Here is a 72089-nt window from a genome sequence, read left to right as displayed (position 1 = left end):
TCAGCTGTATGTAGCGAAAGCACTAGACTAAAATCCCGTGTGTCCTCAAGAACGTTTGGTCATTATAAGTAAACAAACCGGCTTGTCCTTTGTGCTAAAAAGGATTGGGCCACTCGCTGCAATTATTTCTCTCGCATTTTACTTACTTGTACTTTATTCATCTGTTACATCAAAACCCCCTGAATACTTGTCTGTGAGCATTTACAGTGAATCCTTTATCGAAACTGCTTGTCAACACCTTCTGCTCCTCGTTGGGATCGACATTCTTACTTATCGAAGATACTACGATACACCCCCTATACTTGTGGGTCATCAATTTGCTATGATGATGATAAAGATTTGCTATCCAAAATTGCCTATGAATCAAATTGTTCCCACGTGCTTGGCTAAAATGTCGAAGAAAAAGAGAAACATGAGCAAGATTGATGATCTGGTGACTCTGTGGCCGAAGATATGATGGATGAACTTCTTCGGATGGATGCTGAGTTCTTCGTGAAGGGTAGCTAGGTATCCATTGAGGGTTTTTCCCTTTTTCTTGATGTAGTTTCACCATTGATACGTCTTTGTAAACATGATCTATATTGTAAAGCTGTCAACTCTGTAAGTATGTATTGTTTCTATTTTTGATCGTCTAGCCCCCGAGCCTTTGGCTGGAGCTTGTACTATTTTGTTATCCCGAAGATTTTTCTTTTATTGCGAGAAGGTATATATATTTTGCTATCAATGGGCATGAGCCCCCGAGTGTCTTGGTGGTGACGTTCTATATTTTTGTTGCGAGGTTTTCAGACCAAGGCAATAATATTTTGACGAGTACGCTATATTTACAGTTGTTAGCTTCCGATGTTCTATTTGGCGAGGTATTCTTGTACCAAGGCGAAATATTTCGGTAAGTCCAGTTTATCTATATTGTATATATTTTGTAACTTGGAGGCATTGAGCCCCCGAGCGTGTCGAAGAATAAGAAGTATATCTCCACTATCTTTATTATATTGCAGCACCGCGAGCCCGCCTCATTAAAAACCTTTCTCGGCCCCACTCGGTGCCCCGAAAAAGGAAAAGAGTGCGTCTGAAAACTCGCGGGCGTTTCAGTACATTGTATTTTTACAAGGAGGACTATATTTTGACACTAAGCGTAAAACGCCTTAGGCTGTGCCACGTTCCGGGGTTTTTCTCGGTAAACCCTGTATTGTTGTATTTTTTCCTGTACGCTCCTCCTTCGATTACTTCCGTAATGACGTAAGGGCCAAGCCATGGTGACTCGAGTTTTTCAAAGACGCTCTTGATTGAGTCGCAAAACTAGGTCTCCTACTTGAAAGGATCTTGGTCGCAAACGTCAACTGTGGTAGTTTTTCAGGTCCTGCTGATATTTAGTTACCCTTGACAATACTTCGTCTCGAGCTTCGTCGAGTGCGTCGACGTCGTCTTCCAAAGCTTTCCTGGAAACTTCCTCGTTGTACTCTGTGACTCTGGGGGATTCGTGCTCTATTTCTATCGGCAGTACTGCCTCTGCTCCGTGGACTAGGAAGAACGGGGTCTCCTGTGTTGCTGTATTTGGTGTTGTTCGGATGCTCCATAACACACTTGGTAACTCTTCTGGCCAGGTATGTCGAGCTTTTTCCAGTGGTCCTAACAAGCGTTTCTTGATGCCATTGCAGATGATGCCATTGGCTTTCTCGACTTGACCATTGGTTTGAGGATGTGCAACTGACGCGAAGTGCAATTTGATGCCTACCTCTGCACAGTACGCCTTGAACTCCTTTGACGTAAAGTTGCTGCCATTGTCTGTGATGATGCTGTGAGGTACTCCAAATCGAAAAACGATGCCCTTCACGAACTTTATTGCTGATGCTGCATCTGGTGAATTTATCGGCTTTGCTTCTATCCACTTGGTGAATTTGTCAACAGCAACCAACATGTACTCGTATCCTCCTGGCGAAGCTTTGTGTAATTTTCCCACCATATCAAGACCCCATTGAGCAAAAGGCCAAGATAAGGGTATTGGCATTAATTCTGCTGCCGGAGAGTGAGGTTTTGCGGCAAATCTCTGACATGCGTTACAAGTTCGCACTATCTCCTTCGCGTCCTCAATTGCTGTCAACCAGTAGAATCCTGCTCGAAAGACTTTGGCTGCAATAGCTCGACTGCTCGCGTGGTGGCCACATACTCCTTCGTGTACGTCCTTCAGAATTATCCTTCCTTCTTCGAGTGTGACGCACCTTTGTAACACACCCGAGATACTGCGTTTGTACAACTCCCCTTTGACCACCGTGAAAGCTTTGGATCGCCTAATAACTCGCCTTGCTTCAACTGGATCATTGGGTATTGTCTTTCTTAGGATGTATGATATGTACGCTTGCATCCAAGGGATTTGTACCATCAGTACTACTAGATCCTGTTCCTCGTCTTTTTCTTCCAATGCTTCTTTCACAGCCCCCGAGGGTTTCTCGCTCTTCTCTTTCTTTGTTAATTTCTTCGGCTTCATGGACCTCTCTGTTATTTCTTCCCAGAACACACCTGGGGGAATTGCGAGGCACTGCGACCCGATGTTTGCAAGAACATCGGCTTCATCATTGCTTAGCCTACTGATATGGTTTACTTCGCATCCGTCAAATAGCTTCTCCAGCTCATTATACATCTCTTTGTACGCCACCATGCTATCATTGACCGCATCACATTGGTTCATGACTTGCTGAGCTACCAATTGTGAGTCGCCAAATATTTTTAGTCTAGTTGCGCCACAGGCTTTCGCCATCTTCATCCCATGTATAAGGGCTTCATATTCTGCCTCATTATTAGATGCGTTTGGGAACGTCATCCGCAGGACGTATTTCAATTTGTCGCCTTCAGGTGATATGAGTATTACCCCTGCTCCAGCTCCTTCTAACCTTTTGGACCCGTCGAAGTTCATAGTCCAGGTTCTCGATAAATCCGGAGGTCCAGTGTTTTGCAACTCCATCCACTCTGCGATGAAGTCTGGTAGAATTTGTGACTTTATTGCCTTTCTTTTTTCATACGTGATGTCCCGAGGAGAAAGTTCTATTCCCCAAAGGGAGACACGGCCTGTAGCTTCTGGATTATTGAATATGTTGGATAAAGGCGCCTCATTGACCACTATTATCGGATGCGCCGAAAAATAGTGGCGCAATTTTCTTGCGGTTGTGAATACTCCATATGCTAGCTTTTGGTACTGCGGGTACCTCTGTTTTGAAGGTGATAATACTTTGCTGATGAAATATACTGGCCTCTGCACTCCATGGAGTTTTCCTTCTTCTTCTCTTTCGACAACTAGTGCCGTGCTGACCACCTGAGGTGTAGCCGCAATATATAACAGGAGCGGTTCTTTCTCTTTTGGCGCCACTAGAATTGGTGGTGTCGAAATTTTCCGTTTGAGATCCTCGAAGGCCCTATCTGCCTCTTCGTTCCACTGGAACTTCTCTCCTTGTTTGATTAGGGCGTAGAATGGTAGCGCCTTTTCTCCCAGCCTGGCGATGAATCTGCTTAAAGCTGCGACTCGCCCAGTTAACTGCTGTATTTCCTTCAACTTTGTTGGCTTCCTCATTGTTACGATAGCTTGGATTTTTTCGGGATTTGCTTCAATCCCTCTTGCTGAAACTAGGAACCCGAGAAGTTCTCCTGCAGGGACGCCGAAAGAACATTTCGTCGGATTCAACTTGAGACAAAATTTGTCGAGGTTGTCGAAAGTTTCCTTCAAGTCCTCGATTAATGTTGCCCCCTTTTTCGATGTGATGACGACGTCGTCGATGTACACTTGTACATTTTTCCCAATCTGTGTTGCTAGGCACTTCTGCATCATCCGTTGATATGTTGCTCCCGCGTTTTTCAACCCGAAGGGCATTGTTTTGTAACAAAATACGCCATACGGTGTGATGAACGCTGTTTTGGCTTCGTCGTCTTCTTTTAATCTGATCTGATTGTAACCAGAATATGCGTCCAAGAAGGAAAGACGTTCACATCCTGCCGTGGAGTCGATAATCTGATCGATCCTTGGGAGGGGAAAGTGATCCTTTGGACAATGTTTATTGAGGCACGTAAAGTCGACACACATGCGAAGGACTTTCGTGTTTTTCTTCGGCACCATCACTGGGTTAGCTACCCAAGTGGCCTCGGTAGATATCTCTTTGATGAAACCAGCTTCTCTAAGTCGATCAATTTCTGACAGCATGGCTTTGCGGTTTGGTTCCGAAAAACGCCGCAAAGGTTGCTTGATTGGTCTCGCAATAGGATCCAAGTTTAGGTGGTGCTCGGCAAGTTCCCTGGGTACTCCTGGCATGTCAGCTGGACACCATGCGAAGATTTTCCAGTGCTCACGGAGGAACTCAACGAGCGCGCTTTCCTATGTGAGGTCCATGTTTGTTGCGATGGACGTCATTTTCTTCGGATCTGTCGGGTGAATCTGCACTTCCTTAGAATCTTTTGCTGTATTGAAAGTTGATTCCTTGTTGGGCCTCCCTACGTCTGGCAGCACATCATAATCAGTCATGAGCCTTGACGCTGCGTACTCTGCCTGCATCCCGAAAGTTTCTGATAGTCGATGAAAATCTTTGTCGCATTTATCGGCTAGCGCGAAGCTTCCTTTGACTGTGATTGGTCCCTTAGGTCCAGGTAACCTCCAAAGCAAGTACGTGTAATGTGGTACCGCCATAAACCTGGCATATGCTGGTCGCCCCAACAAAGCGTGATACTGCGACGGGAAATCCACAACTTCGAATTCCAACCTTTCTATCCTGTAGTTTTCTCGGGTCCCAAACTGAACGTCGAGATTGATCCTCCCCAGTGGGTAACTTGGCTTCTCTGGTGTGATGCCGTGGAAACGTGTGTCGGTTGGTTTCAAATTTGCGAGGGAAATATTCATCTTCCTTAGCGTATCTGCGTACATAAGGTTTAAACTGCTGCCGCCATCTATGAATACCTGAGATACATCGAATCCCGCAATTACTGCTGGTAAGATCAGTGCTGACTGCCCTGGTCGAGGAACTTGCTGTGGATGATCTGCTATTGTGAAGCCAATATCTTGCCCTGGCCAGTTAAGGTACTCGACTGTTGGTGGTGGCATCTTCTCTGCCATAAACACCTGTCGCGAGATTACTTTCTGAGCTCTATTGGATGGCCTTCCTTTCTGAATCATCAAGACCGCTCCGTTAGAGTTAGGATCGACATAGGGTGGTGGAGCAGGTGCTGCCGCTATTCTGAGCTGATGTCGATTTTCATCTCAGAATCGCGGGAGGAGGTGGCAAGTGAATCTCACTCCTAGGTCCTTGAGGATTTCTGTGCGCTGCCTGAGCATTTGCATGTCCTGCCCATCTTAACATTGCCTGGAAATTTCGGCAATCTTTTTGCAAGTGTCCCGACTGTCTTTTTCCATTGCTATCGAGAAAGAAATGCATCTGACACGGCCCGTTCATCATCTCTTCGGGAGACACAAAAGGTCTCTGGAACCTTGACCCGCTATTTTGCCTGTTATCTCTATTGTCGCCTTGCTGTGCATTACTTCTCTGGTAGTCATCTCTACTGTTTCCTCCATTGTTTCCTCGAAAGCCAGCCGATATTTGGCCAGGTGCATCGTAACTTGAAAATTGACGGGGGAATCGACGTCTATTTTGAAAATTTCGACTGCGATCTTCCTCTGGGGACCTATGTCATTTGTTATGTACCGCATCTTCGCCATCTGCCCATCTGTTTGCTATCTCCATTAAAGCTGATACTGTTCTTGGGTTTGTCCTCCCCAAGTCCTCCACGAAATCTCCTCGTCGAACTCCTGCAACAAATGCATCTATCGCTCTTTCGTCAGATATATTTTCTGCCGAGTTTTTGATGATGTTCCACCTTTGGATGTACTTCCTCATTGATTCATCATGCTTTTGTCGACATGACCTCAACTCCTCTAGTGTCGCAGGTTTCTTGCAGGTTGACCGGAAATTCTTGATAAATACGTCATCGAAACTTTCCCAGCTGTCGATTGAACCTGGGGGAAGCTTTTTTATCCATGATCTGGCGGCTCCGCTCAGATGTATCTGGATGCTTTGCATGGCTGTCGCTCTGGTCCCGCCTATCAATTTTACTGTCTCGAGGTAATCCACAAGCCAATCCTCGGGGTCTTGCAGGCCATCGAATTTCTTGAAACTATCGGGTAGCTTGAATCCTGATGGAACTCAAGTTTTTCGGACCCGTCGTGTGAAACATGGAAGTCCACACATGTCCTCTTCAGCAAGTTCTGGTGAATGCCGACGTTCCCTTCTTTCTTGTCGTGCTCTATCAACTCTGGCCTGAGTTGTTGTGTCCCTGGCTCCACTTGCTCTTGGTGGATCTTGCACTGCTGCGGTAGGTCTCGGACTATTTTGCCTTGCAGTTCCTTCGGGAGGTGTGGCTGTGAACGCTGCTCCCATGGCTCCACATCCTGCCATGGCCATGTTGTACAACGCTTCTCTTGGATCTCCGGGAGGTGGCCTGGACGCTAAGATGAAAGCTTGTGTCGCCATGTACCCTGCTTCCGGTGTTTTTGGGATAATATTCCCCCTCGTGTCGATTGACATAAAGGACATGTCGAGGTTTTGGATTAGAGTCTCTCTTTCAGCTTCTGGTATATTTTGCAGCCGAGATCTTGCTCTCCTCCGAGCTTCTCTGTGACTATCTCCCGAAGTTTCTGAGTGTCGACTTAATTTCGCTCGTCGCCTGCTTGATGCGGAAGCTGCCTCCCTTCTTCTGTTCAAAGCAGCTGTCTGTTTTTCCAACTCTCTTCCAGCTCGGGCGAGTCTATATTGATAAGCTTGCAGTTCTTCGACTGTAGCAGTTGTTTCCATTGGTTCGGAACCATCCAAAGCTTTCGCAGCTCTATCCCAGGCTGCTTGTGGAAGTTGAACTCTGACACGTGGTGTAGGCCCGACATATTTAGTGCCCAAACCTCTCCTTAGATCTGAGGGATCGACATAGGGGTTTCCCAAATCGTCGAAAGCCTCTGATGTTTCCTCTTGATCGTGACTTGCTTCTCCAATGGCATAAACTTGGTGATATTTTGGAATTTTCACTTTGCTTGGTTTGGTGACACCATCATAGAGATTGGTGAAGACCTTTCCAATAGAGATGGATTTGTCGATGAAGTCGAAGCTGTCGGTGTCGCTCAAATCATCGCTTATATAGGAGTCCGCCGATGACTCGAAGGACATGTCGCTGAAGATTTTGGCGAGTTTTTCACTTGCCCTGCTGCCGATGAAGCGTGGCGACGAAATCTCCTTGTCGTTTGACTCGATGGATGATACTGAGTTTGAGAAATCAGTACCAACCGCCAATAATCCCGACGAGATCGGAACTTCGAGACGATACGCTCGTTCTTTCTCGACGCGGAAGTGGAACTTTCCAAACGTCATCTCCATGGGCTCCTCCAAATACGCATATGCATCCAAACGGGAGGGCGGGTGAGGAATAAAATCAACGAGACCAGTTTCGATCTGTTTACCCCTCTCCATGATGTTGCTTGCTACTGATGAAGTCGATGATCTTGAACGTGCCATCGAGATCAGCTCCTTGTCGCCTCTAGATCCCACAGACGGCGCCAATTGACAAGGTATTAACTTGTCAATGCCTACGGATTGTAGACTAGGGTTTAGTTGGATGTAGAGGGCAAGTAGATCTCGAAGGTTTCAGCCGAAAAGTACTCGACGAATATGAAAACTAGGGTTTGAGAAACAATGATTCGATGCCTTCTGTGTCCCTCGACTCCCCCTTATATAGGAGGCGGAGCTGAGGGATTCGTATTGTACAAGTTACAGAGTCCGGGAAGGTTTCTAACTCTTCCCGCAAGATTACAAATAATGCTTCCTATTACAACTCTAGCTTTCCTTAACAATATCTTGGGCTTCCGAGTCTTCTTATTCTTCGGGTAATGGGCCTTCAGCAAACCCCGGGTACTATCATCGGCAGGCCCATTGGGGATGCCTATGTCAACGGGTGCTTCTATTCTTGTAGACAGTGTTGGGCCTCCAAGAGCAGAGGTTTGTAGAACAGCAGCAAGTTTCCCTTAAGTGGATCACCCAAGGTTTATCGAACTCAGGGAGGAAGAGGTCAAAGATATCCCTCTCAAGCAACCCTGCAACCACAAAGAAGAAGTCTCTTGTGTCCCCAACAAACCTAATACAGTTGTCAGATGTGTAGGTGCACTAGTTCGGCGAAGAAATAGTGAAATACAAGTAGTATGAATGAATATGAGCAGTAGTAACGGCGCCAGAAAAGTGCTTGCTGGCGTGCAGTTGATGGTAGTAATATTGCAGGAAGTAAAGATGCAGTAAAACAGTAAACAAGCGATGATTGCAGTATTTGGAAACAAGGCCTAGGGATCATACTTTCACTAGTGGACACTCTCAACATTGATCACATAAATAAATAAGTTCTCTTCCTTTGTGCTACATATACTCTTGTTTGATAATGAACACCATTCGTTGTGTAGGGCTACAAGAGCACCTCAATGCCGGAGTTAACAAGCTCCACAACATTCGATATTCATGTTTAAGTAACCTTAGAGCATAATAGATCTTTGCAAATTAAACCGAGTACTAACATAGCATGCACACTGTCACCATCACACTATGAAGGGGGAATAAATCACATCAATACTATCATAGTAATAATAAACTCCATAACCTACAAGAGATTATGATCATAACCTACGCCAAGTACTACACGATGCACACACTGTCACCATTACACCGTGAAGGAGGAATAGACTACTTTAATAACATCACAAGAGTAGCACATAGACTAATAGTGATACAAAGCTCATCATATGAATCTCAATCGTGCAAAGCAATTCATGAGATCATTGTATTGGGGTACAGAGAGAGAGATTAACCACATAGCTACCGGTACAGCCCTTAGCCTCGATGGAGAACTACTCCCTCCTCATGGGAGACAGCAGCGTTGATGAAGATGGCGGTGGTGTTGATGGAGAAGCCTTCCGGGGGCACTTCCCCGTCCCGGCGGTGTGCCGGAACAGAGACTCCTGTCCCCCAGATCTTGGCTTCGCGATGGCGGCAGCTCTGGAAGGTTTCTCGTACCGTGGCTTTTCCGTATCGAGGTTTTAGGTCGAGGAGGCTTAAATAGGCGAAGAGGCGGAGTCGGAAGGCTGACGGGGCCACCACACAATAGGGCGGCACGGCCAGGGCCTGGGCCGCGCCGGCCTAGCGTGTGGCCCCCCCAGGGCTCCCCTCTGGCGGCTCTCGGGTGTTCTAGAAGCTTCGTGGAAAAATAGGATGCTGGGCATTGATTTCGTCCGATTCCGAGAATATTTCCTTACTAGGATTTCTGAAACCAAAAACAGCAGAAAACAGGAACTGGCACTTCGGCATCTTGTCAATAGGTTAGTTCCGGAAAATGCATAATAATGACATAAAGTGTGTACAAAACATGTAGGTATTGTCATAAAACTAGCATGGAACATAAGAAATTATAGATACGTTTGAGACGTATCAGGTATTGGCACATTTTCTTTCGCCATACAGCCCCAAGTTCGTAGGTAAGAGAGTTTGAACCTTTTCCTTTCCCATTCCTCAAACGGGGTAATGGTTTTGTTCTTTTTGGGGACACGGTTTAGGACATGACATGCAGTCAATATCGCCTCCCCCACCATGCCTTGGATAGACCCGATGTATCTAACATGGTGTTAACCAAATCAGTTAGAGTACGGTTCTTTCTTTCAGCCACCCCATTTGACTGAGGTGAGTAGGGAGGCGTCCTGTCATGGATAATACCATGTTCCGCACAAAAAGAATCAAACTCGTTGGAAAAATACTCTCTACCACGATCAGACCTTAACCGCTTGATCTTTCGATCAAGTTGGTTTTCTGCTTCAGCTTTAAAGATTTTGAAGTAATTAAGAGCTTCATCTTTAGATTTCAGGAGGTACACATAACAATATCGAGTGGAGTCATCAATTAAAGTCATGAAGTATCTTTTACCTCCTTTTGTCAATTCACCATTCATTTCACAAAGATCCGAATGTATAAGCTCCAGCGGTGCCAAGTCTCTTGCCTCCGCAGTCTTGTGAGACTTACGTGGTTGCTAGCTTGCACGCATACTTGGCACTTGGATTTCTTGACAATAGCAAATTTTGGAATTATATTCATATTCGCTAGCTGCGTCATGCACCCAAAATTAATATGACAAAGTCGTGAATGCCAAATATCGGACTCACTATCATTGCAAACATGATTAGTAATTTGAGTACATAAGTCTGACAGAGATAAGCGGAACAAGCCTCCGCACACATAACCTTTTCCAACAAATTGTCCACAGTTGGAAATTACAACTTTATTGGACTCAAAAACCAACTTAAAACCATCTCGACATAAAAGCGATCCGCTAACGAGATTCTTATTAATGGAGGGAACGTGCTGCACATTCTTCAGCTGGATGGTCTTTCCCGAAGTAAACTTCAGATCCACCGTACCAACACCACGAACAGAAGCACGTGAGCCATTTCCCATCAGCACGGAGCAAGTCCTTGCGACCCAACGTCCTTCATCTCAGTATCAACACCAATAACAACATTTGCGGACTTGCCGCTGTTCCCACGCCGATCATGGCGTTCTGGGCAATCAGGAGCCCAATGTCCAGGAGTGCCACAAACATGCCAGTTCCCTTTCTTCTTATAAGGAGTCTTCCTCTAGAAGTTGGTTGAGTTAGAGGCTTTGTTCTTCTCGTCAAACTTGCCTTTTCCATTATTCTTATTCTTAGACTTGTGAGATTGGAAGTTTTTCTTCTGTACCACATTGGCACTAGAACCTCCCTCAAAGCTACGAGCGCGTGTGTCCTTTGCTCTCGCCTTCTCTTCCACATGAAGCGAGCCAATGAGATCCGAAACGGAAAACTCTTGTCTCTTATGTTTCAGAGAAGTAGCAAAGTTCCTCCACGAAGGAAGAAGCTTGGCAATAATGCCACCGGCCACAAATTTGTCCGGTAAGGTACACTTAAACTGCTCGAGTTCTTTGGCAAGTGACTGAATCTCATGAGCCTACTCAACCACGGAGCGCTCATCAGTCATCCTGTAGTCATAGTATTGCTCCATGACATACAATTCAGTGCCAGCGTCCGAGACCCCAAATTTGGCCTCGAGCGCATCCCACACATCTTTACCATGGTCGAAAGCCATGTACGGGTCAACAATGTTGTCCCCAAGAATGCTGAACAAGGCCGCCTTAAACATGGCGTCGACCTTCTCAAACTTTTCCTGCTCCTCTGCAGAAAGAGGCCCCTCAGGTCTAGCATCTGTGGCGCTAAAACAGCCTAGGTTTGTAAACCATAGGACTGCCTTTGTGCGCCACCTCTTGTAATGCATACCATCAAAGAGGGGAGGTCGAGTAGCGGCAGCAACGCTGCTTGAATTGATTTGCCTAAAATCAGGTTTTTGGATTGTTGAATATATAAGCAAATATCCATATGAAATAATCCGTACAAGTAATTGATAAATCATGACTATGAAAATAGCAAATAAACTAATCGTGTAGACTAGTAAGATAGATGAACATATCACGTCTAAACAAGATAAACCGACCGCATCTACCACAGAAACTAGAAGAAGGAACTCTAACAGAAACTGAAAGAGAAACGACAAGATCACATACTTCGCAGCGGCGTCGTTGTCGCCCATGTTGAGGTTGTCGAAGAAGTCGCTGAGGTCCGGGAAGAAGTTGTCGGTGTGGAGGAACTCATCGTCCGATGACGACATCGTGATGCCAGTAGTCGCACCGGAGCGCTCCCCAAAAACCTGATTTCCCCTCACCCGTACAGGTTCACGAGAGGCAGGGTTCCGGAGGCCTACTGTCCCGGCAGTCAGTGCACGCCGACGGACGGGATGAGGAAGACGAAGGCGGCGGCGCAATGAACTGGAAACAGGTAGTCGGATATGCGTCTGGTACAGACTAGGGTTGACGTCCGCGCTTATATAGTGTGGTTCGGGAAGGTCGTGGGACGCAGCCCATGTCCGAGTCGGCACAGCCACGATCCAGAAAAACCGGAAGGCAAAACGGCTGAGTAACGCGTCCGTTAATGACTCGAGATTGATTACACAATTAATTTCCCAAACAGCAAAAAGATAAGCTCGGCTCGGCGAGATTCCCGCAACCCGCGGCGTGGCGCGGCGTATCGTGACGAGGCGTGGCATGGCGAGGCGGGCGGCGGAGGAGGAGGAGTGCGCGAGGGCTCTCTCTCTTCTCACTCACTTACTAGGACTAGAACAGCCCACCTTATATACCACTCCAACTCTCTCCCAACTAGCAATGTGGGACTAAACTTTAGACCCTACTAGTGCTGCCACTGATTATTGGAATGGGCCATGTGAGTTTTATAATTTGGTAATGGGCCATGGGCCAAAGGCCAAATGCCCAAAATTCCAGCAATCCCCCACAAACTCTCATTGGCACATCTCATCAATAAGTTTCCAGAACATTGTTTTATATACCGGTATGTCGTGGAGACTGTTAAGTTGAACTTCCACTTAAAGCTTCATATTACACTATGCCTTGAACTACAAGATTTCTGCGCACTAGCTTCATACAAAGCCTAGACCGATACTAGGCTACCACGAGACTTTCTCGCGGTTTGGAGCTTATACGTCATACTCCAGGGCCTTTCATGAGTTTACTAGAGAGCACCCAACTCTCATAGATTGCGACGTTTAACAATCAGACTCATATAGGTGTGTTCTTCAAAAGATGTTCTGCAGGACAACATCTCTGCTAAAATAAGCCACTTAGAACACATTAAGATAATTATCAACCTGCCATGCAGATTAGGAGAGTATTGCATCTTACGGAGTGGTAAAATTGCTATAGGGATATATACTCTCCTCTCAGCTGACCAACAGCTTGTCTCCCAGCTCTAATTCACGGGATCTCCGATCACATAGAGTGGGTTACCACCGTAGGCAGCTCATAGTGTGGGTCTCATACCCATCTCCCTCGATGCATTTTCTATCACATTTCGTGATAGTCCCTTTGTGAAGGGGTCTGCCAGGTTTCTAGACGTATGGATATAATCCAACGCTATAACTCCGGAGTTTCTCAATTTCCTGACAGTTTTCAGTCTCCTCTTCACATGCCTTGATGACTTCATATTATCCTTAGAACTGTTTACTTTGACGATCACAGTTTGATTATCACAGTTCATAGGAATAGCGGGTATTGGTTTCTCAACCACAGGTAAGTCCATCAAAAGCTCACTAAGCCACTCTGCTTCAACAGTGGCTGTGTCTAATGCTGTGAGTTCTGCTTCCATAGTTGATCTCGTAATGATGGTCTGCTTGCAAGACTTCCAGGAAACAGCGCCACCTCCAAGTGTAAACAAATAACCACTTGTGGCCTTAGTCTCATCAGCATCAGATATCCAATTTGCATCACTATAACCCTCAAGTACCCTTGGATACCCAGTATAGTGAATGCCATAACTCACAGTGCCTTTCAAATAGCGCAAAACTCTCTCAAGAGCATGCCAATGAACATCTCCAGGTCTAGACACAAAACGGCTGAGTTTACTTACAGCAAAGGAGATGTCAGGCCTAGTGGCGCTGGCTAAATACATAAGCGAGCCAATGATCTGCGAATATCGCAATTGATCTCTAGCAATTCTTTTATTCTTTCGAATTATCACACTAGGATCATAAGGCGTTGGAGAAGATTTGCAGTCGCTATACCCGAAGCGACTCAGGATCGTTTCCACATAGTGGGACTGAAGCAATGTAATCCCACCATCGTCATCCTTCAGCAGCTTGATGTTTAAGATCACATCAGCTACTCCCAAGTCCTTCATCTCAAAACAACGAGATAGGAACTCCTTGACCTCCTTAATCACAGCAAGGCTGGTCCCGAATATCAATATGTCATCGACATAGAGACAAAGAATAACTCCCTCGCCCCCACCATGGCGATAGTATACACACTTGTCAGCTTCGTTTACAACAAAGCCTTCAGCGGTTAAAGTTCTTTCAATCTTCTCATGCCACTGCTTAGGTGCTTGCTTAAGCCCATACAAAGACTTCAGTAATTTACACACCTTTCCTTCTTGACCATCTACTACAAATCCATCAGGCTGCTCCATATAAATTTCCTCTTCAAGCTCTCCATTTAGGAAAGCAGTCTTAACATCCATTTGATGAACAAGAAGACCATGTGAGGCAGCCAAGGAAAGTAGTACTCGAATAGTGGTCAGTCGAGCTACAGGTGAGTATGTATCAAAGAAGTCTTCGCCTTCTTTCTGAGTATAACCCTTGGCCACAAGTCGTGCCTTGTACTTTTCAATAGTACCATCGGGCCTAAGCTTTTTCTTGAACACCCACTTGCATCCTACAGGTTTGCACCCATAAGGACGATCAGTAACCTCCCAAGTTCCATTAGCTAAGATGGAATCCATCTCGCTACAGACAGCTTCCTTCCAGTAGTCAGCATCCTGAGACGCATAGGCTTCTGAAATAGAAGTGGGAGTATCATCCACGAGGTACACAATAAAATCATGTCCAAAAGACTTTGCAGTCCTCTGTCTCTTGCTCCTTCTGGGAGCTTCATTGTCATCCTCCACAGGATTATTAAAGTGTTCTATAGCCATGGTAGGTTCAGGAAATAATTCCTGAGTACATGAACTGGATATCTCCTGAATTGATGAGCTAGACGTTTCTTTCATAGGAAAGATGTCCTCAAAGAAAGTCGCATCATTCGACTCCATAATTGTACCAACATGCATGTCGGATACCTCGGATTTTACTATCAAAAATCAGTAGCCAATGCTATGAAATGCATATCCCAGAAGAACACAATCCACGGTTTTTGGTCCAAGCTTGCGCTTCTTGGGTATTGGCACATTTTCTTTCGCCATACAGCCCCAAGTTCGTAGGTAAGAGAGTTTCAACCTTTTCCTTTCCCATTCCTCAAACGGGGTAATGGTTTTGTTCTTTGTGGGGACACAGTTTAGGACATAACATGCAATCAATATCGCCTCCCCCCACCATGCCTTGGATAGACCCGATGTATCTAACATGGCGTTAACCAAATCATTTAGAGTACGGTTCTTTCTTTCAGCCACCCCATTTGACTGAGGTGAGTAGGGAGGCGTCCTCTCATGGATAATACCATGTTTCGCATAAAAAGAATCAAACTCGTTGGAAAAATACTCTCCACCATGATCAGACCTTAACCGCTTGACCTTTCGATCAAGTTGGTTTTCTGCTTCAGCTTTAAAGATTTTGAAGTAATTAAGAGCTTCATCTTTAAATTTCAGGAGGTACAGATAACAATATCGAGTGGAGTCATCAATTAAAGTCATGAAGTATCTTTTACCTCCTTTTGTCAATTCACCATTCATTTCACAAAGATCCGAATGTATAAGCTCCAGCGGTGCCAAGTCTCTTGCCTCCGCAGTCTTGTGAGACTTACGTGGTTGCTTAGCTTGCACGCATACTTGGCACTTGGATTTCTTGACAATAGCAAATTTCAGAATTATATTCATATTCGCTAGCCGCGTCATGCACCCAAAATTAATATGACAAAGTTGTGAATGCTAAATATCGGACTCACTATCATTGCAAACATGATTAGTAATTTGAGTACATGAGTCTGACAGAGATAAGCGGAACAAGCCTCCGCACACATAACCTTTTCCAACAAATTGTCCACACTTGGAAATTACAACTTTATTGGACTCAAAAACCAACTTAAAACCATCTCGACATAAAAGCGATCCGCTAACGAGATTCTTATTAATGGAGGGAACGTGCTGCACATTCTTCAGCTGGATGGTCTTTCCCGAAGTAAACTTCAGATCCACCGTACCAAAACCACGAACAGAAGCACGTGAGCCGTTTCCCATCAGCACAGAGCAAGTCCTTGCGACCCAACGTCCTTCATCTCAGTATCAACACCAATAACAACATTTGCGGACTTGCCGCTGTTCCCACGCCGATCATGGCGTTCTGGGCAATCAGGAGCCCAATGTCCAGGAGCGCCACAAACATGCCAGTTCCCTTTCTTCTTATAAGGAGTCTTCCTCTTGAAGTTGGTTGAGTTAGAGGCTTTGTTCTTCTCGTCAAACTTGCCTTTTCCATTATTCTTATTCTTAGACTTGTGAGATTGGAAGTTTTTCTTCTGTACCACATTAGCACTAGAACCTCCCTCAAAGCTACGAGCGCGTGTGTCCTTTGCTCTCGCCTTCTCTTCCACATGAAGCGAGCCAATGAGATCCGAAACGGAAAACTCTTGTCTCTTATGTTTCAGAGAAGTAGCAAAGTTCCTCCACGAAGGAAGAAGCTTGGCAATAATGCCACCGGCCACAAATTTGTCCGGTAAGGTACACTTAAACTGCTCGAGTTCTTTGGCAAGTGACTGAATCTCATGAGCCTGCTCAACCACGGAGCGCTCATCAGTCATCCTATAGTCATAGTATTGCTCCATGACATACAATTCAGTGCCAGCGTCCGAGACCCCAAATTTGGCCTCGAGCGCATCCCACGCATCTTTACCATGGTCGAAAGCCATGTACGGGTCAACAATGTTGTCCCCAAGAATGCTGAACAAGGCCGCCTTAAACATGGCGTCGACCTTCTCAAACTTTTCCTGCTCCTCTGCAGAAAGAGGCCCCTCAGGTCTAGCATCTGTGGCGCTAAAACAGCCTAGGTTTGTAAACCATAGGACTGCCTTTGTGCGCCACCTCTTGTAATGCATACCATCAAAGAGGGGAGGTCGAGTAGCGGCAGCAACGCTGCTTGAATTGATTTGCCTAAAATCAGGTTTTTGGATTGTTGAATATATAAGCAAATATCCATATGAAATAATCCGTACAAGTAATTGATAAATCATGACTATGAAAATAACAAATAAACTAATCGTGTAGACTAGTAAGATAGATGAACAGATCACGTCTAAACAAGATAAACCGATCGCATCTACCACAGAAACTAGAAGAAGGAACTCTAACAGAAACTGACAGAGAAACGACAAGATCACATACTTCGCAGCAGCGTCGTTGTCGCCCATGTTGAGGTTGTCGAAGAAGTCGCTGAGGTCCGGGAAGAAGTTGTCGGTGTGGAGGAACTCGTCGTCCGATGACGACGTCGTGATGCCAGTAGTCGCGCCGGAGCGCTCCCCAAAAACCTGATTGCCCCTCACCCGTACAGGTTCACGAGAGGCAGGGTTCCGGAGGCCTACTGTCCCGGCAGTCAGTGCACGCCGACGGACGGGATGAGGAAGACGAAGGCGGCGGCGCAATGAACTAGAAACAGGTAGTCGGATATGCATCTGGTACAGACTAGGGTTGTCGTCCGCGCTTATATAGTGCGGTTCGGGAAGGTCGTGGGACGCAGCCCACGTCCGAGTCGGCACAGCCACGATCCAGAAAAATCGGAAGGCAAAACGGCTGAGTAACGCGTCCGTTAATGACTCGAGATTGATTACACAATTAATTTCCCAAACAGCAAAAAGATAAGCTCGGCTCGGCGAGATTCCCGCAACCCGCGGCGCGGCGGGCGGCGGAGGAGGAGGAGTGCGCGAGGGCTATCTGCCCACCTTATATACCACTCCAACTCTCTCCCAACTAGCAATGTGGGACTAAACTTTAGCCCCTACTAGTGCTGCCACTGATTATTGGAATGGGCCATGTGAGTTTTAGAATTTGGTAATGGGCCATGGGCCAAAGGCCAAATGCCCAAAATTCCAGCATACACTTCCTATAACGAGAAGGATAATAAGCTTACTTCTCTGGTATTAGTCAATGTCACTGATTTTTTGCAGGCCAGTTATAACGAGGAGGATAATAAGCTTGTTTCTTTTGCTGGTCATCACTAAGATTACATCGGATGAGTACTGAAGTTCTATTGCTTTTAATTTAGTTATACTGAACACATCAACCGTTTTTCTGGTGGGCCTTGGTATTTTAGGTTCCCTCCAATTAACCTGAATATTTTAGAGGATAAGCACTTGTGAAGAATTCTGAAGTTATATGTTTTGGTCTCCGATACTTCGGCATACTTGTAAATTAAGCTTTTTGGATCTTGAGTTGAATATCCATGAGCAGTTAAACGAGCAACAAAGATGCAGATTTTATTTTTGCATTCAAAGATAAATTTTCAGGTGATAATATTCTAATTATTATTGTCACGTAATATGTTGATTTCTGATCTATAAACACCTTCTTTTGGTTCATCGACATGCGCATCATTTGTTATGCAAATCCTATCCTTTGTTATGCAAATCCTAGGAAGAACAATCTGCAAGAGCAGGGTTGAAAGAACGTGCTATCTATTATATATTAAAAGTAAAATAAGAGGAACCAGGTGAAAGAGAAATTACTAGAAAATCCCACGTTAATCAGAAAATACCGGCCGTCGATTTGGTGGACCTTTAAAATTTAGGAATATGTGTACGTTCGATATGCGTAACATATATAACATGGTGGGCCTGAGACTATTTAGCGTGTCATGTAAACAAGCTGATACGTTCAAGAAAATAGGAAATCCACGGGTCAAACAGAATAGCTAAATGTAGTAGGTCTCTCAACCACTCTTGCCGTGAAAGCTTTCCTTAAACCCAGAATTGAAATCTTCATCAGATATGTGTTGTCTTATGTAGATGTATCTTTGAACGGATCCGCGCAAAAGGAAATCTCGAGAAGAAAGCCATCTCTAATCAATCATGAGAAGACAACCCTACCGTCGCGGCCGGCCGGCCGCCACCATGTCGCCGACTCGCCGTACAGTTGCAGCGGCAACGTCCTAGCTGTCCTGTCCTTCCTCATCTCTGCTATACATGCGCCAGTAAAAATCATGAAAAGAAAGCCTACCGTCGCCGCCGGACGACACCATGTCATTGTACAACGACTGCCGCGGCAACGATCCAGTTCTGTCCTTATCGTCGCCGTCGGCCACCACTGTGTCGTTGTACAACTGCTGCGGCGACGTCCCAGCCCCGTTCTTCTTCAGTTCTTGCTATATGCCGTGACGGACACAACGGAAAGGAAGACGCCAAGCTGCAAAGCTGGAAGACACCGGCTGGCTACGTAGTGTCGACAACAACTTGAAGCGGTGGCATAGTGCTTGATTGATTCTCTGAAAGCATCAGGTGATTCCGTAAGTATAGCTACTTCTTGCATGCAAGTATCTCTCAAATCATCAAGGTATCATGTAAGTATAGCTACTTCTTGCATGCAAACACATTTGTTTTATTCTTTAATTAATAGCGCATATAGAGGCGGTTTTATATGCACTCGGATCACACGATTTTACAAAATTTTGCATTCAGTGTAACATGCAGGAGCTAACTTTAGTTGGGCAGACTCTATTGATTTTTTTTTTTATGAAAATGGTTTTTTCTGTAGCTTAGCGTAACTTTTTAATAACCCAGTGTGCAGCTCACGATAGCTCACGATCTTACTTGCATTATGACAAATTCTACGAACAGATGACACAAGATAAAGTAAAAAAATTGCTCAGCCCTGCGAGCACCCTTCAACACATAGGGCACGGTTATTTGTCCTTAAAATAACCTTACTAGAGGAAGTCCCTTCGATATCAGGTTCATGTGGTCACTAATATATGCTAGAGTATTATGATTGTTTACTCACATATTTGCCTTTTCTTATCTGATGTTATTTTCTGTAGAGGCCTGCACAAAGTTTTATAAATGCTGCAAAGCAATGTTCAACGGACAATTTCTGTGGTACTAGATGCATCGAGATTATGTATTCTGGAAGGTATGTAATGTAACTACTCCCAAATTTAGAAACAACAAATTTTTAGAGGCATTTCATTGTGGGATAGTACCAAACTGTGCTGCAACAAACCAGTACCAAATATATTTTACCAGATCGCTGCCCATGCATGGCCAGGGTAAGGAATAGTGTATATACATGGTGTTTGGATTATTTTGTACCAACTAATCAATCTTGGCCACGTGATAATTGGATAAAATACACCGTCATGGTTGCTATACACGATGTATATTCAGATATTTTATTCTCCTGCATTTGCCATCAAACCGAACCCCGATAAAGTACTGGACATCTCCCTGATCAACAGTTGAAATTGATGCACCTCAAATCTATTATCTATCTATTATATTATATTATATTATATATTAAAAGCAAAATAAAGGTATTTTTCGAGGCACCAACTTAATCCACATGTGCTAATAAAATATGAGCCGATGATTTTGATATTAACGCTTGAGATTAAAAGATAAAAGTGTTACATACAATAATATAGGTGTACAAAAGGATACTTATGGCATGTATGCACAACAATTTAAAATATGTGGGTAACGATGAGTACTGGACATCTCCCTGATCAACAGTCGAAATTGATGCACCTCAAATCTATTATCTATCTATTATATTATATTATATATTAAAAGCAAAATAAAGGTATTTTTCGAGGCACCAACTTAATCCACATGTGCAAATAAAATATGAGCCGATGATTTTGATATTAACCCTTGAGATTAAAAGATAAAAGTGTTACAAACAATAATATAGGTGTACAAAAGGATACTTATGGCATGTATGCACAACAATTTAAAATATGTGGGTAACGATGTGTCTCAAAAAAAAAGAACTCCAAAGAGAAGTCCGGTCATGCTAAAACGGAAAAGAAGCCCCAGTCGCCAAATCGTCTGTTGGCTGGACAGCTTAAAGCAAAGAAGTCCTGGTGCTAAACGTTTCTTAGACCAGCTCTATTTTTATTTTTTTCCCTGTGCAGAGTCAGAATAGGGCCATATAAAACCATGCGTGAAAAACAGAGTAGTGCATCTGTTGAAAACATTGCATGGAGCCTATATGAATGGCGTATCAGCCAGATTGATACCATTGTGTCTAGGATTCATCAGAACTGAATTCAAAAATGTAGAAAACAAAAAATGTAGTGTCGTGCAGGCTTGAATTGACTAGAACTGAATTTATACAAACAAAAGAATATTATTGAGAGGTTTGAGTCTAATGGTAAGTTATTAAAAAAACATTAGCGGAGGTCAGTCGTTAAAGAAAAACCTACTCCAATCATATGACACGTAACACTTAAGAAAAAAGTATTTGTTTAAACATAACATTGCACCCACTTAAAAGAGTATAACATTAGAATTTTGTTGACCGTCTCTAAACTTGCCATTCATATATACTTACGTTACTAACATATGAGAAGATACACTAAGCCCATGGATTTTATTTAAATATTCATGGAGTATTTGATAACTGAATATCTCATGTAATTCCAAATCAACTAAAAACAGAGGTAAAAGGATCAACCTAAAGCAGAAGTCTTACTGTTTATGAGGCGTGTCGACTAACAAGGATAAAACATTTTTTTTGTTACTTTGTGCACCAAAATTATTTTCTATTGGCCTGACAATCATTCGGCCGGTCATTGCTCATGTAGTATAAACATCCAGCATGGCATCATGTAAAAACTAACAACCAACTCCCAAGCTGAAAATTTTATAGAAAAGTTAAATTTCAGTCAATCTATTGTAATTGTAAATGGCCTAACAATTAGTCACCAAACTTTTTTTTTTTGCTAAAACTATATTACTCGCCATGAAACTATGTCAATGTCAAAAAAAAAATCTAAAAACGTATTTCGAGATAATTTGACATAGTGGAGGCAATAGTCATATTTCTAAGAAAAATAAAGATGATGCCCTCGCATTTGCGAGCACTACGGGAACCCGCCGACGTGCCGACGGCCAGAATCTGTGCCGACGGCCGCCGTCGGCACAGCCTCGCTCGCCGTCAGCCCAGCAAAGTAGCCGTCGGCACAGCCTGGCCGTCGGCACAGAACGACCAGGACCGACGGCCGCCGTCGGCACAGTTTGGCCGTCGGCACAAACACTATCTGTGCCGACGGCACGTAGCCTAGCCGTCGGCACATGGTCATATGGTGGGGCCACAGACAGCCACCGACAACGGCGTCAGCAGGTGGCAAACGGCGTGAAGTGGGCCGACGGCCAGGCCGTCGGCACAGCTTCCCCGCCAAATTTTCCTTCTTCCCGCCCTTATTCGCGCCAATTTTTCGCGCCACTTCCTATGTAGGCCGACGGCCAGGCCGTCGGCACAGGTTCCCGCCATTTTTCCCCCTCCTTCCCTCCCGCCATTCTTCTCGCGCCCATTCTCTCCCGCCAATTATTCCCGCCGTTTCAGCCCTCGTCGTCCTATATATAGCTATGTCTTCTCAACACTAACATCAGCAACAACATTTCTCTCCTCATCCAAAAAACACCACAGAATCCTCTGAGCTCAGCTGCCGTCGAGATGGCTCCTCGTCGCCGTAGCAACACGGGCTTCATCAGCGTTCGCCAGCGGGCTGCGGGCCATTTCGCGTCCGAAATCTCCGCCGGTGGTGTGCGTGTGTGGCTCGGCACCTTCTACACGAAGGAGGCTGCTGCCCGCGCATACGACGTTGCGGCTTGGAGGTTTGGCCGGTCGCGCCACGAATTGAACTTCCCGGAGGTCAGGTCTCTGGCGGAAGCCGAGAGTCTCTCTGCGAGCCGCTACTTCGCTCGTAGGGTGAAGCGCAGCGGTTCAGAGATGGCCAGCGGCGGATTGATACCACCGAGGCGGACGAGCAGTTCATGGCACGGTGGCGCGAGAGACCATCCCGGAGACGTCGCGGCCACGCGCGCATTCTGGAAGGAGAAGCAGGCGTACAGGAGAGAGAGGAGGGCGGGAAAGCGGCAGAGGAGGGCCGAATATGACGCGGAGTACGCCAAAGGAGAGGCGTCGACATGGGGGGAAAATGATGAACGGTGGTTTTCGTACCTCTCAAGTACCGCTTCAGAGGACACCCCTAGCGAGGACGAAGATTTCGAGAACTGATTAGTATGTGTGTGTGTCGAGTCCATGTGTCTAACGGGTCATGTGTCGACCCAGTGTTAAGTGCTTTGTTCGTGTGTGGGTTTAGTTTTTTAAGTGTTTTGGTTTGTGTGTTAGTAGTGTAGTTTTTAAGTGCTTTGCTTCGTGTGTGGGTGTAGTTCTTTAAGTGCTTTGGTTTGTGTGTGGTCTAGTTCTTTAAGTGTTTTGGTTTGTGTGTGGGTCTAGTTACGTGTGTGGGTCTCAAGTTCTTAAGTGTATCATTATTGTGTGTCGTCAGAAATCGAGCATCGGAGGGTGGGAATGGTCCCAAAACTCAGGCAGATTATAGACTATAGGGGTAAAATCCAGGATCTGTATGTGGAAACTCCAGGTAAGCCCAACCTATGGTTTCCCATGTACATATGTCCTAAACAAACCAAAGCAAATAAAAAAATCCATTGTTACACCGTCACACGGAGAAAGCTATAGGGGTAGATCTGCGGGGTCCCCGCCCTAGGGTTTCCGAAGATACAGATCAGCGGAGCGTCGGAACCGCTTAAAAACTTGCATATGTCCCTAGCATATGTGCACAAGTGTGATGTAGGGTTTGGCTAACCTTGCATGTACCCGGCGTTGACGATTTTCGCAGACATGGGCCAGCACTTGGTGAAAATCCAGGATCTGTATGTGCAAACTCCTGGTACGGCTAAAATGGAGCCTATTTTATGGTAAAGTAAGCCCAACCTATGGTTTCCCATGTACATATGTCCTAAACAAACCAAAGCAAATAAAAAAATCCATTGTTACACCGTCACACGGAGAAAGCTATAGGGGTAGATCTGCGGGGTCCCCGCCCTAGGGTTTCCGAAGATACAGATCAGCGGAGCGTCGGAACCGCTTAAAACTTGCATATGTCCCTAGCATATGTGCACAAGTGTGATGTAGGGTTTGGCTAACCTTGCATGTACCCGGCGTTGACGATTTTCGCAGACATGGGCCAGCACTTGGTGAAAATCCAGGATTTGTATGTGCAAACTCCTGGTACGGCTAAAATGGAGCCTATTTTATGGTAAAGTAAGCCCAACCTATGGTTTCCCATGTACATATGTCCTAAACAAACCAAAGCAAATAAAAAAATCCATTGTTACACCGTCACACGGAGAAAGCTATAGGGGTAGATCTGCGGGGTCCCCGCCCTAGGGTTTCCGAAGATACAGATCAGCGGAGCGTCGGAACCGCTTAAAAACTTGCATATGTCCCTAGCATATGTGCACAAGTGTGATGTAGGGTTTGGCTAACCTTGCATGTACACTTCGTTGACGATTTTCGCAGACATGGGCCAGCACTTGGTGAAAATCCAGGATCTGTATGTGCAAACTCCTGGTACGGCTAAAATGGAGCCTATTTTATGGTAAAGTAAGCCCAACCTATGGTTTCCCATGTACATATGTCCTAAACAAACCAAAGCAAATAAAAAAATCCATTGTTACACCGTCACACGGAGAAAGCTATAGGGGTAGATCTGCGGGGTCCCCGCCCTAGGGTTTCCGAAGATACAGATCAGCGGAGCGTCGGAACCGCTTAAAAACTTGCATATGTCCCTAGCATATGTGCACAAGTGTGATGTAGGGTTTTAGGTCTATGACGCGTCATTTTATGTGCTAAATGTTTTCCGTTTCGCGCGTTGGCGGACGGGTGCAACCGCGCGCCCGGTACGGCCATACCGCATGTCCCGGCGGCCCCGTTTTGCGCAGTTGGCGAAGCAAACGGAGCCAAAAAATCGAGCGGAGCCGCGTGGCGTCATTTTATGTGTCCTAGTAACCACTGCAAAAGACGGAACTGGGATACGGCAATTATCTTGGAGAACCCTTCACGAACAGGGCTATCTCGTCCGGAGTTCTATGGCTTTTAGGGGAAATGAGTAGGAAACGGCCCGTTTCACCACATAGTTTGTCGGAACGAGGCCATATTTGGCACGTGCGTGGGCCCTAGGATGGGAAGCAAGGCCCCGGTCGCGGATTTCCAATCCGAACCACGGGCGACGGTTTTTCCATTTTCGGGGTGCCGGAAGGGCTTTTTTTTGTGAAGCAGCTACATGGTGCGCATTTCAGTATCGCGCGGGACCTCCTCCGCGCAGCGGTAGGATACCTCCTACGCACCACCTATCACATGCCATATGCGCGGAAGCCATCCTGGGAATCCCACCCGCTTCTGCGGTGCCCGCCGAATCCGTGGAAACTGACCGGATTTGAACTGGTGCGACACTTTCCTTCGCTCAATAAATGGAGGGAAAAATGGTTTTAGGTCTAGGACGCGTCATTTTATGTGCTAAATGTTTTCCGTTTCGCGCGTTGGCGGACGGGTGCAACCGCGCGCCCGGTACGGCCATACCGCATGTCCGGCGGCCCCGTTTTTTGCGATTGGCAAAGCAAACGGACCCAAAAAAGCGACCGGAGCCGCGTGGCGTCATTTTCTGTGTCCTAGTAACCACCGCAAACCACGGACCTCCGATACGGCAATTATCTTGGAGAACCCTTCACGAACAGGGCTATCTCGTCCGGAGTTCTATGGCTTTTAGGGGAAATGAGTAGGAAACGGCCCGTTTCACCACATAGTTTGTCGGAACGAGGCCATATTTGGCACGTGCGTGGGCCCTAGGATGGGAAGCAAGGCCCCGGTCGCGGATTTCCAATCCGAACCACGGGCGACGGTTTTTCCATTTTCGGGTGCCGGAAGGGCTTTTTGTGAAGCAGCTACACGGTGCGCATTCCCGTATCGCGCGGGACCTCCGCGCAGCGGTAGGATACCTCCTACGCACCACCTCTCAAATGCCCTATGCGCGCGGCGGGCCTCGGGGTATCCCACCCGCTTCCTGCGGTGCCCCGCCGAATCCGCTGGAAACTGACCGGATTTGAACTGGGGCGACACTTTCCTTCGCTCAATAAATGGAGGGAAAAATGGTTTTAGGTCTAGGACGCGTCATTTTATGTGCTAAATGTTTTCCGTTTCGCGCGTTGGCGGACGGGTGCAACCGCGCGCGCCCGGTACGGCCATACCGCATGTCCGGCGGCCCCGTTTTGCGCGATTGGCAAAGCAAACGGACCCAAAAATCGAGCGGAGCTGCGTGGCGTCATTTTATGTGTCCTAGTAACCACCGCAAAAGACGGAACTGGGATACGGCAATTATCTTGGAGAACCCTTCACGAACAGGGCTATCTCGTCCAGGAGTTCTATGGCTTTTAGGGGAAATGAGTAGGAAACGGCCCGTTTCACCACATAGTTTGTCGAACGAGGCCATATTTGGCACGTGCGTGGGCCCTAGGATGGGAAGCAAGGCCCCGGTCGCGGATTTCCAATCCGAACCACGGGCGACGGTTTTTCCATTTTCGGGGTGCCGGAAGGGCTTTTTTTTGTGAAGCAGCTACATGGTGCGCATTTCAGTATCGCGCGGGACCTCCGCGCAGCGGTAGGATACCTCCTACGCACCACCTATCACATGCCATATGCGCGCGGAAGCCATCTGGGAATCCCACCCGCTTCCTGCGGTGCCCCGCCGAATCCGCTGGAAACTGACCGGATTTGAACTGGGGCGACACTTTCCTTCGCTCAATAAATGGAGGGAAAAATGGTTTTAGGTCTAGGACGCGTCATTTTATGTGCTAAATGTTTTCCGTTTCGCGCGTTGGCGGACGGGTGCAACCGCGCGCCCGGTACGGCCATACCGCATGTCCGGCGGCCCCGTTTTGCGCGATTGGCAAAGCACACGGACCCAAAAAATCGAGCGGAGCCGCGTGGCGTCATTTTATGTGTCCTAGTAACCACTGCAAAAGACGGAACTGGGATACGGCAATTATCTTGGAGAACCCTTCACGAACATGGCTATCTCGTCCGGAGTTCTATGGCTTTTAGGGGAAATGAGTAGGAAACGGCCCGTTTCACCACATAGTTTGTCGGAATGAGGCCATATTTGGCACGTGCGTGGGCCCTAGGATGGGAAGCAAGGCCCCGGTCGCGGATTTCCAATCCGAACCACGGGCGACGGTTTTTCCATTTTCGGGTGCCGGAAGGGCTTTTTTTGTGAAGCGGCTACATGGTGCGCATTTCAGTATCGCTGCGGGACCTCCGCGCAGCGGTAGGATACCTCCTACGCACCACCTATCACATGCCATATGCGCGCGGAAGCCATCTCGGGAATCCCACCCGCTTCTGCGGTGCCCCGCCGAATCCATTGAAACTGACCGGATTTGAACTGGGGCGACACTTTCCTTCGCTCAATAAATGGAGGGAAAAATGGTTTTAGGTCTAGGACGCGTCATTTTATGTGCTAAATGTTTTCCGTTTCGCGCGTTGGCGGACGGGTGCAACCGCGCGCCCGTACGGCCATACCAAGCATGTCCCGGCGGCCCCGTTTTGCGCAGCTTGGCAAAGCAAACGGAGCCGAAAATCGAGCGGAGCCGCGTGGCGTCATTTTATGTGTCCTAGTAACCACCGCAAAAGACGGAACTGGGATACGGCAATTATCTTGGAGAACCCTTCACGAACAGGCTATCTCGTCCGAGTTCTATGGCTTTTAGGGGAAATGAGTAGGAAACGGCCCGTTTCACCACATAGTTTGCTCGGAACGAGGCCATATTTGGCACGTGCGTGGGCCCTAGGATGGGAAGCAAGGCTCCGGTCGCGGATTTCCAATCCGAACCACGGGCGACGCTTTTTCCATTTTCGGGGTGCCGAAGGGCTTTTTTTGTGAAGCACTACATGGTGCGCATTTCGCATCGCGCGGGACCTCCGCGCAGCGGTAGGATACCTCCTACGCACCACCTATCACATGCCATATGCGCGCGGAAGCCATCTCGGGAATCCCACCCGCTTCTGCGGTGCCCGCCGAATCCGGAAACTGACCGGATTTGAACTGGGGCGACACTTTCCTTCGCTCAATAAATGGAGGGAAAAATGGTTTTAGGTCTAGGACGCGTCATTTTATGTGCTAAATGTTTTCCGTTTCGCGCGTTGGCGGACGGGTGCAACCGCTGGCGCCGTGCGGCCATACCGCATGTCCGGCGGCCCCGTTTTGCGCGGTTGGCAAAGCAAACGGAGCCAAAAATCGAGCGGAGCCGCGTGGCGTGATTTTATTTGTCCTAGTAACCACTGCAACAGACGGAACTGGGATACGGCAATTATCTTGGAGAACCCTTCACGAACAGGGCTATCTCGTCCGGAGTTCTATGGCTTTTAGGGGAAATGAGTAGGAAACGGCCCGTTTCACCATATAGTTTGTCAGAACGAGGCCATATTTGGCACGTGCGTGGGCCCTAGGATGGGAAGCAAGGCCCCGGTCGCGGATTTCCAATCCGAACCACGGGCGACGGTTTTTCCATTTTCGGGTGCCTAAGGGCTTTTTTTTGTGAAGCAGCTACATGGTGCGCATTTCAGTATCGCGCGGGACCTCCGCGCAGCGGTAGGATACCTCCTACGCACCACCTATCACATGCCATATGCGCGCGGAAGCCATCTGGGAATCCCACCCGCTTCCTGCGGTGTCCCGCCGAATCCGCCGGAAACTGACCGGATTTGAACCGCGACACTTTCCTTCGCTCAATAAATGGAGGGAAAAATGGTTTTAGGTCTAGGACGCGTCATTTTATGTGCTAAATGTTTTCCGTTTCGCGCGTTGGCGGACGGGTGCAACCGCGCGCCCGGTACGGCCATACCGCATGTCCCGGCGGCCCCGTTTTGCGCAGTTGGCAAAGCAAACGGACCCAAAAAATCGAGCGGAGCCGCGTGGCGTCATTTTATGTGTCCTAGTAACCACTGCAAAAGACGGAACTGGGATACGGCAATTATCTTGGAGAACCCTTCACGAACAGGGCTATCTCGTCCGGAGTTCTATGGCTTTTAGGGGAAATGAGTAGGAAACGGCCCGTTTCACCACATAGTTTGTCGGAACGAGGCCATATTTGGCACGTGCGTGGGCCCTAGGATGGGAAGCAAGGCCCCGGTCGCGGATTTCCAATCCGAACCACGGGCGACGGTTTTTCCATTTTCGGGGTGCCGGAAGGGCTTTTTTTTGTGAAGCAGCTACATGGTGCGCATTTCAGTATCGCGCGGGACCTCCGCGCAGCGGTAGGATACCTCCTACGCACCACCTATCACATGCCATATGCGCGCGGAAGCCATCTGGGAATCCCACCCGCTTCCTGCGGTGCCCCGCCGAATCCGCTGGAAACTGACCGGATTTGAACTGGAGCGACACTTTCCTTCGCTCAATAAATGGAGGGAAAAATGGTTTTAGGTCTATGACGCGTCATTTTATGTGCTAAATGTTTTCCGTTTCGCGCGTTGGCAGACGGGTGCAACCGCGCGCCCGGTACGACCATACCGCATGTCCCGGCGGCCCCGTTTTGCACAGTTGGCGAAGCAAACGAAGTCATATGGGCTGATAGTTGTTATCACATGTACCTATGACGTAACCAAGATCAAATAGAGGCATATGCCCACCAGGGGAGCCCCGGTGGGATGTAGTCAAAGGGGTAGATCGCGCGGTCAACAGAATTAGGTTTTCGTCAGAAATCGAGCATTGAAAGGTCGGAATGGCCCCAAAATGTGTGTGTCTCCCTATAATAATACTCCCTCCGTTTCAATATATAATGCCTATAGATTTTCTGCACGGTAATTAGCGCAAGTCATTTTTAACACAAAACCACCTTATTTTCAGTTAAAAGGAAAAAAAATGAAAATAAAAAAAATGCCTATAGATTTTCAGTTTCCAGATTCTATATTTTACTTGATTGTAGTCCTGCAGAGAAAAAAAATCAGAAAAGATTTAAAAAAAAAAAAAAAAAAAAAAAACCTGTGCCGACGGCTAGGCCGTCGGCACAGCTAGGGCTGCCCTATGTGACCGAGCCGGACCGAGTCCGGCTCAGACGCACGCGCCACTCCCCGCCCCCACCAGCCACCGCCCGCGCCACTCCCTGCGGCCGCCGCCAGCCACCGCCCGCGCCACCACCAGCCCCCTCGCCCCCGCCAGCCCCCGCCCGCGCGCCGCCGCCAGCCACTGCGCCGCCGCCGGCCGCACGCCCTCTCCCCACGCGCCGCGCGCCCACCTGCCCGGCGCCCGTCCCCGGCGCCCCGTCCCCGGCGCCCCCCGCCCCGGCAGCCCTCCTCCCCGGCCGCCTCCGTCCCCGTCCCCGGCCGCCTCCGTCCCCGGCGCCCCCGTCCCCGGCGCCCCCGTCCCCGGCAGCCCCCCTCCCCGGCAGCCCCCCTCCCCGGCGCCCCCCTCCCCGGCAGCCCTCCTCCCCGGCCGCCGCCAGCCACCTGCGCCGCTGCCACCCTCCTCCCGAGCCCGTCCCCGCTGCCGCCCTCCTCACTGTAAGCATTCCCCCCATTTTTTCCTTTTTTTTATTTCTATTTGTTGTAGATGATTTAGTTGTAAATAGAGCAAATAGAAATAATTTTGTTGTAAATAGAGCAAATAGAAATAGAGCAAATAATTTTGTTGTAAATAGAGCAAATAGAAATAGAGCAAATGGAAACTAATTTTGTTGTTGTTTTAACTAGGCCCCGCCATGATTGCCCCGTCGTGACCGCTCCGTCGTGACTGCCCCGTCGTGACCACGACCGCTCCGTCGTGACCGCCGTGTCGTCGTGACCGCCGTGTCGTCGTGACCGCCGTGTCGTCGGCGATTCTCTCCCACCGCCGAGGGTGAGCTAAAACTTCGCCTCCCCTTTCCACATTTTTTTTACATCACTAGATTCATTTTTCAAGTAAAGTTGCGTAACCTAGGAGTCACTTCCCGTCCGCGAGCGTTACGCGGATAAATATGCATTAGTGGTCGGCATATTTTCAACCGTAACGCTTGCGGCATTTACGGGACAGTCGGCGGATGCGTAGTTGTCTACGTTTTCCATGTTCTACTCCGGTCCGAGTCAGGATTTCGGCGGCGCCTCCCCGTTGTTCTCCGGATGCACATCCTCTCGGTTTTTTGCCGAGACGTGTATCGGGAGAGCAGCGGGGAGGTGCTGCCGAAATTCTGACTTGGACCGGGGTAGAGCATGGAGAACGTAGCCAACTACGGATCCGGCGGCTGCTAGGAGCCCACCTAGTAGAGATGTAGGTTGATGCATGCGTTTCGCCCGGTAACATACGAGGGAATTTTTTATCAAGAGCAAGAGAACTTTGGGGATTTCGAAATAGAAATTGGTCTTGAGGACCTCGAGAACGAGGCACATCTTCATGGTGAAACAGTGGTGGACCTAAAGGACATACAAATGCTCACCAAGTTACATGAGGGCAATGGGTTCAATGATGAGACTCCACCGGACATTCCCACCCAACCTCATTACTCACATGATACTGATAGTGATAGTGAAAATGAGAACCCAATGCCTCGTTATGAGAACCCAATGCCTCATTATGATAGTGATGATTCGAGGTGAGGGTCCTTTATGCCTTTATGCTTAGTATCTATTTTTCCATATGCTTCTTATACTTAGTATTTATTTTTCAATATGCTTCTTATGCTTAGTATCTATTTTTCAATATGCTTCTTATGCTTAGTATCTATTTTTCAATATGCTTCTTATGCTTAGTATCTATTTTTCAATATGCTTCTTATGCTTAGTATCTATTTTTTGCTTAGTGTCTACATTTTATTAAGGCATGAATGCTTACTTGTTTACTCTTTGTCAATGCAGGTGATTGATCAATATGAGCGGAAGCAAGCAATCCATGAACTCCATTTTGAAGAGTATGAGCCAACAGAAGTTCACCGGGACCACTAGAAGTGGAAGACCAACGCGTGCCAGCTCGCGTTACGCGGACGATGACACGGGTGGAGTTGGAGGTGGAGGTGTAGGTGGAGGTGGAGGACGTGGTGGAGGTGGAGGACGAGGTGGAGGTGGAGGACGAGCTGGAGGACGAGGCGGAGGCGGAGGTGGAGGACGAGGACGAGGTGGAGGTGGAGGACGAGGACGAGGTGGAGGTGGACCTTTCCTTGGTGACATACCCTCTGCTTCTGGCGACGTGGCTTCCCAGTCCGCTCACACACAGTCCACTGAGGGGGAGATGGAGGTGGAGATGGAGGTGGAGATGGAGGTGGAGGGGCAGGACGAGGAGGCGGAGAGGGAGATGGCGCCGAAGAAGTTGCGCATTCGTGGTGAAGCGCAAGTCCCTGATGAGAGGAGGGAGCCTACTAGCCAGGATGCGAAAGCCCTCATCATCCCGAACGAAAAAGAGTAAGTTTAATTTTGAACATTTAGATTCATTTTGCTATGTACTAATGTTTTCATTATTGTGCATAACTGATTGGCATACTAATGTTTTGATTATTGTGCAGCAATTGGACATATGACAAGGGGTTCGCCAGCCGTCGAGCATGATTGGAGCTCTTATTAGGCAGTACTGGCCGGGCTTTTACACTCCGGTCCCCGGCGGCGAGAAGAAGCTAGCCGAGACTTGGGCGGACTATGAGGCAGCTCCTTGCCCGGGCTTTGGGACAGCTTCTGACGCCGTGTACACCAAGTTTTGGGTAAAGCATGCTTCTCGAGTTTACTTCATAGTTGATGACCACACTATGCTAACTCATGTCTCTCTCACAATTATTCTTATGCATGATTGCAAACCCATTATAAGGTGCCTGATGATATGGTTGAGCTAGGGAAGGCGGTACTGACTAGGGCTTGTCAGAGGTTGACAAGGCAACAGTGGTACAATCGAAGCATACCCGCATCGGGCACTTCAAGGCTGAGCAGGCACGAGGGTCAAGAAAGCCGACAATATCAGGGACGATCCTCAGATGACAAAGGAAGATTACTTCAAGGTAAGTAAATATTCAATGAGACTCTATGTTGCTGCATAGTTGGGATTGCATTATGTGTTCTTCAAATGAGTTTTGGTTTTTCAGGTTATGCCCCTATGGTGCGAGAATAAGGAAGACGCATTTGAGGCCTTGGTAGCGAGGTGGGTTGGCGAAGACGCCGACTTCAACGCCAAGAGCGCGCGCAACAAGGCAAACCGGGCACCGGAGGAACACACAAGGTGCGGAAGCCGCAAAGACCGAGCGCTACAGAAGCACAAGGTACATATATACATGGAACTTCTTGCATTTATTTCACGTCAGATTACTACTTGATACACATAACATTTATCTTGCTGTGCAGGAGGCGGAACTCGGGGAGCCTCTCACCGAGGTGGGAGGGTGGCAGAAGATGAAGCTGAAGCAGCCCGATCTGAGCCAGCCTCAGCCCTCGCTGCCCGAGTACTACGGCTTTGCCGAAGAGGAGTTGGACAAGTACTGCTCGGTGTTCAAGGGTCTTCATCCGGAGGTGGATGATCCTATTGAGCAGGAGACCGACTTGACGGCGATTATGGTGGCGGGGAGCGGCTCGGAGCATGGCCGCACGAAGCTTCTTAGTGGGGTGATCAAGCCGCAGAGGACCCTCACGCAGATCAGGTCTACCCTCACCGCCGGCGACCCACCGGTCGCGCCTCCTCGACACCGTCGTACGGATGTAAGTTTTCTCATTTCCATCTTCTTTCCAACATTCATCCCTGAATGGCTAAAGTGACATGACTCCTTTTCTTGGAAATTGTAGGCTCACTTTGAGGCCGCCTACGCGGCCGCTTATGAGAACTATTTGACGGTTGTAGCGGAGTGGGACCTCAAGAGAGCGGCTTGGGAAGAGTACCGGGAGGCGACGAGTCGTGTAAGTTCCAATCTTTATGGTTCGAAGACATGACAAGTCCCACCTCCCCTTTTTTTATATCTGCGGCGTTTGACATCTAAACTATCTTGCGGCGGTCGGGACGTTCTTCCAGGTGGAGAGGATCGCACTTCCGGAAGAGGAGCCACCTAGGCCGGGGCCGACTCCAGTGTGCCCATCGAGGGAAGCTTTCGCGGCCACATACTACGCACGGACTCCGGTAAGTCCTGTGCCTAACCAGTTCTCACCGCTTTCCTTTCCCATGTGTAAGATGCTAACTCTTGTCAAACATGTAGGGCACGGGAAGTTCGCGGAACCGACCCTCTCCTGGTTCGTCGCGCGAGGGCACACCGATGCACCCCGGCCGCCATTCTCCCGGTGCTTCAGGGTTTTCACCTGCTGGCGATGGTTCAGGCCATGGTTCTACTTCGGTCTACCTCGACAAAGGCCGGACGCCTGAATTTACGAGTCGGACCCCCTGATCTTAGTTTCCCTTAGCTAGGTGTCTAGCGGGTGTGCGTCGATCGTGTGTGCCATGTGTCGACGATGTATGATGATTATGTGTGCTACATGACACATATTTGTATCACGATGATGTTGTTGCTACATTTGATGATGATTATGTGCTGTGCAACATTTGTGATGCATTTGAATGTATATTACTGCTATATATGCTGTGCGTGCTGTGCTGGGCCAGGAAATGCAGCGGGAAACCAAATGGTATGGCCTGTGCCGACGGCATAGCCGTCGGCACAGCCCCCTGGACGTGCCAAATGGCAGGGGCTGCCGTCGGCACAGGAAGGGTGCGCCCAGCGGCAGCGCGGAGCGGGCGGCAGCGCGTCTGGGCCGAAGGGCCTGGGCCGACGGCTTGGCCGTCGGCACAGGAGCAGGGGCGTGGACGCGTGGCAGCATCTGGGCCTCCGATGGCAGCATCTGGGCCGACGGCTTGGCCGTCGGCACAGCTGCAGGGGCGTGGACGCGTGGCAGCCTCTGGTCCTCCGATGGCAGTGTCTAGGCCGACGGCTTGGCCGTCGGCACAGTACCTCCCTTGACCTAACGGCCGTTAGACGCTCCGCGGGCCCCACGTTGACTGTGCCGACGGCTACTGTGCCGACGGCGTCGTTTGACCGTCGGGCTGGAGTCTGTGCCGACGGCAAAGGCTGGGCCGACGGCGAGCCAGTCTGTGCCGAGGCGATACTGTGCCGACGGCGGTGTGCCGACGGCGGCCGTCGGCACAGACGTGGGCCGACGGCAGGTGATGCTGTGCCGACGGCCGCCGGCCGTCGGCCCCTCCGCTGGTTCCCGTAGTGGAGGGCCACTATGCTAGTTCGTCAAATTACAATACAGTGGCAGGTAATCGTGCAGGTTATTCTAGCATGAGTACTGAATGTTTCAGTTGCAGTATACATATTATTTCTTCTGTTTCTCTTACCATTGAAAAATAGCAATTTTTTTGCCCCAGGTTGTGGATTATACAAATCATGATGCGGATTAATTTGCCCCAGGTTGTGGATCATATAGCATGCTCTCGGTCCCACATTTTATAATGTGTCTACTTTGTCATTAGCAAAGTTTTTCTCCCTCCATGATTGTCCAATCGATCTCATGTGCTTCCTTGGTTTCTATCTCTTCGGCATTAGCAACGTTTTGTTCTCTCTTGTAACTGCTCAATTATTTTATTCTAATGTGGTGTGTAGTAGGTAAAAATATAGTATCTTTTAGAAATAAAATTCTAACTACATAGAATGTGAGATTTTCTTACTCCAAAGATAAGCTATCTCAGTTTTACCTCTTCCTTGTTTTTCCAGACCCATTTTACTAAGTTAATAGATAGGTACTGCCATTGATTTAATTCAGTCAATATGTTGTTATCATACCATATTTCACTATGGAAAGGTTATATGGAAACGCAGCCGGTCGATATTTTTGTTTGATGCAATTAAAATTTGATACTTCATAACTAGACACGCAAACATTTTACTATGGTTATTATATGCAACTTTAAGTGAATATCTTTTAACTCTTTGTACTGTTATTTTATATGTTTTCAAAATAAAATTAACAATTTGTTTTTTTTACTTTACACAATGTTATTTGCACATTTGCAAACTATATCAAGTCTAAAATATCAGCAAGTCATTGATTTTGGGACTATGGTATCCAGGCTTTATGAGCAAAACCGGCAAATGACCATTTAGTTAAGATATAAATATAATTTTTCTTTACTAGACCTGTTATACCAGCTATATGAGGCATAAATTTTGGAGTTGTATGTAGCACTTACAATGGTAATTATAAGACAATCGTGCAAATACCATCCCTTAGTTATTCGTGGTGCACACTAAGACTTTTCACTTTAAAAGATATTGTTGGATATGTACCTAAATGACCTGGTCTCATATTTCTGACAAAGTACAATAACGTACAATAACTAATGCATTCATACTTTATTTATTGTTCAGTGGCAATAGATTGTAATTCAATTTAGTAATCCAAACTACATGCTCTTTCCTTATCAGTTTGGATGGTATTGCGGTTAAAATATAAAAAATGTTCATTTACATGTCAGCTGAGAAAAAAACTCAAAGAGCCGTAGCAACGCACGGGCATTCAACTAGTGGTGATAGTATGGTAGTTGACGTGGGCATTACCCTTCGGGTAACTACTGTTACTCTACCCTGCACGGTCCAACTGGAGGCCCATGAAGGTACCCGATGGCAAGATGGGCCACTAGGGCGGTGCGACGGAAGATTACTTGGAGTACAAGACATGGAGGAAGCCGAACAAGGAAAGATTGGAGATAGATCTACTATAAACCAACTCGTACTCGAATAGACCTCTCGAGACCTGGCCACCTATATAAAGGCCAGGAGAGGGGCTATCGAGGGACACAATCAATCTTAGCAATCTTAGCCAACAGAAGCTTAGAACTAGGTTACCCTAGCAATTAGCTATCTCGACGAGATCTCAGCCGAACTATTCGGCACCCCATTGTAACCTGTTTTCATCATAATCAAGAACAGACAGGCAGGATGTAAGGGTTTTACCTCATCGAGGGCCCCGAACCTGGGTAAATCGCTCTCCCCGCTTGTCTGTGTACCGATGTCTCGTGTCAGCTTGCAGGATTCCACCAACCCTAAGCCCCTATCGGAGGGCATTGCCGAGGAGCACCCTCGACAACTGGCGCCGTCTGTGGGAAACCTGTCGGCACAAGGCAGGGCATCGGCAGATCCGATCATGACATTGGCGGCTTCGCCGATAACTTTATCAGCAACTTCATCAACACCATCGTCGCCAATCCTGGGAAGCCCGATTCGATTCGGCTCTTACGAGTTTACCCCACACAGCGATTCCTCCCGCTCGAACTTTTCAGATCTACAAGGAAACATGGAGATGACCTTCGGCAGCGTCCACTACAACGTCAATGCAGAGGGAATCCTTCGATTGCTGGAATCCGCCACTTCCGGATCGACGGGTTCAAACGCGTCATCGTCACTCGATCTGTCGGCTAGTTTGACGGAATCGACGTGCTCACCCGTGCCCTCGACTCCCCGCTCGGTGTCCTCCATGTCGGTAGGGTCGGATGATTCCTCATCTTCGAAACTAACTTCGTACTACTGCCTGAACTGCGACACCAGGCATGGGCTGGGATCAAGCGACACGCCGTTCATCTGCAACGCCCAGTATTCATCGGGAGAGGACAGTATCGACAACACCATCCAGGGAACCACCCGAAGAACGGCACACCATCAGGTTTATGTCGCCAATAACACGGGAAACACAAGGCGCAGAGGAGACGAGGACCATACCCCCCGTTCCAGTAGAAGGGCGAGTTTTGAAAACAGCGCCAGCAACCGCGACAGCGATTACACCATCGCGGATGAAGAGTGGGCAGCAGCAAGGGCAGCAGTACTCAACAACACGCCGCTCCCCGCAGGAACTTCGGTTGGAACTCTCAATGCTTATCGCTCCATACTGGAGAAAAACCGGGAACACCTGCCGAAAGAGCAAGCCACCCTTGAGAGACGCCTATCTGCGGCGGACCGATCCAGCGAACGGCGAAGGGGCTCGCAAGGGAGTGCCTCCCGAAACACTCAGGGAACAGGCAAGCACCGGTCGAGACTATCCAGGCTTTCAGAAGATGACGCCAGGGAAATAACGTCGAATTTGACCAAATCCTTTATGACTATGGATAGCGCCGGCATGCCACGACCGAAAACCGTTGCAGGAGCAACAGCCAATCTCGCCGCATACCTCATCAACCAACGCCCTGAAGGGTCTGATGTCTACGGGTACTTCTATTCTTGTAGACAGTGTTGGGCCTCCAAGAGCAGAGGTTTGTAGAACAGCAGCAAGTTTCCCTTAAGTGAATCACCCAAGGTTTATCGAACTCAGGGAGGAAGAGGTCAAAGATATCCCTCTCAAGCAACCCTGCAATCACGATACAAGAAGTCTCTTGTGTCCCCAACACACCTAATACACTTGTCAAATGTATATGTGCACTAGTTCGGCGAAGAGATAGTGAAATACAAGTAATATGGATGTATATGAGTGGTAATAGCAATCTGAATAAAATATGGCAGCGAGTAAACATGCAACAGAACAGTAAATAAGCGGTGTTTGCAGTATTGGAAACAAGGCCTAGGGATCATACTTTCACCAGTGGACACTCTCAACATTGATCGCATAATAAATAATAACTTCTCATTTTTGTGCTACATACACTCTTTTGTTGGATGACAAACACCATTCGTTGTGTAGGGCTACAAGAGCTCCCTCAAGCCGGAGTTAACAAGCGCCACAACATTCGGCATTCATATTTAAGTAACCTTAGCGCATAATAGATCTTTGCAAAATAAACCAAGAACTAACATAGCATACACACTGTCCACATTACACTATGAAAGGAGGAATAGATCACATCAATACTATCATAATGATAATCAACTCCACAACCTACAAGAGATCGTGATCATAATCTACGACAAGAACCACACGATGCACACACTGTCACCATTACACCATGCAGGAGGAATAGACTACTTTAATAACATCACATGAGTAGCACATAGACTAGTAGCGATACAAAGCTCATCATATGGATCTCAATCATGCAAGCAATTCATGAGATCATTGTATTGGAGTACATAGAGAGAGATTAACCACATAGCTACCGGTAGAGCCCTCAGCCCCAGGGGAGAATTACTCCCTCCTCATCATGGGAACAGCGATGGCGGTGAAGATGGTGGTGGAGATGGCTTCCGGGGGCAATTCCCCGTCCCGGCAGGGTGCCGGAACAGAGACTTCTGTCCCCCGAATTGGAGTTTCGCGATGGCGGCGGCTCTGGAAGGTTTTCTCTGGTTTCATCGAACGTGATAGGGTTTTCGCGACGGAGGCTTTAAGTAGGCGGAAGGGCAGGTCAGGGGGCGTCACAAGGGGCCCACACGCTAGGGCCGCGCGGATAGGGGCCAGGCCGCGCCGCCCTGTTGTGTGGCCACCTCGTGGCCCCACTTCGTCTCTCCCTCAGACTTCTGGAAGCTTCGTGCAAAAATAGGACCCTGGGTGTTGATTTCGTCCAATTCCGAGAATATTTCCTTACTAGGATTTCTGAAACCAAAAACAGCAGAAAACAACAACTGGCCCTTCGGCATCTCGTCAATAGGTTAGTTCCGGAAAACGCATAATAATGACATAAAGTATGCATAAAACATGTAGATATCATCAATAATGTGGCATGGAACATAAGAAATTATAGATACGTTTGAGACGTATCAAGCATTCCCAAGCTTAGTTTCTGCTCGTCCCGAGCAGGTAAACGATAACAAAGATAATTTCTGGAGTGACATGCCATCATAACCTTGATCATACTTTTGTAAGCATATGTAATGAATGCAGCGACAAAACAATGGTAATGACATGAGTAAACAACTGAATCATAAAGCAAAGACTTTTCATGAATAGTACTTCAAGACAAGCATCAATAAGTCTTGCATAAGAGTTAGCTCGTAAAGCAATAATTCAAAGTAGAGGTATTGAAGCAACACAAAGGAAGATAAGTTTCAGCGGTTGCTTTCAACTTGTAACATGTATATCTCATGGATATTGTCAATGTAAAGTAATATAACAAGTGCAATATTCAAGTATGTAGGAATCAATGCACAGTTCACACAAGTGTTTGCTTCTTGAGGTGGAGAGAAATAGGTGAACTGACTCAACATAAAAGTAAAAGAAAGGTCCTTCAAAGAGGAAAGCATCGATTGCTATATTTATGCTAGAGCTTTGGTTTTGAAAACATAAAGAGAGCATAAAAGTAAAGTCTTGAGAGGTGTTTGTTGTTGTCAACGAATGGTAGTGGGCACTCTAACCCCCTTGCCAGACAAACCTTCAAAGAGCGGCTCCCATTTTATTTTATTTTTGTGTGGCACTCCTTCCAACCTTTCTTTCACAAACCATGGCTAACCGAATCCTCGGGTGCCTGCCAACAATCTCATACCATGAAGGAGTGCCTTTTTATTTTAGTTTTATTTAGATGACACTCCTCCCCACCTTTGCTTTCTCAAGCCATGGCTAACCGAATCCTCGGGTGCCGACCAACAATCACATACCATGGAGGAGTGTCTATTTGTAACTTTATGAAAGTTAATTAATTCGGGGCTGGGAACCCCATTGCCAGCTCTTTTTGCAAAATTATTGGATAAGCGGATGAAGCCACTAGTCCATTGGTGAAAGTTGCCCAACAAGATTGAAAGATAAACACCACATACTTCCTCATGAGCTATAAAACATTGACACAAATAAGAGGTAATAACTTTTGAATTGTTTAAAGATAGCACTCAAGCAATTTACTTTGGAATGGCGGAGAAATACCATGTAGTAGGTAGGTATGGTGGACACAAATGGCATAGTGGTTGGCTCAAGGATTTTGGATGCATGAGAAGTATTCCCTCTCGATACAAGGCTTAGGCTAGCAAAATTATTTGAAACAAACACAAGGATGAACCGGTGCAGCAAAACTTACATAAAAGACATATTGTAAACATTATAAGACTCTACACCGTCTTCCTTGTTGTTCAAACTCTTTACTAGAAATTATCTAGACCTTAGAGAGACCAATTATGCAAACCAAATTTTAGCAAGCTCTATGTATTTCTTCATTAATGGGTGCAAAGTATATGATGCAAGAGCTTAAACATGAGCACAACAATTGCCAAGTATCAAATTATCCAAGACATTTTATCAATTACTACATGTAGCATTTCCCGATTCCAACCATATAACAATTAACGAAGCAGTTTCAACCTTCGCCATGAACATTAAAAGCTAAGAACACATGTGTTCATATGAACCAGCGGAGCGTGTCTCTCTCCCACACAAGGATTTATTCAAACAAAAACAAAAAGACGCTCCAAGTAAAGTACATAAGATGTGACCGAATAAAAATATAGTTTCAAGAGAAGAAACCTGATAAATTGTCGATGAAGAAGGGGATGCCTTGGGCATCCCCAAGCTTAGATGCTTGAGTCTTCTTGAAATATGCAGGGATGAACCACGGGGGCATCCCCGAGCTTAGACTCTTCACTCTTCTTGATCATAGTATATTATCCTCCTCTCTTGACCCTTGAAAACTTCCTCCACACCAAACTTTAAGCAAACTCATTAGAGGGTTAGTGCACAATCAAAAATTCACATGTTCAGAGGTAACACAATCATTCTTAACACTTCTAGACATTGCACAAAACTTCTGAAAGTTAATGGAACAAAGAAACTCATTCAACTTAACAAAAGCGGCAATGCGAAATAAAAGGCAGAATCTGTCAAAAACAGAACAGTCCATAAAGACGAACCTGGAAGGGGCACTTAACTTGCTCAAACGGAAAAACTCAAAACTAATGAAAGTTGCGTACATATCTGAGGATCACACACGTAAATTTTTAGATTTTTTAGATTTTTTTACAGAGACTTCTGTGCGAATTCGTGACAGACAGCAATGCTGTTTCTGCGCAGCAATCCAAATCTAGCATCAACTTTACCATAGAGACTTTACTTGGCACAAAAACATGATAAGGAGAGGTTGCTACAGTAGTAACAACTTCCAAGACACAACAAAACAGTAGCAAAATAAACACATGGGTTATCTCCCAAGAAGTTCTTTCTTTAGAGCCATTAAGATGGGCTTAGTAATTTTATTGATGATGCTCTCATAAGGATGAGAGTCGCAGCAAAGAGAGTATCAGAAAGCAAGTATGAAACAAATTTAAGCCTAACCCTCTTCCTATGAAAAGGAGTCTTGTACACAAATAAATTTATGAAGAACAAAGTGACAAGCATAAGAAGATAAGACACGAGTAACTTCAAGATTCTCAACATAAAGAGGGGAAACCGAATATTATTAAGATGCATACAACCGTGTTTCCCTCTCTCATAATAACTTTCAGTAGCATCATTGATGAAATCCACAATATAACCATCACCTAAAACATTCTTATCATGGTTCATATGCATAAGTGTATCATTATTTTTGACATAAGAAAAACTCTTCTCATTAATAGTAATTGGAGCAGGATCATTATTAAGAATTTGAACATGGTAAACAAGTTGCATACTAAGGGAATGGTTTTTGGTAAGCCTATCATAACTATGACAAGTTTCATAAGGATAATTGTAACATGTGTCATATCCATCTCTATAGCGATTATCTAGACCAGAATATGTGATATCATCATTTTCACTAAAAGTAGAGGTCTCAAGTATAGGATCTTCGAGCACAACATCCCCAAGCTTAGAGCTTTCAATATCATCGTTTGAGGGGACATGAATAATGCTATCATCATTACTTTCATAATTAGTACCAAAGAGATTTCCAACATCAAAGTTAGTGTGCTCTTCCAAATCATGATCACTAATATGGGTAAAGGGTATAGGAAGATCATCGTACTCAGATTCATTATCATAATAATCATTAGGAGCAACATACTTACGGTTACCTATTGTTACCTCATACACGCGGAAATATGCCGTTGCCTCTTTCTTCTTATTCCCCCTCTTCTTCTTCTTCTTCTTCTTCTTTTCCTTCTCCTCATTTCCTTCTTTACGAGGAAGAGGCTTGAAGGGAGGCTTCTCCTCAGGACCTGATTTATTTCCAGAAACAATAGAAGAAACTTGGGAGGATTCCCCCTTTTCATTAATAAGTTCAAAACACACAGCGGTCCTATCATATTTTGGCAAAGTGTCATCTTCTAAAATATTTTGTATGTAAGTATTTGTATGGCAATTATTAATGCAATAAGAAAGACACCCATGCAGGACATCATCAATATCAAGATCCTTAATATCTAACAAAGAAATTTTTCTTGATAACTCTTCAGACTTCAAAAATAAGGTAAGTTCATCATGCTGATTAGGAATAATTTCATCATCACAATACAAATTTGCAGCACTCATGGGGTTTGAATTATCATTGGAGGAGCATTGAAAATTAAAATGACCAACTCTATGGCAAAGTTCACACATAAAAGGATAGAGGGCACACACTTTTTCTCCAAGATCATCTAGAGCCCTAGACCATTTTCTAGTTTTTTCATTCCTATGATGGATACAATATTCTTCTTCGATTTGATTAATTCCACAAGGTCTATGTATTCCACAAAAATTAACATGCTTATAGGAAATAGCATTTTCAGAAGTTTGAACATGTTCATTGCAATCATTAATAACAGTTTCATCCTTCATACAAGCCTCTTTAAAAGGTTCATGATACTTATCAAAATTCTTCCTAGGCAATTCAAAATGAGAGGCAAAAGCTTTATAAAGATTTGCAGCAACTTGAGAGTCAAGACCATAGGTAGCACTCATATTTCAAAATTCACCAGTATCCATAAAAGTTTCAATGCATTCATAATCATAATTTATACCTGACTCTCTACCTTTGTCGTTTTCCCAATCTTCAGCGTTCTCCTCAATCCGATCAAGAAGGTCCCTTTTAAAATCTTCTTTGTTGCGCGTGAATGATCCAGAACAAGTAGTATCCAGCAAGGTTTTATCTTGAAAAGAAAGTCTTGCATAGAAATTATCAATGATGATATTACCAGGAAGCTCATGAGTGGGGCATTTGAGCATTAAAGACTTCAATCTTCCCCATGCTTGGGCAATACTCTCTCCATCATGAGGCCAGGAATTATATATGCGGCTCCGGTCTTTGTGAATTTCACTTGGAGGATAGAATTTAGAATAAAATAGAGGCACAATATCCTTCCAATCAAGAGAGTCCCCATTCTTCAGCAATTTGTACCAATGCGCCGCTTTACCAGACAGCGACATAGAGAATAGTTTCTTCTTCACTTCATCCATAGAGATACCTGCACACTTGAATAACCCACATAATTCATGCAAAAACAGTAAATGATCTCCAGGATGGATAGTTCCATCCCCTTCATAGCGGTTATCCATAACACGTTCAATAATTTTCATAAGGATTTCATATGGAATACTTTCAGTAGGTGGATTTAAAATATCACAAGCATCATTAGAGTTACCGCATATGGGAGATAAAGTATTATCAGAGCAAATTTTCTCCCCTAAAGATGGGAAGCTAAAAAGATCACAAAAACTAGCTTCCCCAAGCTTAGACTTCTCCATAGCATTAGCAGTAATTGCATTCATACTAATAACATTGCTACTATCATGCAAATAAGGTTCCATAGGTTTTTTAATTTTTGCATCAAACAATTCTAAATTAGGAAAAAGATTAAAAAGCTCACCAAATTTTTTGTTGTTTTCCATTATGCCTAACTAGTGAAAATAAAAACAAGAAACAAAAAGATGCAATTGCAGGATCTAAAGGAAATAGCTTCGAGCACTCACACACCGGCAACAGTGCTAGGAAATAGCTTAGTAGTCGGAGGATGTGAATACCTTTTACCTTACCTCCCCGGCAACGGCGCCAGAAAATAGCTTGATGTCTACGGGTACTTCTATTCTTGTAGACAGTGTTGGGCCTCCAAGAGCAGAGGTTTGTAGAACAGCAGCAAGTTTCCCTTAAGTGAATCACCCAAGGTTTATCGAACTCAGGGAGGAAGAGGTCAAAGATATCCCTCTCAAGCAACCCTGCAATCACGATACAAGAAGTCTCTTGTGTCCCCAACACACCTAATACACTTGTCAAATGTATAGGTGCACTAGTTCGGCGAAGAGATAGTGAAATACAAGTAATATGGATGTATATGAGTGGTAATAGCAATCTGAATAAAATATGGCAGCGAGTAAACATGCAACAGAACAGTAAATAAGCGGTGTTTGCAGTATTGGAAACAAGGCCTAGGGATCATACTTTCACCAGTGGACACTCTCAACATTGATCGCATAATAAATAATAACTTCTCATTTTTGTGCTACATACACTCTTTTGTTGGATGACAAACACCATTCGTTGTGTAGGGCTACAAGAGCTCCCTCAAGCCGGAGTTAACAAGCGCCACAACATTCGGCATTCATATTTAAGTAACCTTAGAGCATAATATATCTTTGCAAAATAAACCAAGAACTAACATAGCATACACACTGTCCACATTACACTATGAAAGGAGGAATAGATCACATCAATACTATCATAATGATAATCAACTCCACAACCTACAAGAGATCGTGATCATAATCTACGACAAGAACCACACGATGCACACACTGTCACCATTACACCATGCAGGAGGAATAGACTACTTTAATAACATCACATGAGTAGCACATAGACTAATAGCGATACAAAGCTCATCATATGGATCTCAATCATGCAAGCAATTCATGAGATCATTGTATTGGAGTACAGAGAGAGAGATTAACCACATAGCTACCGGTAGAGCCCTCAGCCCCAGGGGAGAATTACTCCCTCCTCATCATGGGAACAGCGATGGCGGTGAAGATGGTGGTGGAGATGGCTTCCGGGGGCAATTCCCCGTCCCGGCAGGGCGCCGGAACAGAGACTTCTGTCCCCCGAATTGGAGTTTCGCGATGGCGGCGGCTCTGGAAGGTTTTCTCTGGTTTCATCGAACGTGATAGGGTTTTCGCGACGGAGGCTTTAAGTAGGCGGAAGGGCAGGTCAGGGGGCGTCACGAGGGGCCCACACGCTAGGGCCGCGCGGCCAGGGGCCAGGCCGCGCCGCCCTGTTGTGTGGCCACCTCGTGGCCCCACTTCGTCTCTCCCTCAGACTTCTGGAAGCTTCGTGCAAAAATAGGACCCTGGGTGTTGATTTCGTCCAATTCCGAGAATATTTCCTTACTAGGATTTCTGAAACCAAAAACAGCAGAAAACAGCAACTAGCCCTTCGGCATCTCGTCAATAGGTTAGTTCCGGAAAACGCATAATAATGACATAAAGTATGCATAAAACATGTAGATATCATCAATAATGTGGCATGGAACATAAGAAATTATAGATACGTTTGAGACGTATCAGGGTCCATGGCTCAAGCTCATCGAGGTGCCCTGGAGAGTCTCGCAATATTGGGGAACAACCTAGTCCCGCCAAAGGAAAAGACCACCGTCCAAGGCAGTGGGTCGAAACATCATGCGAGAGATGCTCGGAACGAAATCACCCAGAGCAAGATCGACAAAGCAAGGCGACGACGCGCCGCTAGGAAGGACGACGACAACGATTCTTCGGATGAAGACCAGGAGTACGACGGCGAGCTCAGGGGAGCCGACTGTCTAAGTTACAAGATCCGCGAAACAATGCCGCCCAAAAAATTTAAGCCTACCCCTACCGATGCTGCCAAGTAAGATGGGCAACAGGAACCAAGATCCTGGATAGATGACTACCTGCAGACTGTGATCCTGCACAAAGGAAACCAGATAGCGGAAATGCAATGCTTACAGCTTTACTTGAAAGATTCAGCACGGGCCTGGCTAAGGGGGCTGCCGAAAGGTTCTGTCAAATCATGGGACGACCTAGTAGACGCCTTCGTTGCCAACTTCCAAGCAACATACAAGAGGCCCGTCGGGATCGAAGAACTACGGAACTGCCGGCAGAAGCAGAAGGAGTCGATGCGTTCATACATCGGGAGATTCACAAAGCTCCTGAACGCTGCCGAAGACGTATCTGTCGACAGAGCAATCGACGCTTTCAGCGACAGCGTTCAGCGGGAAAGTTACATAGAAGAACTCGGGCGCAAAAAGCCAAAAACCATAACCAAGCTAATGGAAATCGCCAACAGCTGGGCTGATGGTGAGGACAACGTACGAAGGCCATGGCAGCGTAGTGATGACGAAGACGATGACCAGCCGAAGCACGACTCGGGTGGCCGAAGGGATCATCACAAGAGAAGGAAAAACCGCAACTACGATGATAACAATCTGGTAGCCGCAGGGTATTCCGATCGGCAGGACGATCGAGACGACAAGCACGATGGTAACCGGAACAACTCTGGGAACCGTGGTAATTATAAACCACGACAGCAGAGGACTCCCGAACTACCCTACGCTGAATAGGTCAACGCCCCCTGTTACCTACATTCGTATGTTGATTCCAAGGACGGCAAAACGAAGTCAAGTCACCTGCTCAGGGACTGTCGGCAGTTACTTGACATGCACAAACTCATCCAGCAGTCAGGCCAAAACAACTAACACCACCACCCCCACCTCCACCACAGCATCAAGTCCAGCAGGCTCAACCCCATCAACCCAACGAGGCGTTTCCACCGCCACGTGGGCAGATGAGCATGATCCACAGGACAGGCGTTTCGAAAAGGGAGATGAAGAAGCTCACCCGAGAAATCAACTTGGCAGAAAGCATCATGGCAAACATCCCTGAGTACGTCGACTGGTCTTCTCAGAACATTACGTTCAGTCGAGCAGATCACCCGATGACCATACCAAAACCAGGACACGCCGCCTTGGTAGTCGAAGCACAAATTGGGGGGTTCAAGATGAGCAAAGTCTTCATGGATGGTGGAAGCGGACTAAACCTGATATTCGTCGACACAATCAGAAGCATGGGGATCACCATGAGTATGCTGGAAGAAACAGACACCTGCTTCCACGGGATCCTTCCAACTGCAGCGGGCTACTCTCTTGGCAAAGTCTACCTGAATGTTATCTTCGGTAGAGCCGACAATTTCAGGAAGGAAAAAATCGAGTTTGAAGTGGTGAACTGGGAGTCACAGTATCACGCTATACTCGGGAGACCAGCGTATGCCAAGTTCATGGCTGTGCCACATTATGCATACCTCAAGCTGAAAATGCCTGGGAACAATGGGACAAACATCACAGTCTATGGAAGTTTTTCACGCTCGGACAATTGTGATCGCGACTTTCAGAGGATTGCTGCAAAGTTCGGGCCACAGCGAGAAATCATTGACCCTCCGCCCAAGCTGTCTTTACGAGAGATCAAGGAAGAAAAAGATGGCAGGGAAACCAAGAAGAAGCTGACCGCTCTCGCCCTCAAAGCTTCGGCAGCAGAAGCTTCGGCAGCAGAAGCCTCGGCAGCAAAGGGTTCGGCAGTTGATGGCACAGAAGGCTTAGGAGATAGCAAGACGATGGCAACCACCGCTCAAACCCCTGATGAAACCAGCAACGCTGCAGCAACCACTAACGCGGTGAAGAAGCCAGAAGAAGAGAAGAACCCCTTCCTTGCCTAAGCAGGTTACTAGCCTTATTTTCTTTTTCCTTTATTATAAACAGGGCCTTCCCCTTTTCGCCCTCTAGCATCGTGCTTACCTTATTACTAAGAACTTAAGCTTCGATTCTTTGTTAAGCATTGCAGTAACTACCAAACTTCTAAAGCCCCATCACTATGTAAAAATAGTACGAGGCAGAAGATCGTGCTCCAAAAAGCCTCTACGAGTGCTAAAACGACGTTGACCTTTCCCTCTGCTATAGATGCCTCTACGAGTGCCGTAAATAGCAAGAGTTTGGAAATACACATAAACAACAACCCACGTTCGATATTTCACTTATGGAAATATCAAAGAACAACGGGCTCATCGGCAGAATCACTACACTCGAAATATTCGGGAGTGCCTGTCGAAATTTAAAACGGTTGAAAGCAAAGTTGCGCATACAATAGGTTTAGCAAGACCTGCAACATGAGCTGATCACTCACATGATTTGCTAACCAACCAATATACATACATTTAAACGAGCAACTAAGATTCGCTCAAAACTTGCCAACGGCAATAACACGGTAAAAGTACATATGCATGTATCTACCGAATAAGAAGGCATCATTACATAATCCAAACACTTGGATAAAGTAGCCAAATTCTCTATTTACAAAACGGACATTAAATCCCTGAAATCACCCTTGCGGAGTTCCTCTTTCTTCAGGTACCCTTGAGTCTTCCTCGAGTCTGTCGACAACTATGTTAGCAGGCAACAATACCTTCGGGTACAGCGCCTCCAAGTCTCCAGTAGCGTTGGCAATCGACAGCAAACCTGCCGAAGGATAACGGGCAAGAACAAGGGCAAGTGTAAACCTGGCCCCTGCAAAAACTTGCGCGCGTACCAACTCTCGGACCTTCTTGGTGTTACCAAATTAAGACATCAAAGCAAGGAGAGTTGGGGGAACTGCGTTCAAAGGGAACATTGTCTTCCAAACCATCCTCATAGCTTTGTAGCACTTGTCAAAAAAGTGATGGACCTGCTGAACCTGATCCTGAAATTGCGCGACAGCCGAAGCCTTCGAGTGCTCCCGCCAGAAAATCTCTTCGGATAAGGATAGTTGGGTCAATGCATTCACACGTTCGTGAATCCGCTTGTTCTCCTCTGCACGATTCAGAGCTATGACTGGCACATAAGTAAACAAAGGATCAGATAAGATTCCATCAATCAAAGGGCACAGAGATCAAAGGACTCACAGTTCAAGCTCTCGGTAGCCTTATGTAGCTCAGTAAGAGCATACCGCTCTACGTCGGCTGCAATCTCGCTCTTCTTGTTGACAATCGCAGCCAAGGCGTAAGTGCTGCGCAGGTCCTTCTCCATCTGCGTGATCCGATCCTTCATTCGTTGGACCCGATCACCTTCGGGAAGAACGCCCGAAGAGTCATCAACAAACGAGGGCACCGGGAAAACCTGCAGGCAACAGCGTCAAAAGGATGATGGTTATGGACAAATCAAGCATCCGACGTAACTCCCATCGGGAGAGGTACAAGAAATTCCTATCAGGAGAAGTACAAATGAAGATATTATGACAAAAGTGTGTTGGCAACATTGCCAGCACAGTGTTCATTACAAACTTAAGTTCTCACAACAGAATAATGTTTCATACTAGCCCAAGGATAAAATTGTTACAACAATCAAGGAGCCTGAGTCTGAGTCGACAGGCTGGGGCCAGTCGATGCCTTTCCCGATGAAACTAAATCAAGGAGCTGACGAGCACAAGTACGGGCGGATGCTGTAAAGGCGCTTAAGTTAAAAAGTCGCCCATCTTTCTCTTTCGGCAGCTCCTTAGTCATTTCTTCGATGTTAGCCTTAAAGCCGTAACCCATCATAAGTTGGAAGGCAAGGAGGGCACCATAGGTACGTGAGGTGCGCTTGAATACCTCGATGACCTCATTGGTGTCGACTGCGAAGGCATCAATCAGCTGCCCCAGAGTTTTCTCCTGCTTGGCCTTGGGGAATATCATCGAATGCATCCGCGCCAGAGCACCCTTTCCCTTGTCAAGCAGCTCCCGGGTAAGCTAGTGGGTGGCGAGAACCATTGACACACCATTTGCCGGGGAGTTGCCTGGAACTTTGTCCAAGGCAGTAGCAGGGATGCTGGCGGCTTCTGCAAAGAAATTAAAGGAAATCGTTGACGAAGAAACAGATCCATAAAAAGTGGTAATCTACAAGAGATGTAGGAACTTACCAAGCAGGGCCAAGGCAGACTGACGGAGGAGTTCATCCTTTTCTGCCGCCCGAGCTTCCTCCTCCTTCAGCCTCTCCTTCAGCTTGTTCAGCTCTTCTTTCAGGGAGTCGACCTCCTGGCGAGCTATGGCAGCCTTTTTGATGGCGCCATCCAACTTTGAAGAGGAAGACTTAGCCTCCTCCTGCAGCCAAATTTTGTCCGCCTCCAGAGAGGTGAATTGAGAGGCGAAGGCCTCTAAAGAGGATATCACACCTCGTAGATCCTTGAAGAAAGGGAATGTTTTACAAAGATCATTAGGCAAAGGCACATTCCAAAAGGTTCTTGTTAGATTCGACAAAGACTTACAGAAGGAGGAGCTGTGGCAGCAGCAGGAGCATCTTTCCCTTTGGAAAGGGAGGAGGCAGTCGATGCTTGCGCTGCGGGAGCCTCCTTAGGAGCCGAAGCTTCGGAAGCTGCGGCGGCCAGCGAGATAGCATCAGACCTGGCCCTCTTAGGTGGAGGCTCAATGAAAGCATCGTCACTACAAGAAAGGTTTGATCGACCAAGTTATGAGAAAAATGTGAAAAGACCAAGGAGCTGAAAATGGTAAAAAGAAGAAAAACACTTACATATCAAGGAGATCATCTTCATCGGCAAAGCCGCCGATTGATCTCTTCGTAGGTGGAGCCCTGGTCTCCTCCGCAGCTGCATTAACAAAGGCATCGTGATCAGCGTCATCATCACGCACTGATCCCTCTGTGTCGCAAGTGTCATCGGCTGATGGGGGGAGATTGGTGTGAGCAGTTTCAGAGTCTATCATGTCATCGTGATCGCTTGTTGGGTTTGTATGCTCAACAGTACGAGAGTCAACGGGTTCTGAAGAGCCTCTTCCTTCGGAAGTATCATTTGGCAAGTTATGAAAGTCCCCGGAAGCTACGAGGGTCTGTAGAAGAAAAGACGAATGAGAATCATGTCGATTAAGTAAATAGCAGCATGACAAGAATCTGAGGAGGGAAATTACCTCTGGTGGTGGATGATTGGCATCAAAAGGAGTATACGGAGACATCAATGGGATCGAGTCTTCTTGGCTGAAGAAAGTGAGGCGACGGACTTCATCGAGCAGTTCTTTTTCCAACAGTTCGGCAGCGTTAATTCTGGTCTCATCCTTTGGACCCGAATACAACCACATTGGACGAATTCTAGCCATAACTGGTTGGATTCGACGTTTCAGAAACACTGCCGCTACCTCAGTACCAACCATGGTTTGGCCATCAGCTTCTTTAATCCGAAGAAATCTAGCAAATAGTTCGTCGGCTGCTACTTTTTCGTCGGGAGAGAGAACATTCTTCCAGGAATTCTTAGGCTTGGCTTCAAGGGAATCGACAAAGCAGGGAAGCTGAGATTCGGGTGATAAGGAATCCTTGATATAGAACCACTTCAATCTCCACCCTTGCACGGACTCTCTCATTGGGAAATTGAAGTAATTGACATCCGAACGAGCTACAAATCCCACTCCTCCGGTGACAAAAGATCCGTTACTACTGCTGTATCTTTTCACATAGAAGATCTTTTTCCACAACCCAAAATGAGGCTCAACACCCAGATATGCTTCGCAGAGGGTGATAAACACAGCAACGTGGAGGATTGAGTTGGGAGTGAGTTGCCATAGTTGGATTTCGTAAGTTTGCAAGAGATGGAGGAGGAATTCGTGGACGGGAAGCGAAAGGCCTCGATATAAGAACGATAAGAACATCACGGTAAAACCGGCAGGTGGATTAGGTCGAGAAATCGCACCTGGAAAGATCACATTCCCCTCATCAGAGGAGATCAATCCCAGGCTTTGGGATCTTTTTTCGTCACGCTTGGTGACGGTAGAAGCTGTCCAATCTCCGGGCCTGGCTGCTGAACTTGGTGGCGCCGGCAGCGCCGGAGCTGGGGGAGGAGCGCCGGGGGCGGCTTCCTTCGAAAGAATCGAGGAGGATTTGGCGGCGGCACCGCCGCTCGTGGAACTGGCGGTGGCGCTAGGGTTCTTCTTCTTCACCATTGTGAGATCTGGGAGAAATCGGAAGACAGTGGTGGCGGCGCGAGCGGTTGTGAACAGGAGAAGAAGAAGAACAGTGAAGGGATAAATGAAGGAGAATGCTAGGAATTTCTATCTCTTGGGGAACTTAAGAAAGGCTTCGTATTGTTAATGGGCCTTTTCTCCAGTTAATGGTTGCGGAAATCGAGGAGGTGCCTCGCTAACTGTGTAAAGAGGAGCAGGAATTGCTCGAAAACAGGGCTGGCAGGTCGCGTCTTATCAGTCAAAATCAAGGGGACAGAAAAACGTCAACGATGACGTCATGAGGAATGATTGCATACGAAGAGATAAGAAAATATCGGGTGATCAACTTAAGCCTACGCACGGATTGCGAGCATCCGCACCTAGGCTCGGGGGCTACTTCCATCGGGAGCGCTGACGCGCACCCGATAGAATAAAGGTTTGAAGGAAAAACTTGACTCAAATCTGTACTCGGACGTAAGCGCCCGTGCCCAGACTCGGGGGCTACTCCCATCGGGAGCGCTGAACGCGCACCCGATAGAACTTTTTTCGCACTCCAGGATCATGCCCGGGGACTTGATTCTGTGTAGGGTAACGTTGTTTTGCCGTCGGCAGTTAACCAACAGAAGTTGGGCACATTATTCGTTATCCCTTGCATAAAGAAAATGTATCGGATGGACTACAAAGACTTGCAGGAAAAAGCTTCGGCAGAAGAAAATGTTCGAGTGGTACAACTTGAGTCTACGCACGGATTGCAAGCGTCCGTACCTAGACTCGGGGGCTACTCCCATCGGGAGCGCTGACGCGCACCCGATAGAAAATAGAAGATAGAAGAAACGCAAGAATGATCAAGGAGAAGGACTTCAGAAGAAGACATGCTCTAGTCTCTACCCGAACTATATTCGGTTAGACACTCGGGGGCTACTGACGTGGGCATTACCCTTCGGGTAACTACTGTTGCTCTACCCTGCACGGTCCAACTGGAGGCCCATGAAGGTACCCGATGGCAAGATGGGCCACTAGGGCGGTGCGACGGAAGATTACTTGGAGTACAAGACATGGAGGAAGCCGAACAAGGAAAGATTGGAGATAGATCTACTGTAAACCAACTCGTACTCGAATAGACCTCTCGAGACCTGGCCACCTATATAAAGGCCAGGAGAGGGGCTATCGAGGGACACAATCAATCTTAGCAATCTTAGCCAACAGAAGCTTAGAACTAGGTTACCCTAGCAATTAGCTATCTCGACGAGATCTCAGCCGAACTATTCGGCACCCCATTGTAACCTGTTTTCATCATAATCAAGAACAGACAGGCAAGACGTAAGGGTTTTACCTCATCGAGGGCCCCGAACCTGGGTAAATCGCTCTCCCCGCTTGTCTGTGTACCGATGTCTCGTGTCAGCTTGCAGGATTCCACCAACCCTAAGCCCCTATCGGAGGGCATTGCCGAGGAGCACCCTCGACAGTAGTTCTTATTGTGTATATTTCTGAGAAAATATGTAGGATGGTGTGGCTCCTCGATGATTACTATGACATGGAACACCGGGTCCATTAGCAGGTACTAAATTTTTATTTGTTAGCACCACTTGTTTTATTCCCTTAGATATGGCATAATGTTATGTGTCTGTATGTGCTTGTAGGTTCTTCCGCCTTTGAAGCTTCGTTACCACAGTGCAATGCGTGACATGTCGTATGACGAGCAGTACACGGAGCACATCGAGCCTGCCGGTCTTCTCCTGTTCATCTCGCTTGTAAGCCGGGGGCCGCCGAACATGAACGCCGTGGCAATCTCCGCGCTTGTCGACCGGCGAAGGCCTGAGACACACACCTTAATTCCACTTGAGGGCCAGCAAGATGACCCCTATTCTTCAGGATGTTTTCATGATCCTTGGTCTTCCTATTTAGGGGCGATCCACTATGTATGAACACAGTTTCCGATGGATGGCGTGAGCAACTGGAGGGGCTTATTGGCATGGCTCCTCCGGAGCCACCAAAACAAGGCCGATAGATCTCCCGCGGACGCAAATTACAAGTGGATCAAGGATCACTTTGCTCGATGCCCCATTGGGGCCAACCGGGACACTGTTAGGACATACACCCGAGTGTATTTGTGGTATGTCATTTACAAGACTCTTTTTGCTGACAGTGGTTGGAAGTTGGCTCAAGGCGCTAACAGTCTTGGAGCACAAGTGGAGTTGGAGAACCGCGGCACTTGCCTATCTCTACCGTCAGGTAATGATTTGATATCTTTACTATTCTTGTATAGTAGTATGCTAGACAAAGTACTAACCAAATATCGTATGTGCACAGTTGGACGATGCTTGCCGCATGACTGGTACTATGGGTATTGGTGGATGCATGCTCCTACTTTCCGTATGGAGCTGGGAACGCCTGCCAGTTGGGTGGCCTAAGGTTTACAATAAGAGGCCATGGGTTGAGCACTGATGCGTGTAGTTGACACCTCCGTTGGGAACCCCAAGAGGAAGGTGTGATGCGCACAGCGGCAAGTTTCCCTCAGTAAGAAACCAAGGTTTAATCGAACCAGTAGGAGTCAAGAAGCAAGTTGAAGGTTGATGGCGGCGGGATGTAGTGCAGCGCAACACCAGAGATTCCGGCGCCAACGTGGAACCTGCACAACACAACCAAAGTACTTTGCCCCAACGAAACAGTGAGGTTGTCAATCTCACCGGCTTGCTGTAACAAAGGATTAACCGTATTGTGTGGAAGATGATTGTTTGCAGAAAACAGTAAAACAAGTATTGCAGTAGATTGTATGCGATGTAAAGAATAGGACCGGGGTCCACAGTTCACTAGAGGTGTCTCTCCCATAAGATAAAAGCATGTTGGGTGAACAAATTACAGTCGGGCAATTGACAAATAGAGAGGGCATAACAATGCACATACATGTCATGATAAATATAGTGAGATTTAATTGGGCATTACGACAAAGTACATAGACCGCTATCCAGCATGCATCTATGCCTAAAAAGTCCACCTTCAGGTTATCATCCAAACCCCTTCCAGTATTAAGTTGCAAAACAACAGACAATTGCATTAAGTATGGTGCGTAATGTAATCAATAACTACATCCTTAGACATAGCATCAATGTTTTATCCCTAGTAGCAACAGCACATCCACAACCTTAGAACTTTCTCACACCGTCCCGCATTCAATGGAGGCATGAACCCACTATCGAGCATAAATACTCCCTCTTGGAGTTAAGAGCAAAAACTTGGCCAGAGCCTCTACTAATAACGGAGAGCATGCAAGATCATAAACAACACATAGGTAATAACTTGATAATTAACATAACATAGTATTCTCTATCCATCGGATCCCGACAAACACAACATATAGTATTACAGATAGATGATCTTGATCATGTTAGGCAGCTCACAAGATCCAACAATGAAGCACAATGAGGAGAAGACAACCATCTAGCTACTGCTATGGACCCATAGTCCAGGGTGAACTACTCACTCATCACTCCGGAGGCGACCATGGCGGTGAAGAGTCCTCCGGGAGATGAATCCCCTCTCCGGCAGGGTGCCGGAGGAGATCTCCGTAATCCCCGAGATGGGATTGGCGGCGGCGGCGTCTCAGTAAGGTTTTCCGTATCGTGGCTCTCGGTACTGGGGGTTTCGCGACGAAGGCTATTTGTAGGCGGAAGGGCAGGTCAGGGGGCCACACGAGGGGCCCACACTATAGGTCGGCGCGACCAAGGCCTGGGCCGCGCCGCCCTATGGTTTGGCCACCTCGTGGCCCCACTTCGTCTCCTCTTCGGTCTTCTGGAAGCTTCGTGGCAAAATAGGACCCTGGGCGTTGATTTCGTCCAATTCCGAGAATATTTCTTTACTAGGATTTCTGAAACCAAAAACAGCAGAAAACAAAGAATCGGCACTTCGGCATCTTGTTAATAGGTTAGTTCCAGAAAATGCACGAATATGACATAAAGTGTGCATAAAACATGTAGATATCATCAATAATGTGGCATGGAACACAAGAAATTATCGATACGTCGGAGACGTATCAGTATCCCCAAGCTTAGTTCTGCTCGTCCCGAGCAGGTAAAACGATAACAAAGATAATTTCTGGAGTGACATGCCATCATAACCTTGATCATACTATTTGTAAACATATGTAATGAATGCAGCGATCAAAACAATGGTAATGACATGAGTAAACAAGTGAATCATAAAGCAAAGACTTTTCATGAATAGTACTTCAAGACAAGCATCAATAAGTCTTGCATAAGAGTTAACTCATAAAGCAATAAATCAAAGTAAAGGTATTGAAGCAACACAAAGGAAGATTAAGTTTCAGCGGTTGCTTTCAACTTGTAACATGTATATCTCATGGATAATTGTCAACATAGAGTAATATAATAAGTGCAATATGCAAGTATGTAGGAATCAATGCAAAGTTCACACAAGTGTTTGCTTCTTGAGGTGGAGAGAGATAGGTGAACTGACTCAACATAAAAGTAAAAAAGAATGGTCCTTCAAAGAGGAAAGCATCGATTGCTATATTTGTGCTAGAGCTTTTATTTTGAAAACATGAAACAATTTTGTCAACGGTAGTAATAAAGCATATGAGTTATGTAAATTATATCTTACAAGTTGCAAGCCTCATGCATAGTATACTAATAGTGCCCGCACCTTGTCCTAATTAGCTTGGACTACCGGATCATCGCAATACACATGTTTTAACCAAGTGTCACAATGGGGTACTTCCATGCCGCCTGTACAAAGGTCTAAGGAGAAAGCTCGCATTTTGGATTTCTCGCTTTTGATTATTCTCAACTTAGACATCCATACCGGGACAACATGGACAACAGATAATGGACTCCTCTTTAATGCATAAGCATGTGGCAACAATTATTATTCTCATATGAGATTGAGGATATATGTCCAAAACTGAAACTTCCACCATGAATCATGGCTTTAGTTAGCGGCCCAATGTTCTTCTCTAACAATATGTATGCTCCAACCATTAAGGTGGTAGATCTCTCTTACTTCAGACAAGACGGACATGCATAGCAACTCACATGATATTCAACAAAGAATAGTTGATGGCGTCCCCAGAAACATGGTTATCGCACAACAAGCAACTTAATAAGAGATAAAGTGCATAAGTACATATTCAATACCACAATAGTTTTTAAGCTATTTGTCCCATGAGCTATATATTGCAAAGGTGAATGATGGAATTTTAAAGGTAGCACTCAAGCAATTTACTTTGGAATGGCGGAGAAATACCATGTAGTAGGTAGGTATGGTGGACACAAATGGCATAGTGGTTGGCTCAAGGATTTTGGATGCATGAGAACTATTCCCTCTCGATACAAGGTTTAGGCTAGCAAGGTTATTTGAAACAAACACAAGGATGAACTGGTGCAGCAAAACTCACATAAAAGACATATTGTAAACATTATAAGAATCTACACCGTCTTCCTTGTTGTTCAAAACTCAATACTAGATATTATCTAGACTTTAGAGAGACCAAATATGCAAACCAAATTAGCAAGCTCTAGGTGTTTCTTCATTAATGGGTGCAAAGTATATGATGCAAGAGCTTAATCATGAGCACAACAATTGCCAAGTATCAAATTATTCAAGACATTTTAGAATTACTACATGTAGCATTTTCCAATTCCAACCATATAACAATTTAACGAAGAAGAAACTTTGCCATGAATACTATGAGTAAAGCCTAAGGACATACTTGTCCATATGGAACAGCGGAGCGTGTCTCTCTCCCATACAGTGAATGCTAGGATCCATTTATTCAAACAAAAACAAAAACAAAAACAAAAACAAACCGACGCTCCAAGCAAAGCACATAAGATGTGACGGAATAAAAATATAGTTTCAGGGGAGGAACCTGATAATGTTGTCGATGAAGAAGGGGATGCCTTGGGCATCCCCAAGCTTAGATGCTTGAGTCTTCTTAGAATATGCAGGGGTGAACCACCGGGGCATCCCCAAGCTTAGAGCTTTCACTCTCCTTGATCATATTGCATCATACTCCTCTCTTGATCCTTGAAAACTTCCTCCACACCAAACTTGAAACAACTCATTAGAGGGTTAGTGCACAATAAAAATTAACATGTTTAGAGGTGACATAATTATTCTTAACACTTCTGGACATTGCATAAAGCTACTGGACATTAATGGATCAAAGAAATTCATCCAACATAGCAAAAGAGGCAATGCGAAATAAAAGGCAGAATCTGTCAAAACAGAACAGTTCGTAAAGACGAATTTTAAAATGGCAACAGACTTGCTCAAATGAAAATGCCCAAATTGAATGAAAGTTGCGTACATATCTGAGGATCACGCACGTAAATTGGCATATTTTTCTGAGCTACCTACAGAGAGGCAGATCGAAATTCGTGACAGCAAAGAAATCTGAAACTGCGCAGTAATCCAAATCTAGTATGAACTTTACTATCAAAGACTTTACTTGGCACAACAAAACACAAAACTAAGATAAGGAGAGGTTGCTACAGTAGTAAACAACTTCCAAGACTCAAATATAAAACAAAAATACTGTAGTAAAAACATGGGTTGTCTCCCATAAGCGCTTTTCTTTAACGCCTTTCAGCTAGGCGCAGAAAGTGTAAATCAAGTATTATCGAGAGACGGTGAATCTTCAGCGGGGTTTGGAGTTTTCTCAACCATGCATAGTATATTGGATACATAAGTTTCAGCGGCTCCCTTTTCATTAGTCTTGGGCTTGCTACTCTCATCAAACAAATTTTCAGGAACAAGCCAAGCATAGTTATTTTCTAGCGCTTCATTTATCGCTAGGAGCTTACATGGTATCGGCGCTTTGATCTCCCCACCATCATTAATATTATTAGTGTACCTCACTCTCTCCATGTCCATCTTTTCAAGGATACTAGCAAAATTGGTATAAGAACCAAGCATCTTATATTTACTAAAGACCTTTCTAGCTTCTCTTGCTATACCACCAAATTCTCTAAGAAGGGTTTCTAAAACAAAATCTTTCTTTTCCCCTTCTTCCATATCACCAAGTGTGAGAAACATGTGTTGGATTATAGGATTAAGATCAACAAATTTAGTTTCCAACATGTGAACTAAAGAAGCAGCAGCAATTTCATAAGTAGGAGCAAGTTCTACCAAGTGTCTATCTTCAAAATCTTCAGTAGTACTAACATGAGTAAAAAAATCTTCTATATTATCTCTTCCAATGATAGACCCACGTCCTACTGGTATGTCTTTTAGAGTGTAATTAGGGGGAAACATGATGAAATAAACAAAAGGTAAATAAAGTAAATGCAAGTAACTAATTTTTGTGTGTTTTTGATGTAGAGAGCAAGACAGTAAATAAAGTAAAGCTAGCAACTAATTTTTTTGTGTTTTGATATAATGCAGCAAACAAAGTAGTAAATAAAATAAAGCAAGACAAAAACAAAGTAAAGAGATTGGGAAGTGGAGACTCCCCTTGCAGCGTGTCTTGATCTCCCCGGCAACGGCGCCAGAAATTTGTTGCTGGCGCGGAGTTGGCGTGGGAGTTAGAAATCTTTGTGGAGTAACTTTTCTTCAGATCCCCGGCAACGGCGCCAGAAATTTGCTTGATGCGTGTAGTTGACACGTCCGTTGGGAACCCCAAGAGGAAGGTGTGATGCGCACAGCGGCAAGTTTCCCTCAGTAAGAAACCAAGGTTTAATCGAACCAGTAGGAGTCAAGAAGCACGTTGAAGGTTGATGGCGGTGGGATGTAGTGCGGCGCAACACCAGAGATTCCGGCGCCAACGTGGAACCTGCACAACACAACCAAAGTACTTTGCCCCAACGAAACAGTGAGGTTGTCAATCTCACCGGCTTGCTGTAACAAAGGATTAACCGTATTGTGTGGAAGATGATTGTTTGCAGAAAACAGTAAAACAAGTATTGCAGTAGATTGTATGCGATGTAAAGAATAGGACCGGGGTCCACAGTTCACTAGAGGTGTCTCTCCCATAAGATAAAAGCATGTTGGGTGAACAAATTACAGTCGGGCAATTGACAAATAGAGAGGGCATAACAATGCACATACATGTCATGATAAATATAGTGAGATTTAATTGGGCATTACGACAAAGTACATAGACCGCTATCCAGCATGCATCTATGCCTAAAAAGTCCACCTTCAGGTTATCATCCGAACCCCTTCCAGTATTAAGTTGCAAAACAACAGACAATTGCATTAAGTATGGTGCGTAATGTAATCAATAACTACATCCTTAGACATAGCATCAATGTTTTATCCCTAGTAGCAACAACACATCCACAACCTTAGAACTTTCTGTCACTGTCCCAGATTCAATGGAGGCATGAACCCACTATCGAGCATAAATACTCCCTCTTGGAGTTAAGAGCAAAAACTTGGCCAGAGCCTCTACTAATAACGGAGAGCATGCAAGATCATAAACAACACATAGGTAATAACTTGATAATTAACATAACATAGTATTCTCTATCCATCGGATCCCGACAAACACAACATATAGTATTACAAATAGATGATCTTGATCATGTTAGGCAGCTCACAAGATCCAACAATGAAGCACAATGCGGAGAAGACAACCATCTAGCTACTGCTATGGACCCATAGTCCAGGGGTGAACTACTCACTCATCACTCCGGAGGCAACCATGGCGGTGAAGAGTCCTCCGGGAGATGAATCCCCTCTCCGGCAGGGTGCCGGAGGAGATCTCCAGAATCCCCCGAGATGGGATTGGCGGCGGCGGCGTCTCGATGGGTTTTCCGTATCGTGGCTCTCGGTGCATCGGGGTTTCGCGACGAAGGCTATTTGTCGGCGGAAGGGCAGGTCAGGGGGCCACACGAGGGGCCAACACTCTAGGTCGGCGCGGCCAAGGCCTGGGCCGCGCCGCCCTATGGTTTGGCCACCTCGTGGCCCCACTTCGTCTCCTCTTCGGTCTTCTGGAAGCTTCGTGGCAAAATAGGACCCTAGGCGTTGATTTCGTCCAATTCCGAGAATATTTCTTTACTAGGATTTCTGAAACCAAAAACAGCAGAAAACAGCAACTGGCACTTCGGCATCTTGTTAATAGGTTAGTTCCAGAAAATGCACGAATATGACATAAAGTGTGCATAAAACATGTAGATATCATCAATAATGTGGCATGGAACACAAGAAATTATCGATACGTCGGAGACGTATCAGCATCCCCAAGCTTAGTTCTGCTCGTCCCGAGCAGGTAAAACGATAACAAAGATAATTTCTGGAGTGACATGCCATCATAACCTTGATCATACTATTTGTAAACATATGTAATGAATGCAGCGATCAAAACAATGGTAATAACATGAGTAAACAAGTGAATCATAAAGCAAAGACTTTTCATGAATAGTACTTCAAGACAAGCATCAATAAGTCTTGCATAAGAGTTAACTCATAAAGCAATAAATCAAAGTAAAGGTATTGAAGCAACACAAAGGAAGATTAAGTTTCAGCGGTTGCTTTCAACTTGTAACATGTATATCTCATGGATAATTGTCAACATAGAGTAATATAATAAGTGCAATATGCAAGTATGTAGGAATCAATGCAAAGTTCACACAAGTGTTTGCTTCTTGAGGTGGAGAGAGATAGGTGAACTGACTCAACATAAAAGTAAAAAGAATGGTCCTTCAAAGAGGAAAGCATCGATTGCTATATTTGTGCTAGAGCTTTTATTTTGAAAACATGAAACAATTTTGTCAACGGTAGTAATAAAGCATATGAGTTATGTAAATTATATCTTACAAGTTGCAAGCCTCATGCATAGTATACTAATAGTGCCCGCACCTTGTCCTAATTAGCTTGGACTACCGGATCATCGCAATACACATGTTTTAACCAAGTGTCACAATGGGGTACTTCCATGCCGCCTGTACAAAGGTCTAAGGAGAAAGCTCGCATTTTGGATTTCTCGCTTTTGATTATTCTCAACTTAGACATCCATACCGGGACAACATGGACAACAGATAATGGACTCCTCTTTAATGCATAAGCATGTGGCAACAATTATTATTCTCATATGAGATTGAGGATATATGTCCAAAACTGAAACTTCCACCATGAATCATGGCTTTAGTTAGCGGCCCAATGTTCTTCTCTAACAATATGTATGCTCCAACCATTAAGGTGGTAGATCTCTCTTACTTCAGACAAGACGGACATGCATAGCAACTCACATGATATTCAACAAAGAATAGTTGATGGCGTCCCAGAAACATGGTTATCGCACAACAAGCAACTTAATAAGAGATAAAGTGCATAAGTACATATTCAATACCACAATAGTTTTTAAGCTATTTGTCCCATGAGCTATATATTGCAAAGGTGAATGATGGAATTTTAAAGGTAGCACTCAAGCAATTTACTTTGGAATGGCGGAGAAATACCATGTAGTAGGTAGGTATGGTGGACACAAATGGCATAGTGGTTGGCTCAAGGATTTTGGATGCATGAGAAGTATTCCCTCTCGATACAAGGTTTAGGCTAGCAAGGTTATTTGAAACAAACACAAGGATGAACCGGTGCAGCAAAACTCACATAAAAGACATATTGTAAACATTATAAGAATCTACACCGTCTTCCTTGTTGTTCAAAACTCAATACTAGATATTATCTAGACTTTAGAGAGACCAAATATGCAAACCAAATTAGCAAGCTCTAGGTGTTTCTTCATTAATGGGTGCAAAGTATATGATGCAAGAGCTTAATCATGAGCACAACAATTGCCAAGTATCAAAATATTCAAGACATTTTAGAATTACTACATGTAGCATTTTCCAATTCCAACCATATAACAATTTAACGAAGAAGAAACTTCGCCATGAATACTATGAGTAAAGCCTAAGGACATACTTGTCCATATGCAACAACGGAGCGTGTCTCTCTCCCATACAGTGAATGATAGGATCCATTTATTCAAACAAAAACAAAAACAAAAACAAACCGACGCTCCAAGCAAAGCACATAAGATGTGACAGAATAAAAATATAGTTTCAGGGGAGGAACCTGATAATGTTGTCGATGAAGAAGGGGATGCCTTGGGCATCCCCAAGCTTAGACGCTTGAGTCTTCTTAGAATATGCAGGGGTGAACCACCGGGGCATCCCCAAGCTTAGAGCTTTCACTCTCCTTGATCATATTGCATCATACTCCTCTCTTGATCCTTGAAAACTTCCTCCACACCAAACTTGAAACAACTCATTAGAGGGTTAGTGCACAATAAAAATTAACATGTTCAGAGGTGACATAATCATTCTTAACACTTCTGGACATTTCATAAAGCTACTGGACATTAATGGATCAAAGAAATTCATCCAACATAGCAAAAGAGGCAATGCGAAATAAAAGGCAGAATCTGTCAAAACAGAACAGTTCGTAAAGACGAATTTTAAAATGGCACCAGACTTTCTCAAATGAAAATGCCCAAATTGAATGAAAGTTGCGTACATATCTGAGGATCACACACGTAAATTGGCATATTTTTCTGAGCTACCTACAGAGAGGCAGGTCGAAATTCGTGACAGCAAAGAAATCTGAAACTGTGCAGTAATCCAAATCTAGTATGAACTTTACTATCAAAGACTTTACTTGGCACAACAAAACACAAAACTAAGATAAGGAGAGGTTGCTACAGTAGTAAACAACTTCCAAGACTCAAATATAAAACAAAAATACTGTAGTAAAAACATGGGTTGTCTCCCATAAGCGCTTTTCTTTAACGGCTTTCAGCTAGGCGCAGAAAGTGTAAATCAAGTATTATCGAGAGACGGTGAATCTTCAGCGGGGTTTGGAGTTTTCTCAACCATGCATAGTATATTGGATACATAAGTTTCAGCGGCTCCCTTTTCATTAGTCTTGGGCTTGCTACTCTCATCAAACAAATTTTCAGGAACAAGCCAAGCATAGTTATTTTCTAGCGCTTCATTTATCGCTAGGAGCTTACATGGTATCGGCGCTTTGATCTCCCCACCATCATTAATATTATTAGTGTACCTCACTCTCTCCATGTCCATCTTTTCAAGGATACTAGCAAAATTGGTATAAGAACCAAGCATCTTATATTTACTAAAGACCTTTCTAGCTTCTCTTGCTATACCACCAAATTCTCTAAGAAGGGTTTCTAAAACAAAATCTTTCTTTTCCCCTTCTTCCATATCACCAAGTGTGAGAAACATGTGTTGGATTATAGGATTAAGATCAACAAATTTAGTTTCCAACATGTGAACTAAAGAAGTAGCAGCAATTTCATAAGTAGGAGCAAGTTCTACCAAGTGTCTATCTTCAAAATCTTCAGTAGTACTAACATGAGTGAAAAAATCTTCTATATTATCTCTTCGAATGATAGACGCACGTCCTACTGGTATGTCTTTTAGTGTGTAATTAGGGGGAAACATGATGAAATAAACAAAAGGTAAATAAAGTAAATGCAAGTAACTAATTTTTTTGTGTTTTTGATGTAGAGAGCAAGACAGTAAATAAAGTAAAGCTAGCAACTAATTTTTTTGTGTTTTGATATAATGCAGCAAACAAAGTAGTAAATAAAATAAAGCAAGACAAAAACAAAGTAAAGAGATTGGGAAGTGGAGACTCCCCTTGCAGCGTGTCTTGATCTCCCCGGCAACGGCGCCAGAAATTTGTTGCTGGCGCGGAGTTGGCGTGGGAGTTAGAAATCTTTGTGGAGTAACTTTTCTTCAGATCCCCGGCAACGGCACCAGAAATTTGCTTGATGCGTGTAGTTGACACGTCCGTTGGGAACCCCAAGAGGAAGGTGTGATGCGCACAGCGGCAAGTTTCCCTCAGTAAGAAACCAAGGTTTAATCGAACCAGAGGAGTCAAGAAGCACGTTGAAGGTTGATGGCGGCGGGATGTAGTGCGGCGCAACACCAGAGATTCCGGCGCCAACGTGGAACCTGCACAACACAACCAAAGTACTTTGCCCCAACGAAACAGTGAGGTTGTCAATCTCACCGGCTTGCTGTAACAAAGGATTAACTGTATTGTGTGGAAGATGATTGTTTGCGAAGAAAACAGTAAAACAAGTATTGCAGTAGATTGTATGCGATGTAAAGAATAGGACCGGGGTCCACAGTTCACTAGAGGTGTCTCTCCCATAAGATAAAAGCATGTTGGGTGAACAAATTACAGTCGGGCAATTGACAAATAGAGAGGGCATAACAATGCACATACATGTCATGATAAATATAGTGAGATTTAATTGGGCATTACGACAAAGTACATAGACCGCTATCCAGCATGCATCTATGCCTAAAAAGTCCACCTTCAGGTTATCATCCGAACCCCTTCCAGTATTAAGTTGCAAAACAACAGACAATTGCATTAAGTATGGTGCGTAATGTAATCAATAACTACATCCTTAGACATAGCATCAATGTTTTATCCCTAGTAGCAACAGCACATCCACAACCTTAGAACTTTCTGTCACTGTCCCAGATTCAATGGAGGCATGAACCCACTATCGAGCATAAATACTCCCTCTTGGAGTTAAGAGCAAAAACTTGGCCAGAGCCTCTACTAATAACGGAGAGCATGCAAGATCATAAACAACACATAGGTAATAACTTGATAATTAACATAACATAGTATTCTCTATCCATCGGATCCCGACAAACACAACATATAGTATTACAAATAGATGATCTTGATCATGTTAGGCAGCTCACAAGATCCAACAATGAAGCACAATGCGGAGAAGACAACCATCTAGCTACTGCTATGGACCCATAGTCCAAGGGTGAACTACTCACTCATCACTCCGGAGGCAACCATGGCGGTGAAGAGTCCTCCGGGAGATGAATCCCCTCTCCGGCAGGGTGCCGGAGGAGATCTCCAGAATCCCCCGAGATGGGATTGGCGGCGGCGGCGTCTCAGTAAGGTTTTCCGTATCGTGGCTCTCGGTACTGGGGGTTTCGCGACGAAGGCTATTTGTAGGCGGAAGGGCAGGTCAGGGGGCCACACGAGGGGCCCACACTATAGGTCGGCGCGGCCAAGGCCTGGGCCGCGCCGCCCTATGGTTTGGCCACCTCGTGGCCCCACTTCGTCTCCTCTTCGGTCTTCTGGAAGCTTCGTGGCAAAATAGGACCCTGGGCGTTGATTTCGTCCAATTCCGAGAATATTTCTTTACTAGGATTTCTGAAACCAAAACAGCAGAAAACAGCAACTGGCACTTCGGCATCTTGTTAATAGGTTAGTTCCAGAAAATGCACGAATATGACATAAAGTGTGCATAAAACATGTAGATATCATCAATAATGTGGCATGGAACACAAGAAATTATCGATACGTCGGAGACGTATCAAGCACGAGAACGTTCTTCGGGATCCCACTTGGTCTTACTTGTGGGACAATGTCTCGGAGATGACGAACGAGCTAGCTGCCATGTACAATCATTACATTGAGGAGTTGGACACTCTTACCCTGAGCAGGTAAACTTTGTGAAGCCATCCATCTTTTGCTATCTTTATTCTCAAATTCCACTACCATGTTGTAATGTTGGAAATCTTGCTATGATGTAGGTGGATTGGGATCCATATGGTATCAGGGGCCATTTTGCCATGCAGATGCAAGACATCAACCAGAAGTGCTTAGCGGAGGCGGGTTTCTGGCGTATGCGGTGCCCACTCATATGCATATGGGCGGTTGAATACCACATGCAGCATCGTATGATGAGACAGTTTGGGTTGTTTCAAGAATGCCCACCTGAATGGCAAGACACGGACCACGCGCTCCATAGGTAAGATTGAATTAGAGAAGCTTACTTTGGCCATTGTTCTATTCAGCACACTGTACAAACATGTTCTCCAATGTATTGTTGGCTTAATAGGAAGCAGTAGAGGAAGATCCCGAATTGGTCTGACCATCACAAGAATCATGTGACAGCGTTCCATCATTGTTTGGACGTGGTACGGAATGGAGGATATGTCGAGGTTAGGGAGTTCAACGATCTTGCTTTCAACGACTATCTCCATTGGTTTCTGGAAAGCACGCGTATCGAGATAGTGAAGCGTGTGTACGATGAAGAAATCTTGGACATGCCCATCATGTTCGATGAAGTTGCGCAAAGCCTGTACAACAGACTTGTTCGAGGAGGGAGATGACTTCTCTTGCTTCCTCCCTGAACTTTGTGGTAATATACTTCACTTGTCTCATTCCAATTCAAGTCAATCCTCACTTGTGCTACCACCTCGGCATAGTTAGGGATACGGTCAAACGCCAAGTCAACCTTTTCCGGGTCCGGCTCTATGTTTCCCTTCAAAAAAGCATCCTTGTCCACATGATGAACATGAACAATTCTTTCCATCCCTAGCATAATGTGCACAACACATACATACATGTGTTCAATTGTTAGCCATAGTCAAAACAAATCAAGCTAGGGTTTCTACCCATACAACCTACCACTAACACTTGTCCTACTTCAACACACCCTAACATTCCTAAAAACTTGACTTCACTTGCCAAATCAAGTTAGGGTTTCACATCTAAATCCAACCAAATCCATCAAATCATTGGATGAAAAGAAGGGGATCGGCGAAGATTACCTTAAGGAACGGGTTGGGAATGAACTCCACAGATAGATCCAACGAAATCCACCAAGATTTTAGAGAGATTTGGGTTGGGGAGAGAGGTGGGGTGGCTGGTCGGAGGAGGAGGAAGAAGAGTTGAGCATGAACTGAGCCCTGGTCAGGCTGGGTGGCTCGGGCCGCCACACATAAGCGGACATGTGGTGCCCTTCCAAGCGGCGCCACGCATTCAAAGTGTGGTGCCCGTAGGAGCGGCACCACATGCCCTGCCACGTCGGTTGGCCAACGGCGTGCAACGTCGACTGATACGTCACAAAAGTATCTATAATTTTTGATGCTCCATGCTTGTTTTGTTACAATTCTTATATGTTTTATGTGCACTTTTCCACACTTTTTAGCATTTTCTGGGACTAACCTATTAACGCAGTGCCGCAGTGCCAGTTCCTGTTTTATGCTATTTTTGTGTTTCAGAAAAGTTGTACATGAAAGTTTCTCGAAATTGGACGAAACAAAATCTCAGAGTCTTATTTTTCCGGGACGAAGACGGAGCCAGAAGGACACGAGCAGGAGAGCTGCCACGTGGCAGTACATAGGGCAGGCGCGACCCCACCCTTGGCCGCGCCTGGCCCTTGTACTAGCGCGTCGTCGCCTCGTTTGCTCCGCCCTTCCGCCTATTTATTCCTCGTATCGGGAAAACCCCAGGGACCAGAGCCTCCATCCACGAAAAGTTCCGACGCCGCCTGATACGTCTCCAACGTATCGATAATTTCTTATGTTCCATGCCACATTATTGATGTTATCTACATGTTTTATGCACACTTTATGTCATATTCGTGCATTTTCTGGAACTAACCTATTAACAAGATGCCGAAGTGCCAGTTGCTGTTTTCTGCTGTTTTTGGTTTCAGAAATCCTAGTAACGAAATATTCTCGGAATTGGACGAAATCAACGCCCAGGGTCCTATTTTGCCACGAAGCTTCCAGAAGACCGAAGAGTCAACGAAGTGGGGCCACGAGGTGCCCAAACCCTAGGGCGGCGTGGCCCCCCCCTTGGCCGCGCCGACCTGTGGTGTGGGGCCCTCGTGCCCCCTCCTGACTTGCCCTTCCGCCTACTTAAAGCCTCCGTCGCGAGACCCCCAGTACCGAGAGCCGCGATACGGAAAACCTTACTGAGACGCCGCCGCCGCCAATCCCATCTCGGGGGATTCAGGAGATCGCCTCCGGCACCCTGCCGGAGAGGGGATTCATCTCCCGGAGGACTCTACGCCGCCATGGTCGCCTCCGGAGTGATGTGTGAGTAGTCTACCCCTGGACTATGGGTCCATAGCTGTAGCTAGATGGTTGTCTTCTCCCCATTGTGCTTAATTGTCGGGTCTTGTGAGCTGCCTAACATGATCAAGATCATCTATCTGTAATTCTATATGTTGCGTTTGTTGGGATCCGATGAATAGAGAATACTTGTTATGTTGATTATCAAAGTTATGTCTATGTGTTGTTTATGATCTTGCATGCTCTCCGTTATTAGTAGATGCTCTGGCCAAGTTGATGCTAGTAACTCCAAGAGGGAGTATTTATGCTCGATAGTGGGTTCATGTCTCCGTGAATCTGGAGGGGTGACAAGAACCTCTAAGGTTATGGATGTGCTGTTGCCACTAGGGATAAAACATTGGTGCTATGTTCAAGGATGTAGTCACTGATTACATTACGCGCAATACTTAATGCAATTGTCTGTTGTTAGCAACTTAATACTGGAGGGGGTTCGGATGATAACCTGAAGGTGGACTTTTTAGGCATAGATGCATGCTGGATGGCGGTCTATGTACTTTGTCATAATGCCCAATTAAATCTCACAATACTCATCATAATATGTATGTGCATGGTCATGCCCTCTCTATTTGTCAATTGCCCAACTGTAATTTGTTCACCCAACATGCTGTTTATCTTATGGGAGAGACACCTCTAGTGAACTGTGGACCCCGGTCCAATTCTCTTTACTGAAATACAATCTACTGCAATACTGTTCTACTATTTTCTGCAAACAATCATCATCCACACTATACATCTAATCCTTTGTTACAGCAAGCCGGTGAGATTGACAACCTCACTGTTTCGTTGGGGCAAAGTACTTTGGTTGTGTTGTGCAGGTTCCACGTTGGCGCCGGAATCTCTGGTGTTGCGCCGCACTACATCCCGCCGCCATCAACCTTCAACGTGCTTCTTGGCTCCTACTGGTTCGATAACCTTGGTTTCATACTGAGGGAAAACTTGCCGCTGTACGCATCACACCTTCCTCTTGGGGTTCCCAACGGACGCGTGTTGTACGCGTATCAAGCAGCTTTTTTTGGCGCCGTTGCCGGGGAGATCAAGACACGCTGCAAGGGGAGTCTCCACTTCTCAATCTCTTTACTTTGTTTTTGTCTTGCTTAGTTTTATTTACTACTTTGTTTGCTGCACTAAATCAAAATACAAAAAAATTAGTTGCTAGTTTTACTTTATTTGCTATCTTGTTTGCTATATCAAAAACACAAAAAAATTAGTTACTTGCATTTACTTTACTTGATTCATCATGTTTCCTTTTAATTTTACCACAAAAGACATACCGGTAGGACGTGGGTCTATAGTTGGGAGAAATAATATAGAAGAATTCTTCAATCATGTTAGTACCATTGAAAATTTTGAAGATATACACTTGGTAGACCTTGCGCCTACTTATGAAATTGCTGCTGCGCATTTAGTTCGCCTGTTGGAAACTAAATTTGTTAATCTTAATCCTATAATCCAACACATGTTTCTCACACTTGGTGATATGGAAGAAGGGGAAAAGAAAGATTTTGTTTTAGAAACCCTTCTTAGAGAATTTGGTGGTCTAGCAAGAGAAGCTAGAAAGGTCTTTGCTAAATTTAATATGCTTGGTTCTCATACTAATTTTTTTAGTCTCCTTGAAAAGATGGACATGGATAGAATAAGATACACTAATAATATTGATGATGGTGGGGAGATCAAAGCACCAATACCATGTAAACTCCTAGCTATGAATGATGCACTAGAAAATAACTATGCTTGGCTTGTTCCTGAAAATTTGTTTGATGAGAGTAGCACGCCTAAGACTAATGAAAAGGGAGATGCTAAAACTTATGTATCTAATGTACTATGCCTGGTTGAGAAAACTCCACATCCCGCTGTAGAAGTACCACCCTTCGATAATACTTGATACACACTTTCTGCGCCTAGCTGAAAGGCGTTAAAGAAAAGCGCTTATGGGAGACAACCCATGTTTTTACCTACAGTACTTTGTTTTTATTTTGTGTCTTGGAAGTTGTTTACTACTGTAGCAACCTCTCCTTATCTTAGTTTTGTGTTTTGTTGTGCCAAGTAAAATCGTTGATAGTAAAGTTCATACTAGATTTGGATTACTGCGCAGTTTCAGATTTCTTTGCTGTCACGAATCTGGGCTAAATTCTCTGTAGGTAACTCAGAAAAATATGCCAATTTACGTGAGTGATCCTCAGATATGTACGCAACTTTCATTCAATTTGGGAATTTTCATTTGAGCAAGTCTGGTGCCATTTTAAAATTCGTCAATACGAACTGTTCTGTTTTGACAGATTCTGCCTTTTATTTCGCATTGCCTCTTTTGCTATGTTGGATGAATTTCTTTGATCCATTAATGTCCAGTAGCTTTATGCAATGTCCAGAAGTGTTAAGAATGATTATGTCACCTCTGAACATGTTAATTTTTATTGTGCACTAACCCTCTAATGAGTTGTTTCGAGTTTGGTGTGGAGGAAGTTTTCAAGGATCAAGAGAGGAGTATGATGCAACATGATCAAGGAGAGTGAAAGCTCTAAGCTTGGGGATGCCCCGGTGGTTCACCCCTGCATATTCTAATAAGACTCAAGCGTCTAAGCTTGGGGATGCCCAAGGCATCCCCTTCTTCATCGACAACATTATCAGGTTCCTCCCCTGAAACTATATTTTTATTCCATCACATCTTATGTGCTTTGCTTGGAGCGTCGGTTTGTTTTTTGTTTTTGTTTTGTTTGAATAAAATGGATCCTAGCATTCACTTTATGGGAGAGAGACACGCTCCGCTGTAGCATATGGACAAGTATGTCCTTAGCTTCTACTCATAGTATTCATGG

The 72089-nt window shown here is 45.7% G+C and overlaps 1 protein-coding gene and 2 long non-coding RNA genes across 4 annotated transcripts; all 3 read left to right on the top strand.

Moving 5' to 3' along the window:
* The first annotated feature begins 30381 nt into the window (after positions 1-30381).
* LOC139837638 (uncharacterized) lies at positions 30382-32397 on the top strand. 2 transcript variants are annotated; one of them, XR_011754227.1, is made up of 3 exons: positions 30382-30520; positions 31513-32052; positions 32154-32397. It is a non-coding gene; the product is annotated as an uncharacterized lncRNA (long non-coding RNA). The 2 variants fall into 2 exon arrangements; XR_011754228.1 differs by lacking the exon at positions 30382-30520 and adding an exon at positions 30994-31250.
* Positions 32398-32612: 215 nt separating this feature from the next.
* LOC127321558 (uncharacterized) lies at positions 32613-33555 on the top strand. The gene is made up of 4 exons (XM_071827485.1): positions 32613-32636; positions 32721-32894; positions 32977-33327; positions 33412-33555. Exons 1-4 carry the CDS (start codon positions 32613-32615, stop codon positions 33553-33555), a joined length of 693 nt encoding a protein of 230 aa, XP_071683586.1.
* Positions 33556-33643: 88 nt separating this feature from the next.
* On the top strand, positions 33644-34189 carry LOC139837637 (uncharacterized). The gene is made up of 2 exons (XR_011754226.1): positions 33644-33739; positions 33816-34189. It is a non-coding gene; the product is annotated as an uncharacterized lncRNA (long non-coding RNA).
* Positions 34190-72089: the final 37900 nt, after the last annotated feature.

The sequence above is a fragment of the Lolium perenne genome, chromosome 3 (genome assembly GCF_019359855.2).
Source record: "Lolium perenne isolate Kyuss_39 chromosome 3, Kyuss_2.0, whole genome shotgun sequence".
Classification (NCBI taxonomy): Eukaryota; Viridiplantae; Streptophyta; class Magnoliopsida; order Poales; family Poaceae; genus Lolium; species Lolium perenne.
Note: the sequence above shows the minus strand (reverse complement) of the source record. Positions and strands in the feature narration are given on the sequence as shown.

Coding starts and splice junctions, on each gene's coding strand:
- LOC127321558 (XM_071827485.1), top strand. CDS start 32,613: ATGACAAAGGAAGATTACTTCAAG. Junction 32,637..32,720: donor CAAAGGAAGATTACTTCAAG/GTAAGTAAATAT, acceptor TTGGTTTTTCAG/GTTATGCCCCTATGGTGCGA. Junction 32,895..32,976: donor GAGCGCTACAGAAGCACAAG/GTACATATATAC, acceptor CTTGCTGTGCAG/GAGGCGGAACTCGGGGAGCC.